Source organism: Lissotriton vulgaris, chromosome 5, assembly GCF_964263255.1.
Source record: "Lissotriton vulgaris chromosome 5, aLisVul1.2, whole genome shotgun sequence".
Lineage (NCBI taxonomy): Eukaryota > Metazoa > Chordata > Amphibia > Caudata > Salamandridae > Lissotriton > Lissotriton vulgaris.
The window spans coordinates 139,542,741-139,614,829 of NC_141693.1; positions in this window are offsets into that span (position 1 = coordinate 139,542,741).

The window sequence follows — 72,089 nt, forward strand, 5'->3', positions numbered from 1 at the left end:
TGGGCCCCCCCCCCCCAACCGGTAGTCAAGGTACGTAATCTGGGAGTCATATTTGACAACAAGATGACTTTCCTCCAACATGCCAACGCGGTGGTATCTTCCTCCTTCTATATCCTAAAAAAGATTAAAAAACTACTCCCTTACTTACCGCCGTCCGCGGGCAAAACCCTAATCAGCACCTTGGTGTTCTCGAGAACAGACTACTGCAACGCCCTCCTTCTGAATGCTCAAGAAAAGGTCCTCAACAAATTACAGACGGTGCAAAACGCCGCGGCCAGAATTCTATTAAACATCCCCAAATTCACTTCTACTTCCCCCTACATCAGAGAGCTGCATTGGCTCCCAATTAGGAGTCGGATCAAATTCAAGGCTCTATGCATAGCCTACAAAGCTATCAATAATCCTGGCCCACAGTTCCTAAAAAAAGCTCTCTGCCCGCTGGAACATTCTAGGACCTTACGATCATCTTCAGCCCATCTGCTGAAGGTTCCACGGACAAGAAGGACTAACTGGGGAGATAGATGCTTTACCATAGCAACTGCCAAATTGTGGAACACATTACCATTCCACATCAAAACCGCCCCTACGCTATTAAACTTCAGAAAGAATCTCAAAACATGGTTGTTTTCATCCTAATTCACCTATATCTCAAGAGTGAGTTCTGTAACGCTAGCGCCGAGACACCCGTATGGGTATTTGCGCGCTTTAAAAATCGCATAAAATAAATAAATAAATAAATAAATAGTTTATTGCGGGAGCTAAAGCCTAATAACATATGCCACGTATGATAGTGGATCCCAAAGTGGGGGTAAAAATATACTAAACACTAGAGTATACTAGATGGATACTATGAGTAAGCGATGATCTTACTTGCAGCAAGTGGACACAACAGTATTATGGGGCAAGTGGATGAAAGAGAAGGGCCCCAGCCCAGCCTCCTTCAGCCACCGAACGGCCACACAACGGCCCGCCCTTTGCCCGGGCTTAGCCCCGCGCTCAGTCCCGCGCGCGTCCCGCGGTCTCGGTATACGTAGGATTAATATATAGAGAGGAGGAGGAGGAGTCGCGGGAAGAGGCAACAGGTGCGCGTGGTGTTGAAAGTGCACGGACCTGTGGGCCTCGCAGTCCCGTACTCTGCTGTCCCACGGCGGTAGTCTAATCCCCCAAGAGTCGATTACAGGAGCATTTCCAAAGGGAGAGACGGCAGCAGGAGCACTTCGACACGGCTTTGGCGAGGAACATGGCAAGCTCACAAAAGCGACTACGAGCGGCTCCCGCGGAGCGGGGGCCGCGAGTCGCTGATAAGGGAGGCTGAGTCAGTTGGGAGGAGTGGGAAGAGGCAACAGGTGCGCGTGGTGTTGAAAGCGCAAGGACCTGTGGGCCTCGCAGTCCCGGACTCTGCTGTCCCACGGCGGTAGTCTAATCCCCCAAGAGTCGGTTACAGGAGCACTTCCAAAGGGAGAGGCGGCAGCAGAAGCACTTCCACACGGCTTTGGCGAGGAACAAGGCAAGCTCACAAAAGCGACTACGAGCGGCCTAATTATGGCAAATCCTAAATTATGGCTGTGTGCCCTGGTAAAAGTACTCTAAATAGACTCACTTGTAACGAGAAGTCTTTTTTGGGTGTAAAGAAGTTTAACTACCTGAAACTTATTTTTAACTTGGTGGTACCTGGCCACTTAAAGCTTCGAAGGTCAGCAGGGGTGGCTTTTAATCTAACCAGTCCATGACTCAAAGGAAGCATTTCTCCATTGCAAAAAGTTTACAATGCCCCGTGTATCCCTGGAGCAGTATTAGGGGTAGGGGCCTGGAACAGTATACGGTGCAGGGGCCTGGGACAACCATAAAGCGTGTCCACTTCAGACAGAGGAAAATTGAATTTGTCGCTGGATGCTACAGCTCCCCTGACAGCTTCCATTTATATTATCCATGCAGAGCTCGACCAACTTTATATCAAGGATAGAATCCACCTGGCTCCTCAGTCGGCTTAGACAAAGCACGTGCCATCCCTTGGCTGAGATGTGTCAGTTACTTTAGAGGCCTTGGGGCTGTCGTCTCTTTTTCTGTCGCCAACACCCCTAACGAAAGAAGACAAATTATAGGTTAGGCATTCATATACAATAAACAAATGGAGAGAGTAAAGGGATTTAATCCACCGGAGTGGACGGAAAAGTACTCCTGGTCCCCTGGGCTAGGTATTTATATAACAGAAAGGAGGAGTACCACCAGAAAAAGGCTCAAAAAGCGATTTTGGTGGGATGGTTTTCTAGTGGAAAAAAGAAGAAAGTCCTTCTTTGGTATGAATAAACCCCTCACTCACCGACCTAGTCGGTGACATGCTTCATCATCGGGGCCACCTTGACAGCCGAGTGCCATCAAGGTGTGCTGCGACACCTGGAATACAGTGGAGCTGGTATATGAGTGATGAGTGCAAGAAAAAAGTAAGTGTGTTAAAAATTGTCCTGGTATGGCTTATAGGAGAAATATTTTATTCTTAAGACTACTGGACAATATTAAAAGCGTGTATGTAGATACAATAATAGGTTATTTATGACCATGTGTATCTGTAATTAAGTGGAAGGTCTATATGTTTCAAACCGTAATGGAAATTGCCGGTTTTTCTTCAGGACCAAGAAAGGAAATGGGTGGTCAGGGTACACTAACGCCCTGCCATACCTGCATTCCTTTGTTCCCTGGTAACAAAAATATTTACAGGGCGAAAGTAGCTGTAACCCGGGGGTGGTTACGCTAAGAGTAAAAAAATGACCTGTAAGGAGAGAAAGAGTATAAGTCACAAGAAAACTAGTTACGTGCCTGCAACGTAGTGAAGTGACGAAATCTGCTGTCTCTGTGAGTCATCCCACACTGAATTAATGCAGACTATTTAAGTGCATTGTGCTGCTCAAAAACATGGAAATAACGTATTGGCGCAATACAGCCAGTATGGCTTCCTAGCACACCTATCAATAGTTATGTGCTTAGTGAAAAAGATCCGTGATTTTTTCGTCACTCGCATCCATTAATTATAGGTGCGTGGCTAGGCAACAATCATATCCTTAGAAGTGAAAGTAATAACGACGTGCTATTGCTTCATCATGATCCAAACGAGACAATACAAAACAAACACAACATGTAACACACAGTGTGCTTAAAAAGTGCTTACTCCTAATTTAGGGTCATTAGGCTGCACGGGATTAGAGGGAAGGGAGGCCACTGTTGGAAAACATATTCTGCAATGAGAAGGGAGGAAGTGCTTAGTACTGGGTTAATTAGCCAAGGGTACTGGAAAGGTTCGGAAGAAGAAACGGAAGGAATTGCGTTTCATCCGGGGACAGCAGAGTTCTACTTATAGTTTTCGAGTGGTATAGTCAAGCGGTATACCTAGTTTGCCCCTCCATGCGCCCGTGGTGAGAACGCGTAGAGAGCCGGGTTAAGACTGCCGCCATCGGGGTCGGGGTGGGCGTGGTCTCCTCAGCACAATGACGTCACGCGCTTCCAGAAGCCTTATAACCATCAAACCAATATAACCATAGATCCCTGTGAGGCATTAGACCTACTGCTCGAGTAAACACCTCTATACTGAACAAGCAAGAGTTACTATACTTCCCCTTTGTAGTCATCCGTCTAAGGAACGTGATTTTTCTAAACCGCCAATATTGTTAATTTACCAGTCTCTTCAAGACAGACACATTACTTAAACATGCACTTCACTGCTCTATTGCTTCATATATTGGAGCATCAGCCCCTATCGTAATGGTATTTACTTTCCGCATTTACTGTTTTCCCAAACGTGGCAGCGTCTCCATAGCAACACCACCGCGTGTGCCTCATAGGCTTCCGTACCAAGGCTTCTGGAAGCGCGTGACGTCATCATGCTGAGGAGACCACGCCCATCCCGACCCCGATGGCGGCAGTCTTAACCCGGCTCTCTACGCGTTCTCACCACGGGCACATGGAGGGGCAAACTAGGTATACCGCTTGACTATACCACTCGAAAACTGTAAGTAGAACTCTGCTGTCCCCGGATGAAACACGATTCCTTCCGTTTCTTCTTCCGAACCTTTCCAGTACCCTTGGCTAATTAACCCAGTACTAAGCACTTTCTCCCTTCTCATTGCAGAATATGTTTTCCAACAGTGGCCTCCCTTCCCTCTAATCCCGTGCAGCCTAATGACTCTAAATTAGGAGTAAGCACTTTTTAAGCACACTGTGTGTTACATGTCGTGTTTGTTTTGTATTGTCTCGTTTGGATCATGATGAAGCAATAGCATGTCGTTATTCCTTTCACTTCTAAGGATATGATTGTTGCCTAGCCACGCACCTATAATTAATGGATGCGAGTGACGAAAAAATCACGGATCTTTTTCACTAAGCACACAACTATTGATAGGTGTGCTAGGAAGCCATACTGGCTCTATTGCGCCAATACGTTATTTCCATGTTTTTGAGCAGCACAATGCACTTAAATAGTCCACATTAATTCAGTGTGGGATGACTCACAGAGACAGCAGATTTCGTCACTTCACTACGTTGCAGGCACGTAACTAGTTTTCTTGTGACTTATACTCTTTCTCTCCTTACAGGTCATTTTTTTACTCTTAGCGTAACCACCCCCGGCTTACAGCTACTTTCGCCCTGTAACTATTTTTGTTACCAGGGAACAAAGGAATGCAGGTATGGCAGGGCGTTAGTGTACCCTGACCACCCATTTCCTTTCTTGGTCCTGAAGAAAAACCGGCAATTTCCATTACGGTTTGAAACATATAGACCTTCCACTTAATTACAGATACACTTGGTCATAAATAACCTATTATTGTATCTACATACACGCTTTTAATAATGTCTAGTAGTCTTGAGAGTAAAATATTTCTCCTATAAGCCATACCAGGACAATTTTTAACACACTTACTTTTTTCTTGCACTCATCACTCATATACCAGCTCCACTGTATTCCAGGTGTCGCAGCACACCTTGATGGCACTCGGCTGTCAAGGTGGCCCCGATGATGAAGCATGTCACCGACTAGATCGGTGAGTGAGGGGTTTATTAAAACCAAAGAAGGACTTTCTTCTGTTTTCCACTAGAAAACCATCCCACCAAAATCGCTTTTTGAGCCTTTTTCTGGTAGTACTCCTCCTTTCTGTTATATAGATAGGCATTCATATCTCCAGTTCTGCAAGGATGGAAAATGTGCCTTGGAGAGCACGGAAAGTACAGTGTTATACTATTATATGTTAGAGGTTACTCGCCTCCCTGAGCCAGCCCTTTACCTGGGGCTCAAATTAACTCATTGGGAGTGATCTCCGCTTTTTTGATTCAAGGACGAAACTGTATAGCATCTTTTGTGCTTTGAGTTCCGCAACAGTCTGCCTGTGTGACAACCTCTCTCAACAATCTTTGTTACACTACGCGTTTTTTGTGTTTACTATAAACAGGCACGCATGCACTTTCTTAAGTCTTTGTTCAGAAACCTTGGTTACCTCAGGTGCAACAAAGCGCTACAGCACTTGCAATTGTTAAACACTTTGACCATCAGTCTTTGAATATGCCTCTTTTTAAAAGCTGCCATCAGAGCAAGGAGGATGATGGAGAGCTAGTACCCATTCTCTTTTTATCCATTTACAGTTTCTATTACTGTTTTCAGTGGTTTTAACATTGACATTTAGGGCCTCATTATGATGTCCGGCTCGTTTCGGTCAAGGGACCAATCGACAACCGGTTGGGGGTCCCGACTGACTAATTAGGATCACTCCTATACTTTAAAATGGGAGCATGCATTCTGGACAGAATGTTTGCTCCCATTGTAAAATGTGAGGTGCCTGCCACAAGGTGCAGAGATCAACAGGGGGCACCATAGGTGCCCCCTCGGCTCCAAATGGAGGCCAGGCACCAAAGGGGGCCCTGCTGGAGGCCCCCAAAGTCAAGTTCTGACAGCCTTGCTGTGTCAGAAAGGCTGTGTAAACCCAGGTTTGTAAACCCTTGGGCGGAAAGAGCCACCCTTGGGATTACAGGCCGCATTCCAACTGGCAGACAGGGGCGCCAAGCCCGTCAGACGCCAGTCACAATGACCATTTGCATTCCTTTCTGACCGACTCCATCGAAATGGTTCGCTCTGAAAGGAATCCGACCGGCATATAACGATGTGGTCAGAATGGCTCAGACCAAATCTTAATTAGGCCCTTAGTCGATTCAATGACTTATTAGAGAATATTACGTACTTATTTTTATTAGCTAATATTTTTGGATGAATTATTCTGTTGAATTATAGATTCTTGATTTTATCGATGCTGGACTTGTGGTCTCTTCTTTTTACATGATGTTGTTTTTAGTTTACAGTGCAATGCTGTATTCATCTTCTGTCTTTTAGGACCTGACAGGCCGAATGAAGCGTCATTGAAGAAAATAGATTTGTAATTATGCATCATTATAATAAGCCAGATTATCAAACGAAATTTGAAATGCTAATTATATGGACCTTAATCACAAAAGCATAGTAAATCTGTACCCATCAATTAACTTCTACATGTGGGTGCAGATTTCCTACTTTTTGGAATTCATAAAATCTTATTGGAATCAGCAAGGAAAGTTGAAGGGGAACTATGTACGCAATTGATTTCCTTACCCAAATTCAATTTTGCTTTTAGTTTTATTCCCATGAAGAAAGCCCTTCCTCTATACCCCGATCAAAAGTGGGGGGTGACCCATACGCCTTCCTACCCTGCAAAGGGAAGCTAATGCCAGACCTGTGTAGGAGTAAATCTTTTCAGCGAGGGAATGGTTCAGATCTTAGGGGCCCATTAGGATCGCGGACGGACTTGCGTCCGTCCGCGACCCCAGAGTAGGAGGGAACCTCCGCATGGCCTGCGGAGTTCCCTCCTGTGAAATTAGGATGTGACCGCCACCCTGGCAGTCACATCCTCTATTTTTACCATTGCGGCGGGTGCGGTTTCAAGCTGCACCCGCCGCAATGGTAAAAATGCATACATTGCATTTGTATGCAGAAAACGGCAGGCACCGTGCGGTGCCTGCCGATTTCTGCATACAAATCCGGCGGGGTCCCATAGGTACCCCCCATGTGCACCCCCACCCCCCCCTCCACCCAGGGGGCCCGCAACGGGCCCCTGCAGTGAAGTTCCACATGCTTTTCCACGGCGGAAAACCTGCAGCGGAAAAGCATTTTTTAAAACCCATCCTAATATGGCCGGCAGTGTCTGAGAGACACCGCCATCATATTAGAGCTTTGCCGCTGCGGTTGTAAGCCAACTGCGGCGGAAAAGCAGCGGACTGAAACCAGTGATCAATTGGCTGTGTATAATTTTTTGTTCCTTATGTATGTGCATGAGCCATTTATAGAAAACAATGATCAATTGGCTGTGTATAACTTCTGGTCCTTTTTAAATTTAATGTTTGTACGCTATAGGCGCTGTAATAGGTGATTATAGATGATAACACGCTAGAAGCTACAGTGTAATGACTAACGTCAGGATATATTAGGACTCTGTTGTAAGTAAGTGGATTTTTAATTGTTGTATTTCTTTTTAGTGATTTAAAAAAAAACGTCCTGAAGAAGGTGTACTCATCCACATAAGACACCGAAACGCCGCGTCGACTCTTGTTTTTTTATTGTGTATTGTGCATAATTACTTGATGAAATGTCTGAATTATGTATTTTGAAGTATTGATATGTTTTTAATTTTTTAAGAAATAAACTGATGGTGTTAACTGTTTTTCACAGTATAATTTTCTTTGTTGCATGTATGTACGGAGCTTCTAAACTGACGTTAGTCACTATCTTCTAATTTAGTGAGCGAAGACAATTTTAGCTGGATTGTTCGGTTATTCTTTGGGTCGAGTACAGCCTTCTATAATACTTTTTTGGTGGGTTGTATGACGACGTAAGGGATTTCCTTATGCTGAGGGACTTCTTTTCTTTTGATTTTTTTTTAAACCAGGACCCACCAGCCATCCTAATGTGGCGGTTGGTCTTTGGTGGGTCAGCAGCGGATTTTCCGCATCCTCCGGGCCGGCGGTGGCTTCCGCCGGCCTAGAGAATGCGGAAAATCCGCTATCCTAATGAGCCCCATAGTTTGGGAATGCTGACAAACTTTCATGGGGGCATTCCCAGATTTGCAAGACAAGCCATACCTTGAAATGGCCATGTCCATCCCCATTTAGTAGGTTTACGGTCACGTTGGAGATCTTTACTAAATGGCCTTTCTCCTGTTAGGGATCCATATTTGGTTTCCTGGCAGGTGTGCAGGTGTTGAAAGCATACATTTGGTCATAACTGAACGAGCTAATTTACCGTTGTAAATAGTATCTCGTTAGTTAAGTTCCAACTCACGATAGGTACTTTATTCACATTCAGATTAAGAAATAGCCGTACCAGGGAGCATCTAAGGAGTTGACGTGACTAGGAACTGCATACTATAATGCACTCCAAAAAGGGATACATCTCAAAACAAGACTGGATGCCAACAAAACAGACGTCCAAGATGTCCTCTTGTTTTTCCTTGTAATAATGCACATCTGTTTCAAACTGGCATCAGTCAGGAATTTTACCTTGTTAAACCTGTGAAAACAATTGTGACTTTTTTTATTATTATTTTCTCCGAAAAGACGAATTCTTTCACCTTTTAAAAACACTTTTGTAAGTGCAGTAAAAATTTAGCCTTTTTCTCCTTGCAGTTGGTCATGAGCGGGTTCTTTGCCCAGGTCTTGTGGCAGGGCCTACTGCCAAAATGTTCTTTGTTTCTGGGAATCAGATATATCCCTATGAGCTGTTTATATTAGAATTATTGTACACATGTTGCTCAGGAAATGTTTGTGAATTATCAAAATGGGAAAACCACTCAAATGCTCAAGACTAAATTGAGCCTGGTTTGAGTTACTTACATTTCATTTGTAAATCAAGCCCACATTTCTAGAAGAGGTGATATCGTTTTTGCTCCTTCTCTTGTTTAAGTTTCTTTTCTAGTAACTATTTCATTAAGCAATTCCATGCCCTTAGATTTTTGCTCTCATTGTCTCTCTTTATCTCACTTTCTCTTCTCCCTCTCCCTTTCTCCTGTGCTTAATTTGTAATATACTGAGTGCTGGTGCCCAAAGCATTGCTCAAAAGACAACGGCTGGTAGTATTAAATGTCCCTGCACAGAGTACCAATGCTGCATACTCCTGAATCCACCTCATGCCTCTTTAATCCACTGCCAGATAATCACTGCTCCTGCTTTCTCCCTTACTAATAGTTGTTCCATCTTCTCTTCCTTCTTCTTTCCCGTTTGTGTTTTCTCCTCTCTTGCTCTCAGGGAATGTCTGATAAGGCAAAATAAGTGCCTGTCGGCCCCACAGGCCCCAAAAATGAGTGCTAGTGGATGCCACCGGCAACCATTAGCTCAAATTGAGCACTGATCTAGAACCACTCTCACTTGTGTCCCTCTGGTACCAATCCAGCACCGTTCTCCTTCATCCTAGGCACCTCTCCTCCTGCCCCAAACCCACCAGTACAGGTGTCAAACAGGCCCTAGAGATAGGTATGAACCTCATTAAGGGCAGACTGAAGTGTTGCCTGCCATCCAGGGTGAGAGTTAGCAACTGTCTCAAGTGATTGATATCCTGTTTGACATGTGCTATGCCCTGCCTCTGCTAATACCTTCTCTGACACCAGTTCTTCTGACATACTTGCCCCTCTTCCTCCATATTCCCCATTCAAAACCATTGTCCCTTTTTATTGACATTTTATAAAATGTATACTGTATTATTATTATTTTTTTCAAATGCGTCAATGTTTGCCATATGTGTTGACGTATTCCAATGTATTGTTTAAGTTAATCAATAACTTCAATTTCCAGGTCTTATGACTTCCTATGTGTTGCGCTGTGGGAGATTTAGTTAATTCCTTTTATCACGTGTGTTAAAGGAACTGGGAGTGTTGCTGTGAGGGCCTAGTGTCTATGGCATTCAGAAAGTGAGTGTGTGTGGCTAACTTTAAATGTATAATTTTTTCTATTAAAATGTAGGAATATTTTCAGATATTGGGATTCACATATAGTCCATAACATTTAGGTTAAGTTTATGAGCAAAATGTATGGTATGTAAGCTTTGTCCTGCCCTTAATATCGTGCCATATTTACGTACCGTAACATAGCAGTGATTGGGTCATGGACATAACTACTTGGCGTACATGGCTACATAATATGATTATAGAGTGTCTAATAAATGGTTAAAGGTGCACCAAATGCAGACTCAGTACAGCTGTGTGATTTATTTTTTAAAACGCTCTAATCTGGGGATATTATTAGTTCACATTTATTCTGTAAATTATTTTTAAAAGCTTAGTTATAGAGTTGTAGGTTAGTCAAAATGTAACAAGTGAATATTTAATATGAGTATGTTGAGAGTGATTCCAATACAAACTGAAACATATACAAAAATATAAGTTTACCTTTGTGAATCAAGCCCTCGGACTCTAGATCATATTTGGTGTCTGGAAATGAACTATAAGAAGGTGAGTTTTAGACCCTATACATTGTCAGCTGTCAAGCAGCCTGTTGGGCTGTGCAAGGAGGAGAAACTCTACAAGACGTATGCCTGTAATAAGGACTAGGGGCCAAGGCCTGCTAGTCTCCCAGTTGGGGAGATGATATCACCCTGGGAATCCCAGATCACCTGCCCTGGAGCCTGGGACACCAGCACATGCCTGCTTGCCAAGAGTAAGACCAGTGTGCCTTGTGAGGAAGGGGAGAATGCTGGAGGGTGCGTGGTTCAGTGGGGAATTCTGTCAAAATAGACTCCCTTTCCTAGGTGTAAGAAGATGTCTGCTGCTCCGCTTGGGTCATTGCCCGTGTGCAGAAAAAAGCTGGTAACCCACGTACATAAAAGGAGGCCCACAGTGAAGTGAGCCATGATAATCGATGTCTCAAACGGGTCATTGCCCGTGTGTAGTGAGGAATCAATGACCTAGTATGCCAGGAGGGACCACTGTGAAGTGAGGTGTGATCATCTTTGTGCTGAAGGGTCATTTCCCTTGTGCAGTGAGGGATTGGCGACCCCGCATGCCTTGAGGGGCTGCCATGGACAGATTGCTGTGCTAAGCGGGCCAAAACCTAATGCGGCGGTGATCCGGTGAGCCCATATGCCAAGAGAAGCTGCACAAAGGAATCTGCTGTGCCGGTAGTACCAGAGCATGTGTCAAGTGGACAAACAGTGACACCATATGCCAGAGGGCGTCACCGGGACCAAGCAAAAAGTGTGACCCGATCACAGTGGGGATGCCCGCAGTACTTGAAATGAAATGAAATGAAAAATTACACTTATATAGCGCATAACCACCCGGAGGCCTCGCAGCGCTTTAGACTGAATACTGTGTCGAGCTACTGGGTAAGTTTAGTACGCTTTTGAATACAGATGAGTTTTTAGGTTTCTCCTAAATGACATTAGATTGTTATTTTGTCTGAGAGTTAAAGGCAGGGAATTCCATAGCTTTGCCGCTGCGTGAGTGAAAGAGCGGCCACCCCAGCGGGCTTTCTTGATTTTAGACATGGTTGCCAAATGCAGTGAAGCCGAGCGAAGGGCTCTGGATGGAAAATACGGTAACACCAGGGGGTACAGGATTGCCGGACCATTTCGATGGAAGGATTTGTGCAAGATGCACATGGCCTTAAACTGTGTTCTGGCAGCCACTGGGAGCCAATGGAGTTCTTTTAAGGCATTCCTTGCTGATTGACAGCGCGGGATGTTGAACAACAGTCGGGCGGCACCGTTTTGGGTAACTTGGAGTCTTTTTGTCACTGCTGCCGGGGCTCCTAGATATAGAACATTTCCATAGTCCAGGCGAGAGAGTATCAGGGCCTGTACCATGACCCTTCTCGCCTGGAATGGAAGTAGAGGGAGCACTTTGCGGAGCATTTTCATTAGCCCCACACATGTGGAGGCAGTTTTGGTAGCTTGGACTGAGAAGTCCAGCGCACTATCAAGCCAGATTCCTAGGCTCTTTATCTGGTCTTTCGGAGGAGGGGGGACACCGAGACATGAAGGCCAGCCAGACGCCAGGGAGGTCGGGGAAGGGTTACCTAGTAGCATGATCTCCGTCTTCTCCCCGTTGAGTTTGAGGTGGGAGAGTTGCATCCACTCAGCAACAGCCTCCAGACAAGGGCCCAGGGTGTTAGACGAACCCTCCTTGTGGTCCAAAGAGAACCTTCACACTACTTCACCCCTACCATTCACCCTGGAACAGACTAAAGAACTTATCCAGTTTCGAGGAGCCTCAATAAACCCTTTTTCACTGCGGCTAAACTAATGTGTGTGAAGAACTTGAAGACCGCTGAGCGCAGCCCTCTTAGGCTGCATGTATTGCAGTCATCCGAACCAGCTGCTGCTGCTACAGCACCCACTTTCAGAAATTCTAGTCGCTCTGATCCTGCAAGTAAGAGTAAGACTGATTTTGGGCCAGTTAGCCCAGGGGAACTTTCTTCCTAGGTAGCGATTCAGCGCAAGAAGCTTTTGACTTTGAAAGTTGGAGTGGCACTCTTAAGACTTCTAGTGGGGCTTGCCCTGAATGTTGCATATAGTGAATGGGAAATAACCACTATTGCTAGAGCGAGGAGAGACTGGGACTTGCCAACCCAAACAATTTTTGAGAGTTAAGTGCTAAAGCAGTACTTGGCCCAGTTGCTCAATTTCCAATTTGGCCCAGTTGCCCCATTTCAAACTTTCACCAGTAGTAAAATAGGTCCAGTTTTCACCCACAAAGGGCAGTATGCATAGACAATGGAAAACACACTGTTGGGAATAGACCTCAGCACCATGTCCATTGATCAGAGGAAGAATTTATGTCGGGTCACAAATTAGAGGAATCCCAGGTATACGGACAGAGAAGTCCTTACTAATTTCATTATGGACAAGTTTGAGACACTTGGCAAAGGGATGATGCTGTTGTTGACTCTGGGGAGGGAACCATTGTTTGAATCCAGGAAGAGAGCGCTGTGGATTCAGGCTCTAGAATACTCTCAGGACAGATCTGTTCCAGATACACATACAGGGTGTTCTCCTAATGCATTTTCTAGAGTTTCACCAAGATATGCAGCACTTTTATTTTCTAGAATACCCAAAAGGTGTACACCCCCTCAAGTTTCTGTCAGCAATTCAAGGAAAACATTTCTTGGTTGGTTTGACTCTAACAGAACCCCTAAACTAGCAGTTGACTCTTCAGAATCTAACACTGAGTAAGAAGGGAAGACCAGAGAGTTCAAAAGGGAGAAGCTGAGACTAGTTCACTGGGAACAAGAGGTGGGAGAGACCGGTAGGAGAAACAGAAGGAAAATGAAAGAGAGCTGCAAACGGAAATGTAGCCCTATAGAGAGAGAAACTTTGAATGGCAGCAATGACAACTCCATCTGGAATGAGTGACTCTACGTCCAGTTCAGGCCAGGTTGTGGCCAAAGTTCCAAAATAACTTGTGCATGTGTATGTGGAAGGGCAAGAGTTTATGGAATGGTTTGTCGCTTGTAATGTATACCGCCTTAAAATAGGGGTCTGAGGCAGATATCCTAATGAGATGCCTTCTTGCTGAACGTCCCTCGGACAAAAAAGGCCACCTGGGGAGACAGGTGCTTCACTACAGCCACAGCTAAATTGTGGAACACCCTCCCACTCCATATCAAATCCGCTCCTACGCTCCTTAAATTTTGAAAAAGCCTCAAAACATGGCTCTTCTCTTCCTCCTAACTCCCCCGTCATACTTTAGGGAGCTCTGTGATCACCAGCGCCGAGACACCCGTATGGGTATTTGTGCGCTTTAAAAATAGCAAAAATAAAATAAAATAAATAAATGCATACCATTGGAAGGGACATTTATCATTGGGATAAATACTGTGGCAGACCAGATGATGTGTGAGCGAATCAAGCAAGCTCTGATTAGATTGTTTGGGCTGAAGCTGGCTCAATAACATTCAGAGATTTCAGGACCACAAGAGAGGGGGTGATGTTCCATTTGAAACTATTGTTCATGGTGTATTGTGTGATTGCAATGAGTGGGTTAGAGGGAAGAATGCCAAGGACATTCAGTTCCTAAACCAGTTAATGGTGAGAATGACTCAAGGAGTTCTGTTGTATACCACTTATGCAATACGTGACTGAATTGATAGAGAGTGATCCAGAGCAACTGGCAGTGTTTGTTGACAAGTAGTTAGCTAACAGGTTTCCCAAGAGGCTAGAGCAGTACTGTTCTAAACCAAACGGGCAGAGGAACTCTCCACAGGCTGGTTCTAAACCAGGGGGTAGGGGCCAGGATAATACTCATGGGACTTGAGAAGGGCCTCAGAAAATTGGTAGTGGTAATGATGTGTTCGGGAAGGAGCATCATGACAAGGGAGGACAGGGAAGCTCATCCAAGTCCAAGGTGATGACTTGCTTCTTGTGCCACAAGGTAGGACAATTTAAGACAGATTGTCAGGTGAAAGACCCAGACCCAACAGCACTTCTGATAGCAAGCATGTTACATGTAGCTGAAGGGACCCTAGAGGGCCCAGTTGTGCTCAACCTAGTAACTATAGACATCTGGGAGAGGGACCTAAATGGTCTGAAGCTCATTCATCCTAACACAATGGGGTTTGTGCAGAAAATTAGTATCATTAGGAGGAAAAATCCTGCCCTAAGAAATACTGGGACCTTCCACACTATAAATGAGAGGAAGTACCTTGGGCCTGAGGAGATACTCCCTGGAACCCAGAAAACAGTGGAGAGGGCATGAAGTATCCACTTACCTGGTTGAGATTGAGCTCAAAAACAAGGAAGTCAGGACTGATGTTAGGGTAAGGGAAACACAAGGTGCTGAATGTGTCTTGGGCAATGATTTTATTGCCCCTGGTTTGGTGCCATGATTAGAAGCATTTATTGCATGGACGATGTCAGCTGGGTTGACCAGAGCGTGGGCTGCACATTAATCTCAGAGTGGGACTGGCATCATTCCAAATTTGAAGGGACTAGGAAAAGGTAGTTTGCAGGAAAGGGCAGATTCTGGAAGACAATGGCCATGGAGGTCATTGCTTCTGCTCCAGAGGGAGGGGGATGAAGAAGCTCTTGAAGCAGACCAGTTGCTGGGGTCTGGAGGGTGTGCTAGCTGCTGGAAGCCATGCATGGGCAGAATACCTTGAGGCACAGGAGGAGTGGCCTACACTTGTGGGACTTTGTAAGGAAGCCCAGGAAAAGGTTAGCAAAGTAGTGGTCAGGAAGCAATATGCTGATTGGGAGGATGGCCTAATTTATAGTTAGCTGGTAAATTCTGAGCTAGGAGCTAGTAAGAGGCTATTGGTACAATTAGTGCACAGGAACTTCCTGTTGTCAGTGCCCATGAAGTGTCTTTGGCAGGACACTTAGGAATTAGAAAGACCCAGTTTAGGTGTGGCCCTTTGTATTATTGACCAGGGACGTGTGAAAATACAGAGCTGGGCTGTAGAACTTGCCCACTTACCATATGGGTGCCGTGTCAGTTCCAAAGACGTTGGCAGCTGTGTGGTGAGAATTTGGACGATGTTGCATCAGCAGGCGTAGATTGCAATGAGGTAGGCAGTTGTGCAGCAAGACTTTGCACTGCTGTGCACCGGATTTGCTGAAACCTTCAGTTAGGCCAGGACGAGCTCTCTCCAATACCAGTGATAGGCCCAGGGTTTTGGGAGGCACCACTTGGTGACCAAGAGCTCACTCCACAGAGCTCAGCAGGGCTCAGCCAATCCAGTACAGCACAGCAGGTAGGTCGGGCCATTGCAAGGATTCCTCTGAAGATTGTTATGTCTCTGTAGCTCTGAACAGGAGGTTAGTCAGCTGACTCTTAGAGTCAATTTGCATGGGATAAAGGAAGCAGGTCCAGTCTTCCTTCTTAGCAAGCAGGGCAGGCCTCAAGCAGCAGGGCAGCAGGGCTTCTTTCTTTTGCAGTATACACAGTACCAGGAGTGTACTGAAGAGTGTGTCTGATGGTCCAATATTTATACCTGGTGCCCAATCTAATGTGGGCGAACCTTCTGGAGTTTCCCCCAGAAGAGGTGTCTGCAATTTCCTGCCTCCCTGACCTGACTTCAGCATAGCCACAGACACAAAAGGCTAGTGTGAAGTTCTTTGTGAGAGAGCAGTGCTTAGCCTATTGATGTGAAAGGAGGGCTGTGCTTAGCTCCACCCCCGCCAGAGCTGGGCCTTCATGCCAACTCCCAGACCATCTATTGTGATGATGTCTGGGAGGAATACACAAAGGCCAACTGCTAACTGGACTTAGGGCCTGATTTAGATATTGGCGGATGGGTTACTCCATCACAACAATGATGAATATCCCGTCAGCCGAAATATAAATCCTATAGGATATAATGGGATATATATTTCGACGGATGGGATATCTGTTACCGTTGTGACAGAGTAACCCGTCCACCAGGATCTAAATCAGGCCCTTGGGCCGGTGACCCAGAAAACAGACTGCATGCATGAAATGGTTATGGCAAGATAATGTCAACTTTATAAAAGTATAATTTTCTGAATTGTGCCCCCAAAAGATTAGAGAGGTGTTAGCATACCTAGACAGACATCAAATAGATGTTGCTCTGCTTCAATAAACGCATCTCCTCAAACAGAAGGCAGAAGGGCTAGGGAAAAGATGGGCGGAAATGGTGGTTGCCTCTTCTTACTCCTCTTATGGCAGAGGTGTCATAGCGTTGATACGAAAAGGGACAAAATTTGTAGGGGAACAGACGCTTATAGATACAAACAGCAGATATATAATGATCACAGGCGTTCTACAGGGTTCGAGAGTAGGTATCATTAACACATATGGCCCCAATGTAGACGACCCTGAATGTTTTCCTAGCCTATGTAATATACTGAGAGATCTGCCAAATATGGAGATAATTTGGGGAGGTGATTTGAATGTCGCACTCGATGATTCATGTGACAGATCCCAGGCAACAACTGAACACCCTCAATGTGCTGTTTCCACTATTTTAAATGGGATGGTGGAGTTACATATGCAAGACATATGGCGAATGCACAACCCACAGTTGCTAGAAAGCACCCACTCCTCCTCCGTGCATCATAGCTGGGCCAGACTTGATTACTGGCTACTCATGGAGCTAGCATGTACATGGACACAGGACGTAAGACACCTTCCAAAAACACTATCGGATCACAAACCTGTCCTGCTGTCTCTTAACGTCCCGGAATACACTTCGCCTCCATTTATATGGCGCTTCAATGCCACGTCCCTCCTCGACCCTCTATATAAAGAAACCATCCTTACATCGATAGAAGATTTTTTTCATATCAAGAAACACTTAGTAGAAAGTGCTGGCACACTTTGGGAAGCCTTTAAGGCGACTGTGAGTGGCATTTGTCTTAGTACCACAGCCTGTATCTTAAAAGATATACGCACGCAATTACGTAATAGCGAGGCTCATATACAGCATGACATTACACATAACGCAACTCTTTTAGGCAAAATCAGGGACAAACTAACAAACTTTAATGAGTTAGCAGACAATGAAATAACATACGTCACCCGCCGACACAAATCCTGCAGGATAGGAGAAGGTGGCTGGCCCGGCAGTAAATTGGCACAAAAACTCTGCGTAGAAAATAAAAAACACACTATACTGAAAATGGTGGTGCTGGGGGCACATCACATTATGACACTCACAGCATTCATGGAACCTTATGGCACGCTGTATGCCGCATGTGACTCGGCGACTCCACAAGAAATTCAAACACATCTGGAGGACATAGCACTAGCGTGATCTCTAATGACCAACGGAAATTCTTAGCACAGCCCATCACATCACCGTAGAGGAAGTACAAGCTGCTATAAAAACAATTCCTAATGGCAATACCCGAGGACCTGATGGCTACATGGGGGAATTCTATAAAGAGTACTCTGAGCTGATCAGCCCACATATTGTGGAAATGTATGATGAGGCTTATAATAACCAAATCCTCCCCCTAGCACTGCATGAGGCACTGATAGTGGCATTATTGAAACTGGATAAAAACTCTGAATATGGTGAATCATACAGACCTCTTTCCCTAATAAATTCAGATGTTAAAATATTAGCTAAGATTATTGTCACTAGACTGCAGCCCTGTATGCAGGTCATAGTCCTACTGGATCAATCCGGTTTTATACCAACCCGATCAACATCACACAACCTTTGCACCATATTTGCACTACTACATCAATTGAATCATGAGTTGGAGGCTATGGCTGTGCTTCTTGATGCAGTCAAGGCCTTTAACTCTATTGAGTGGACGTATTTTTTGCAATTCTGCCGAGGATTGGACTCCCACCCATGCTATTGAACTGGGTTAAATTGATGTATACTAAACCAACTGCACGTATCTAGGTGAATGGACACATCTCTGACGCTATACATATATAAAGGGACACAAGGTAGGGCTGCCCACTATCCCCTTTGTTAATCTACATTGCACTGGAACCCCCAGCCTGCAAAATACGCCAACAATACGCACATACTGCCTTACGATTCCAACTCTGTCCCATTGGCATTTCATTGTTCGCTGATGATATGGTACTATGTATTTGAGACCCACGAAGAAATTTGGAGCTGGTTCTTAGAGAATATATTAAATTTGGTTGGCAATCCGGCCTACAGATACATTGGATCAAATACGCTGTACTGCCCTTGACTGAAATTACAAAACTACAACAAATGGAATTCCAACTTGTATGGCAAGAAGACCCCATTAAATACTTAGGTATTTGGATTCATTGCGACCCTGAAATAGTGTTAAGAGCGAATTACGGCACTGCCATAGATAAAATTGATGCAAAAACAACAGTTGATGGACAGAATGCAGAACAATATCATACATTCACCCCAGTACAGAGATCTGGGCCTAAATCCATCGTTTTTTACTCACCACACCACCCCAGTTCAGACATGGCCACATGCAAATCAGCCTTGACCCTTTGTAATGTAATGTAATGTAATGTAATGTAAAAATTACTTTTAAAGTGCAGCTAACACCTAGCTGTTTCTTGGCGCTCGAGCAAACAGGGGGAAACCATTAGCAACACATGGGTATTAGCAGAAAGCATTACGGAACAAATAGGTTTTAAGAAGAGATCTAAAATGTGCATAGGGAGAAACAACTCTGATATTCAGAGGAAGTGAGTTCCAAAAAGAAGGGGCAAGAAAAGAAAATCTTGAACCTCCATGTTTCTTGCGTTTAAAAACAGGGACATTAAGTAAAGCAAGATGGGAGGAACGAAGATTATGGACAGGAACATAAGCGTGCAGCAGTGAAGAGATAAAGGAAGGACTCAAGCCGGCAAGGGATTTGAAAATAATACAGCCAAGCTTGAATTTGCACCGCTCGGACACGGGGAGCCAGTGAAGGGACTTTAACAAGGGACTGATGTGGCAGTGCCTGGGCTGATGATGAATGAGGCGTGCAGCTTGGTTCTGACTGAGCTGCAGCCTCTTCATCAAGTAGGATGGAATGCCTACATAGAGTGAATTGGCATAGTCAATTCTTGAGATGAATAATGCCAGCAGAACTAAGGTAAGTGCTTCAGTGGTCAAGAAGCGGGATATCTTCCGGATTTTTTGGAGCTGAAAAAACCTGGAGGAGACTACAGCATTAATCTGGGGCTTCATTGTGAGATCGTTGCTGATGATCACACCCAGACTTTTTGCTGAGTCGACTGGATTGGGGGGAGAGCCTAGGCACGCCAGCCATAAGGTGGATTTCCATGGGTTGGCGGCACCCCCGACAAGAACCAGTTCGGTCTTGTCGGGGTTAAGCTTCAGATGGTTGGCCCCCATCCAGTCACTGATGTGGCAGAGGGTGGACTGAAAGGTGTGAATAGACTCCTCCGAGCCATCAATGTTAAAAATCAGCTGAATGCCATCCGCGTAGTTGAATGCGGTGACATGACTGCCTCATAGGGACCGGATAAGAGGGGTCAAATATAAATTAAAAAGAAGGGGGGATAAAGAGGAACCCTGCGGAACGCCACAGGTTAGACCTACCCTGTCAGCGGTAAACTGGGAGAGCCAGACCGCCTGATGGCGGTTGGACAAAAAGGAGCGAACCCAGCCCAGAGCGGTGCCCCGGATGCCGGCCTCCTCGACACGGTCGACCAAGATGTTATGGTCGACCGTGTCAAAGGCGGCCGATAAATCCAGGAGCACCAGAACCTGGCTGATGTTAGAGTCCGCTCTTCTCCGCAGTTCTTCCATAACTGAGAGTATAACTGACTCTGTAGAATGGGCGGGTCTAAAACCAGCCTGTTGGGAATCGAGATATTGGGAGAGCTCAATGAAGGAGCTCAAAGTGTTGGTCACATGAGACTCCAGCACTTTGCTGAGGTAAGGAAGGAGGGAGATGGGGCGAAAATTGCTCATAATTGTTGGGTCTGCCGTAGGTTTTTTTAAAATGGGCACGACCTCAGCCACCTTAAAGGAACTGGGAACTAAACCAGAAGACAGGGACGGATTCAGGAGTCTCAAGGGAGGAAGCGGACAGGCTGTAAAGGCCTCGCGCAAAATCGTGTCAGCGGCATACCCTCGCCGCCATTGACGCTCAGCCTGCCTAAGCTCAAATTTTTGAGCTTTAAGGTCTTCAGTGAACCATTTTTGTGCGTCATGTGGGCGTTTAAGCTTAATGTGTTTAAGCGGGGCAACAACATTACTGGCTGTTACAAGCCAGTTCGTAAGAGCTAAAGCTTGGGTGTCGATAGAGGTAGTAGAGTTGGTAACAGGGGGGGAAGAGGGGGGACCCTTTGCCTCATGGGAACAGTCCAGCCCAAACTGCCAAGCCATGTCTTCCCTGGACCGGAATCAAGCATCCTAGGACCGGGTTCTGGCTTTCAGCCGTCTTCAGCCAGGATAGCTTGACTCCAGTGGCGTGGAGAGCACAGGACTCACGTCGGAGCATACCCGTCCCACTCGGGGTGACAAATGCAGAAATAACAGTTGATGGACAGAATGCAGAACAATGACATTCATTCACCTCAGTACAGAGATCTGGGCCTAAATCCATCGTTTTTTTGCTCACCACACCACCCCAGTTCAGACATGGCCATATGCAAATCAGTCTTGACCCTGTGCCTCATGGGAACAGTCCAGCCCGAACTGCCAAGCCATGTCTTCCCTGGACCAGAATCAAGCATCCTCGGACCGGTTTCTGGCTATCAACCGTCTTCAGCCAGGATAGCTTGACTCCAGTGGCGTGTAGAGCATGGGACTCACGTCTGAGCATACCCGTCCCACTCGGGGTGACAAATGCAAAAACAACAGTTGATGGACAGAATGCAGAACAATGTCATACATTCACCCAAGTACAGAGATCTGGGCCTAAACCCATCGTTTTTTTGCTCCCCACACCACCCCAGTTCAGACATGGCCATAGGCAAATCAGCCTTGACCCTGTGCCTCATGGGAACAGTCCAGCCCGAACTGCCAAGCCATGTCTTCCCTGGACCGGAATCAAGCATCCTAGGACCGGTTCTGGCTATCAGCCATCTTCAGCGAGTATAGCTTGACTCCAGTGGCGTGGAGAGCATGGGACTCACGTCTGAGCATACCGTCCCACTCGGGGTGACAAATGAAAAAATAACAGTTTATGGACAGAATGCAGAACAATGTCATACATTCACCCCAGTACAGAGATCTGGGCCTTTATCCATCGTTTTTTGCTCACCACACCACCCCAGTTCAGACATGGCCATATGCAAATCAGCCTTGACCCTGTGCCTCATGGGAACAGTCCAGCCCGAACTGCAAAGCCATGTCTTCCCTGGACCGGACTCAAGCATCCTAGGACCTGTTTCTGGCTATCAGTCATCTTCAGCCAGGATAGCTTGATTCCAGAGGCGTGGCTTGGTGAGCAAAATAACGATGGATTAAACCCAGATCAGTGACTGGGGGTGAATGTTTTGCCATTGTGCAACATTCCGTTCATCATCTTATGTGTTTTGCTATAGATAAAATTGAAACACAAATAGTTGGATGGATCACCCTCCCTCTCTTCCTAGCAGACCGAATATCCCTCATAAAAATGTTGGTACTACCTAAATTACTAAACCTCTTCAAGAAAATCCCTATAGACCCGCCTGGCCCGGTATTCCAAAGACTCCAAGCCAACCTCATGAAATGAATATGGGCTGACAAACAAGCAAGGATCAGTTTGCATACACTAACCTTACCATACACCTCTGGTGGTACCTGACCTATTTTTATATTATTTATGTGCTCAGGCACAATATGCATATTATCGGTACCATCCAGTTCGATAATGCCACACCTGGCAGTGGAAGATGGGGATGCCAATCCCATCAAATTAGCATACGTACTGCCACATCAGCGAAAGCACTTATCCAAACATGAAACTAACATGGTATAAATGACGTCTGCTGCATGACAGCGTATTAGTCAGATGACTAACAAAACTCTGTTCTACACACCAAACATGCCATTAGCATAAGACCCCTCCTTGTCGGTCACCCAAGACAGAGGTGCTATGAAGTTACTAGAATGGGTGGGAATTACGGTAATGGGTGATCTGCATATTAATGTGACTTTTGTCACCACAGATGATCTATCATATGTAAGTAATCAGACTATGCTATTCAAATTCACTTATCACAGACTCTGTGAAGCAATAAAACAACTGTACCCTATCTACCCTGCTTAACCCCCTATGCTTGTATCATTACAGTTACTCATCACCAACCCGTAAAACACGCATATGGGAGCGAACCTCTAAAGGACCCTATAGGCTGAAAAAAGGTAGTGGCACGTTAAAGGCCCTTGACAAATGGAACAAAATACTGGACACATCCTTAAGCGAGGCAGATTGGCAATCATGCTGTGCACTTACTGAATTGCTTACTCCCAATGGGAACTTATGTTTTATACATTATAAATACATGCATCAGGCTTACCATACCCCATACAAACTGCACAAAATGGTTTTCGAGATAATGCTAAGTGTAACAGATGTGGTCTAGACCAAACTGATTTTGTTCATCTGGCTTGGCACTGTAGCCAGGTGTGTATATATTGGGAACAAGTGGTGAACCTTTTGGGGGCTATTTGTAACTGTAAAATGGTTTGCACACCACAACTATACTAATTGGGCCACCTGATACCATTGAAATTCGCAAAGCAAACATTTGCTGCCATAGCACTACTTTTTGCAAAACCCAGAGTGGTAATACATTGGGACAGAGTAAAAAAGCACCCAAGGTGAAATGCAGGGCAATGGACTCCATTTACTGCAAAGACAATTTCTAAATATATGCAGAGAAGCTGCCTGCAGCTGCCAAACCTAACTTTTGCGAACCTCATACCACTTATTTGTGTGCACACCCTGATTTGTTCTCAAAAGATGTATAATGTGTACAATTGATCTAACTTCAATCTACGGATATACTGTCTGGCTGACACTATGGACAATGTGATGTGATGTGCTGTGTATTCTCTACTGTGCTTTCTCAGACATGTCGGAAATGTTTGTTGTTATTGTCATGCATTTTTATAAAACTTTAATTTAAAAAAAAGCTGGTTTATCTAGCCCTTCAGGAATAAGAACCTTTGCCACGGTATGTTCTCTTTGCTCCCCACATACACACCTTATTTCAATTGACTGTTCTGGAAGAACAATTTCTACACACTGTTTTGCCATTAACTTGTGCAGGCAGTATGGTAGTATGGTATATGATAGCTTTCTGGCATGGAAAACCAATTTTCTGACCACCCCAAATGCCATAAGCTTCTCTTTATTTTTCTTTGGGCACAAACTAGTGATACGTCCTCAACTGCCACAGTCAATACATTGAGGACCTCGCTGCAGTATTGATTTCCCCATTGTTTTACAAAGTAGTTTCGTCAACAATTATTGACTTCATCAGGGCTAAAAATAACAAAGAAACAGGATTATTTACATATGTACAGTTCAAGTCACACACAGTGTCAAGGCACACAATATTGCCACCAACAGTGACTTAGTGTAGCAAGATCTTTGGCACAATTTGATTTATTCAATGTGGGCAGGCACTAACCAGGAAAGACACTTTCCCTACATTCATGCAGTTCATAGTGACAGAAATGATCAAGCAATACAATAATGCCACCACCAGAGCCTTAGTATTCCACAATGTTTGATTTTTATTCACTCATTTGTGGGTAAGCTTGTGAGGAAGAAAAACATTCCACCGAATATTATTAACCATTGTTCACGATTTGCGAGTTCATTGTATTTGTAAAAAAGAGATTCAATACAGAGTAATCATATTAGGTAAAGATCATAGGGTCAGGGTAGTCACATATTGGAACCCTCAGGCAAAAGAAAAGAAAACATGCCTGGTAATCTCAATTGAATATAATCAGCAGCATGTACATGCTGTTACCTAGAACATTACAGATCCACCCTAATATAAGGGAGGAGTACTCACCAACCATGTAATAATTACTTTGCGAAGGGTCCTTCGAATACCTGTAATCAACCCAAGCATACGTCCATTATGACATTAATAGGTATTAGTATATCAAAGCTAACAGGACCTCTGAGGAGAGGGCATATAAAATAGTTACGGTTCACTTATAAAGAGTAGTGCTGATCATCCATTGTTAACTTAAGACAAAATCCTAAACTTACTAGTTTTGGTATTCACAGAAGTTAGGATTTTGTCTTAAGTTTGTCTTAAGACAGACTTAAGACAGACTTAAGACAAACTTAAGTTAGTATTTTGTCTTAAGTCTGTCTTAAGACAAACTTAAGACAAAATCCTAACTTCTGTGAATATCAAAAGTAGTAAGTTTAGGATTTTGTCTTAAGTTAGTTCTGTGAATTGGGCCCCCAGTTCCCTATTACTCCCACGGGGGTCTCTAACTACATGGTCAATTCCACAGAATCTAAAGAGTTTCCCATTGTCATTGTTACACTCTCATTCTGTGGTGTTTTCACTATTGCAAGTCTACTACTCTTCCCTGTCCCACCGTTTTCTCTCTCAAAGAATTTTCCTCTTTATAACTCCATCTCTTTTGAGCTTGAGTAAAGGACGAAGCAATCTCAACAGCTGGATTTATTCTAAAGCTGCTATGCTGTTTCACCTATCTCTGTTCCTGAGGGGAATTAGAACATTTTGAAATTGCTCTGAATAGATTGTCCCCTCATTCTCTTTCCCAGGGGTTCGATCTTCTTCCTCCTCAGAATGTGGTTGTGTTATCCACAGATGCCATTGCCTTGGGTTGGGTGATGTGATGGGTGCCTCCAAGGCTCAGGGTCGGTGGTCCCATTTCGAGTCTCTCCAGTCCTCGAACTGGGAGGAGTTGAGGGCGGTTTGGTTGGCTCTTCAGTGGTTTGCTCCTCTCCTTCTGGGCCATGCTGTATCGGTGCAGACCGACAACCAGGTTTTTCGGGCTTATGTCAATCATCAAGGGGGCATGTGTCCGCCTCTGTTTCTCCTCTCCAGGATGATTGGGCTTTGGGCCGACCAGAATCTCTTGTCTCCGACGGCGGTCTGTCTTCCGGGGAAGGAGAATGGGCCTGCGGACTCTTTGAGCAGGGTGTTCCCCTCTTCGGTGACTATGTGTCTGTCCCCGGATGTGTTCGATCTGATTGTCCACCGGTTCCGTCTTCCTTGGTTGGATCTTTTTGCCTCGAAGGATTCTGCCCTTCTTCCTCGGTTTTGCAGACTCGTTCCCTCCTGGTTGGCGTGGGTGATCGATGCTTTCTCCGTTCCGTGGTCACTGGGTCTCCTGTTTGCCTTCCCTCCGTTTGCATCGATTCCACGGGTCCTCCGGAAGGTTCATTGGACCGGGCGGAAGTTCTTCTGGTTGTGCCGGAGTGGTCTCGTCAGTCTTGGTTTCCCCTGCTTCTGACCTTGTCTGTTTGCCCCAATTAGAGGTTTCCCCTGTGTCCCACGCCTCTGCGGGCTCCTCTTCTCAGGGTTGCCTCCCTGCGCCACCTCCGGCTGGGGGTTTGGCACTTGAGAGGTTGAGTTTGTTGGGTCAAGGTTGCTCAGTTGAGGTTGCAAGGTGCCTCCAGTTGTCTCAGTGCCCTTCCACCTTGAAGCCCTATGACCATCATTGGATGAACTTCTCCTCCTGGTGTCTTGGGAAGGGTCTCTCTTCTTCCTCCTGTCAGGCTGTGAGGGTGCTGGACTTCTTGCGGGATGGGCTCATCTTGGGGCTCGCTGTCTCTTCCCTCCGTGCGCAGTGGGCTGCCATTCTTGCCTTTCGAGGTTCCTTTGTGTCCTCTGTCCCACCGTTGGTGGGTCGTCTTTTTGCTTCAGCATCTTGTCTCTCACTGTCCTGTGCCAGCCTGGGATCTTCCCCTGGTTCTCCAGGCCTTGACGGGTCCCCCTTTCGACCTTTGGTCTCAGTGGACCTTAAGTTCTTTTCTGCTAAGGTTCTTTTCCTGGTGGCCATTACTTCGGGGTGGAGGGTTGGTGAGATTGGGGCTTTGATGCCTTCATCCCCCTTTTTGCGTTTTTGCACTGACAATGTCATTCTCCGTCCCAGTCAGTTTTTTCTGCCCAAGGTGTTGTCGTCTTCCCACTGTCAGGAGGATATTGTTCTCCCTGCTTTTTTTCCGGATCCTGCCTGTCCAGAGGAGTTGGTCCTCCATTCTTTGGATGTGCTGCAGTCTCCCTGCATCTACTTGGATCAGATACTGGTTTCCGTAAGGTGGATTCCTTGTTTGTCACCTATGGCCTCTCTGGGCAGGGTCTTCGTCCTTCCTTGTTCACCTTGACTCGTTGGGTCAAGGGTGCTGTGGTTTCAGCCTACGGTTCTGGCCACTGCCCTCTTCCCTCTTCTTTTCAGGGTAGGTTGGCCAGGGGCGTCTCCTCCTCCTGGGCCATGTTCGAGGGAGACTCCTTGAGAGACATTTGTAATGCTGCCACATTGCCTTCTCCCCATACGTTTGTTTCCCATTATTGTCTTCAGTTGGGGATGGCTGCCTCTGCTGCCTTTGACTCTCATGTTTTGTCAGCTGTACATTGTTTATGATTTGTACTGCTTTCTGTTGATTAAATGGACCTGTTTTTTAGCACTTTCTGGTCTGCTTTATTACAATCACTGTGTGCTTGGGTATGGGCTCACTGTTAAGGAATGGGATGGGAAGACAGGACGAGGAGGTAATGCCCGGTTAATCACCGGTAATATTTATTACTCCGAGTCCTGGTCTTCCCATTCCATTCCTGATCCCTTCCCTCCCTCCCTGTTTTGGGTTTTTGGGTGATTGTTTTTCTTTCTGGGTTTTCTTTGGTATTTTCAGGATGTTCCTCTGACGCACTTCCCCCTTTATGGTCACCTGGTAGTGGCGCCATGTCGGGGGAGGTGCGAAAAGCTTGGCTAGGTAGTAGGTTTCTGTGGAGCAGACTTGCTGCTCACTGTTAAGGAATGGAACGGGAAGACCAGGACTCGGAGTAATGAATATTACCGGTGAGTAACCGGGCATTGAACAGCACCAAAGTTATTAGTGGGTGAAACGTTAAGTGCCCTATTTATTTTTGCCCCCACCCACAAATCTTTTCAAAGCTTGACATAACCAACGGTAAGTGAAACTTGAAAAACATTTACCAATTTTTGTGCAGATTCAAATTTGTTAGCACTATTTTTTCCCCTTACTTACTAATAACTTTTAAAAATCACATTTCTTCTTGTTGCATTTTTGTCATGTTGGTGTCATCGTGTTTAATACATTTTACTATATATTTGGGAATCTGCAACCCAGATGGTATGACTTTTGGTGGCCTGCGGAAATGGGGGAACTGCCAAAACCAGTTCAGAAGGCGAAAAACCTGGGGCTGCTGATCGATTATAAACTCACATTATCTCAGCAGAGCAATGCCATCATGTCCACCTCCCATTTTCTGATCAAGAAATTGAAGAAGATTCTACCTTATATTCCTGTTGACTCCAAAAGGATGGTAGTGACCACACTCTATTTATTTGTCGATTTATTGAGCGCAGTTGCTGCCCAGGGGCGTCCAAGCGCTGAGTTTAGACAGAGACGTGACGGAGCACAGGAGGAACTAGAAGGGCTTCCTGAATAGTATGGTTTTCAGTTTTCTGCGGAATGAGAGTAGGTCGGGTGTGGATCGAAGATCAAGGGGGAGGGCATTCCACAGCTTGGCGGCGTTCAGTGAGAACATCCTGCCACCGGACCTGGCTCTCTTTACTCTGGGTACCGCTGCTAGAAAAGCACCGGTAGACCGGAGGTTCCTATTAGGATGGTAAGGGGTGACAAGGCTGGTGTTGATTGCTGATCCAGTCTTCCAAAAAGCCCGATGTGTGATACACAGAGCCTTGAATGCCACTCTCTGTCTCACAGGCAGCCAGTGAAGGCTTTTCAGTCCCTGTCTAACGGACTGAGACCGTGGAAGCTGGAGTATGGTACGTGCTGCGCAGTTTTGTACCACCTGCAGCTTTCGGAGAGTCATCTCAGGCGCCCCCAGGTATAGGGCGTTGTTTGAGTCTAAACGGGACTGGATGAGGCCTTGTACCGCCACCTTCTTGGCATCTAGAGGTAAAAGTGGAAGGACCTTCCTCAGCGTTCTTAATAAGCCAAAACAGGTGGCAGACAACTTGGTGGCCTGAGTGGAAAAGGAGAGTTTGTGGTCTAACCAAACACCCAAGCTTTTAACACTGTCCTTGGGGGTAGGGGGTGCTCCTAGACCGGCGGGCCATAGGGAAGAAAAGGATAGTGGTGAGGCTGGGCCTAGGAGCATAAGTTCAGTTTTTCCACCGTTCAGTTTGAGGGAGGAGTTGGTCATCCACTCCCTCACGCTCTCCAGGCAGTTCAGCAGGCCAGCCGAGGCTTGCCCACCGTTCTCTTGGGCCAGTGAAACCACTAGCTGGGTATCGTCGGCGTACGACACGATTTTAATGCCGTACGGTTCTACTACCCCAGCCAGCGGTTTCATGTAGGCGTTGAACAGTACAGGGCTCAGTGATGAGCCCTGCGGAACTCCACAGCTGAGAGGCTTGATGGTAGATGTTGTTTTGCCATCAAAGATGTGGAAAGATCTGTCAGCCAGGAAGGAACTGAACCATCTTAGTGCGTTTCCCGAGACTCCGATGTTCTGGAGACGGTTCAGCAGAGTGGCATGGCTGACCGTATCGAAGGCAGCACTTAGATCAAGGAGGATCACTGCCACTGATCCCCCCTGATCCAGTATCCTTCGAGACTCTTCGGTAACTGCTAGCAAGGCGGTTTCAGTCCCGTGGCCAGGTCTAAAGCCTGTCTGGGAGGTATGCAGTAGGGAGTGATTCTCTAAAAACTGAACCAAGAGAGCATTTATGTGTTTTTCCAGCACCTTGCCAGTCCATGGGAGCAATGAGATGGGGCGATAGTTGGAGTGATCGTCAGGGTCCAAATTAGGTTTTTTTAGGAGCGCTCGTACAGAGGCTTGCTTCCAGGCAGTGGGAACTGTACAAGTGGACAGAGATGAGTTTAGCAGTTCCAGGACTACAGGAAGGATAACATCGCCTGCCTGCAACAGGATTTCTGGGGGGGCTGGGTCGCGAGGGGAGCCCGACTTAACCTGGCGAGCCACTTTCTCTAAGGTGACAAGGTCCAGGAGATCAAAGTTAGACTACTGCAACGGACTCTACCTAAATATGCAGAAAGAATATCTTTAAAAGATTCAGATGATTCAAAACGCAGCCGCAATACTACGACTAAATGTCCTTAAATATGAGTCTGTAGCCAAGGAAATTCGAAGACTTCACTGGCTCCCGGTGGCGCATTGTATTAAGTTCAAGGTGCTATGCCTAGCTTACAAGGCTTTGAACAACACCGGATCAATGTTTCTCAAAAATCTCTTTTCCTAGTCTCACCTAGTCAAACAACTATGCTCTTCAGGCGCCAAACTCATGAGGGTTCCAAGGATCTGAACCTCATGCTGGGGTGGCCGTAGCATCTCGTACGGCACAGCAAAACTATGTCATAAACTTCCATCTGATAGCAGAAACGCTTGCTCACTCACCTCTTTCAGAACGGAACTTAAAACATGGCCTTTTCAGAATTCGTTGCTTTCACCCTGGGCTTATGACAGTCTTAGTGCCAAGACACCTCCTGGTATTCATGCGCTCATGTGCTAAACTGCCTTCAGGACAGGCTGAAAAGAGGGTGCTGAAGTGAAAAGAAATGAGGTGTAAGATATGCAGATGGACAAGATATAGAGAGAAAAATGATGTGCATGTCTAGTCAGGGCCGGCTTTAGCGCTGGTGGCGCCCATTGCGACAATCTATTTTAGCGTCCCACCCCTCATTGCCTCCTCCTCAGATCTCTCACTATAACCCAGCAAGAGGGCCTCTCATCTCTCCTTAGCCCTTCTCTTGCATACATTTCATTTGTTTTAAAACGCTGGTAAAGGCTAACTTTGCTAACCACTCAGCTATCCTGTCACGATCCGCTGTTCTGGAAAGGCGCTGGCTGAGCGCTATGGATAAACTACAATTCCCGGCATGCTTGAGCAGCGCGTTACGCAAATTACGCGACTCCGCTCGCGCATGCCCGGAAGTAAAAGCCGGCTCGATGAGGCAGACGCTGCTAATAATTCTCTACCTCTACGCATTCGGACCACAGCAGAAGTGGTAAGATTGTTCTGGTATTGTTCCTTCATGACTTTGGGTTGCACCCCGCTCCGGATTTGGATGCAGACAGTGAAGGTCTGAAGGCGCTATTTCTGTTATTTGTGATTACATTAACTGCCGGTTCTGAACTCTATGCTACAGAGACCTGGTTAAAGTCTTGGATACATTAAGGCAAGGTTGCCTGTGTACTTGTTCATTTCCCTCTCCCCCTGTTGGTCGGGTCGCGCAGTCCGCCGTCCCTTGCGGGGAGGAACATCGACTCTTGAAGAGTGATCCCCCATCAGCGGTATACACCTGTTACAACGCAACTTTTACAACTACCTACCATTACAACGCAACTTTTACAACGCATACCATTACAGCGCATTGCGCTGGGGGGCACTCTAGGATAGGGAATAAGTTTAATTTACTATCCAACACCTTCCCTAGTGTCCACGGGGACTGGAGTTGGAATAGTAAATTATACTTACCACTATCCAGCACCTCTAAGCGCTATGCGTTGTAATGGTATGCCTTGTAATGGTCGCGTTGTAATGGTAGGTAGTTGTAATGGTATGCGTTGTAACATCATATATCCCCCATCAGCTCTTGTATTCTAAGAACCGCATTGTGCCTGAGTGGGGGTAAAGAACTTTTGTGGCGTTATCAAGTGCCTGGGGCCACTTCAAGTTGTGTTGGGAATCAAAACCCTACCTCGCTACACCCTTGGATTAAAGCGGGGCTTTATCTTGGCACGCAACAACTATTGGAGTCAGACGACGTTAAGAAGCATTAACCCCGTCTGTTTTTATGTTATGTTTTTCCACACGACTTTTATTTATCCTGTCTATATAGGAGAGAGGAGCTAAGGAGTTTCTGTCTGTGGGTTTGGTTACACAATAAGAAGCTATCTCTTAGGTATATTGGAGTACAGGAATTATAGAATTGCATAATAAGAGATGTGTGTTCTACTCAAACCTACTTTTCTTGTTTTCCTCTCCTAGTCAGCCAAAGCCCTGGTTCCACCCTTAACCTCACCATATAGTAAATCAACCGTATTTTCCTTTACAGGTAGGAAGAGGGGATTCTAAGTAGGGTACAAGGGAGTGGAGGTGTTTAGAATGCATTGAAAGGTATGTCATTGTTATTGTGTCTTGAATATCTCCTATTATCATTTCAAGTCTCCCTCCCTGCTGTCCCCTTCCTTTCCTTCCCTCGCTTGATTATCCTGGTAGTCTGTGTGTTTCACTTCAGACTCCGGGGCCGTCAAGAGGTGGAACCCTTATAGCATCGGCACAATTCTGAAGAGAACGGAAGACGAAGCCTGACATATCCCCTTTAAATACAGATATGTTTTTTTGCAGCAGGCATATTAACCCTCTGTGCTACTTTATGGTGTGTCAAAACTGCACTAGACAAAACTCCAATCTCTCTCTCTAGCAGGAACATTAATCACAGGTGTTATCTTGACATTTGTATTGCTGCCTGAAAGCTGGAAGCAAGAGGAACTCTGCATCATCTGCTTTTAAATCATGTTGTTGCTGAATGCAGTGCCCCCAGCGGAGATCAGTGCCCAGTGCGGCCGCACTGATCACACTGCTCTAAAGCCGGCCCTACATAGAGTGAACATTACAGGGGAGATTGAGGAACTCTGAAGACCATTACCCTTTCCACAGCCCCCAGTAACGTTTAATTCACAGTTTCAGAACAAAAATATTTTTCAACATTAATTATTTACAACAAAGTCATTGTTGGTACTCATTTATATTAAACAGCAAACAACTCACATCTGGCCATATTCTTAGCCACTTAGGGCATTACATCAAACACACAAAAGGTGACGGGAGGATACTTGCACCTTGTCTTACCACTGCCAAGGTAGGCCAGGACACAGGTCCCTTGCTCATCGTGGCTGTGAAATAAAGCAACACCTGACGGACAGTTGGGCTGGACCGTTCCGATTGGAGCAGGGTCAATGCTCATTTGCATATGGCTGGGTGTAATCTGTGCTGGCACGGTATACAAAAGAATGATGGGTTGGGCTGCTAACCCGAGTGATTGCCAGCAGTTAGACTATTGCAAGCTATCTCCCATCACCTTTTGTGTGTTTAAGAAGTTGTCTGCCAGTGTACCACTTCAGGCCTCGTTGTCCACAACAGCCATGTCCTGGGTGTACACAGCCATTTCTGGTCTGTTGTGAGAAGTGGTGTCTCTAGTGCTTGCCCTTGTTTCCCGTCTGTCTCAGCTACACACACTTGTGCACCTAAACGTCACATCCAGCTAAGCCTGACAGTTCAGTGCCTGAAAATCATGACCTCACCAACTTTCTACAAAGAACAGAGGCTACTCTTTGGGCACAGACCTGCACTCTGGGATTCTCTGCCCGGAAGCGCTAAACCTCTCAACAGCTTCCTTCTCCTAACCTGGTTGAAATTTCAATGAGGGTTATTTACAAGCCTTGCAAATGCAAAGGCTTTGTTACTGGTGTTTATGAGATGCACTGTGCTTTACTCTGCAATTCTGCAAAACCTTCATTGTGCGGAAAGGAGGTCTCCACCACTTGACCTCCATCTACCTACCACTGGGATCCTGCTCAAATGCCCAACACTCATTACTGCTGCTTGGAATGGGGAAGATCTATGGGCTTTGGACCTGTCCCTTCCACCTCTCCTCTCACCACTCTTGACCTGGGGCGAGCTGGAGGATGAGGCGGACGGCATGTCCCAGCAACACCATGACCGGTGCTCTCGATGGAACTTTGACAATGCCCCCTGGGTTGAAACCATAACTGTCTGTACAAACCGCGGTGCCCGAACAACCTTGGCCGATGCCCGGTGGAGCTGCTATAGAGAAGTTTGGCTCTGGTTCACCCCTCGGCTGTCACCTAGCCAGCCAGACATCAGACATCGTTTTCCTCGCCTCCCCGTTGTGTTTCCTACCTGCATTCCTTACCCCTCTTTATCATTCCCCCTCTACCTTTTCACTCCACATAAGATGTGTATACGTGCTAATAACTCACATTATTGTGTAATCTCATGTTTTTTCTCTTATGTCTATACTTGGCTGCGTAATTATATAACATGTAACTCGCTGATCCTCATGTAAAGCGATCGGATACCTCTGGGTATAGCCAGCGCTATATAAAACTTTACAAATAAATAAATAAAAATATGATACATTGGCTCTCTAAGTTAAGCCTGTCTGCTTGTAAATGTGAATCAAGATACACACACACACACACACACACACACCCACACACACACTCACAAACACATATTACCCAGTAGCAGTCACAACTAGTTAGTTACAACAGTTAGGACCATGGTTCCATAGGAAAAACATTTAATGTTGGCTTATAACTTTAGCGTAATTTGACAATCTTTAGGAAACTTGCCCAAAAAAGGTCTCATCTACCTCACCTGCTTCGTGGAGAGTTTTGGGATGATCTATCAAGGGGGGGGCCTGAGAAAAACTTGTTTTCCCATTTCTATTTCCATAGGAAAATTGAACAGCGAAACTGCAAAAACTGTTTAATGGAATTACACCTAATTTGGAAGTAAGATAGAACCTTTTTGTGAAAGGGTGTAGATCTGCTAAGTAGTTTTGGTAAAATTAAGGTTCAAAAACATCTGTGGATCCACAGAGCGCACATATGTTAAGATCAGATCTGATTGACTGCCTCCACATCACAAAGGTAGGGGGCTGTGTAGGGGTACCCTGTCCAGACCCAGGTGGACCCCCATGGGTCAAAAAAGTTATTATTTTTTTAGTCATTGCTGTGGATCCACTAAGGATACATGGAGCCGATAAGAAAAATGGCTGTCTCATGCCTTTTTTGTAAAGCCCACTGGGGTGGGCCAGGGCATGGGTGGGGTGAGGCATACTCCTTAATAAGAGGAGGGGTATTTGGACCCCTGCATGAGCCTCGAATAGGCCCCGGGGACTCAATCCCTGGCGATAGTATATCATTATTAAGTGGATGTGGTGTGCGGACCCCCTCTCCCTCCTTTGAGAGGGCCCAGAATTCCATACCCAGAGGCAGATTCATTAATATTAAGGGTAAGTGGTGTACTGCATCCTCCTGAAACCTTTGACAGGCCCCATAGAGCCCATCACACAGGGCTAGTATATTAAAATAATGAGGAGGAGGGTGCGCAGCCCCCCTCCCCGGCATTGACTAGGCCCTGAAAACTCACATAAGGGGAGAGGGCATTGGGCCTCACTCCTCGAGCTGCATATCAACCCCGGGGACGCCATCGACCAGGTCCATACAGGTGCAGTGACCAAGGGCCCCTATCCACTTGGAAACTGTTGTTTTCTGGCAGTGAGGGTGTGGGCATGCCTTGCCTGCACTCTCCCGGGCAGAAAACAGATTTGCTCCTGCCCGGAAGGAGCAGTGAAATAATGCTGCTCCCTCCCAGGTGGGAACAGATTTAGTGAGCTGGCTCCCTCCAGCATCCAGCATTGTGCTGGCTGGTCAGCCAGCTGGAGCCACGGAAGACCTGGGCTCCTCCCACAGCCACCAATAAAAGCTGGCTTGTGCGTGCCCCGGGCACCCACCAAAAAATAAAAAAGTGGTTGATTCCTGCCACAGTGGTGGCTGTGTAGCAGTCCTGGGGCTGCGGGGACCCTGGGGTTCCAACTTCTGCCTCCAACATTATGAAATATGTGGGTGCCCAGCGTATAGGAAGATGTTACTAGGCCAAAACTTAAAAACAACCATAAAAATAAATAATAATAATGATTGGCAGTTGTCGCTCATTTCTTATACACTGCTACAGACAAGGAGCGCATCATAATGTCCTGCAAGGGCTATTTTTGTTTAGTTTTGGATGCTGGTGATCCCCCTAGAAAGGAATAGGGACACTAACAAACCTTTTTTTCAAGTTGCTGGGGGTTGGAGGAAGTGCAGCAGCCCCCCAACAACATTAAAAAAGAAACGCAGTAAATCTCCTGGGTTGTTAAATCCATGAACCCAGGAGAGCATTCCATATTTCTAAAGCCCTCTGAGTTGGAGCTGTACACAATTCAGCTGGAGATGAGACCCCTTGTGGTTGGTACTATGGCTGCACTCTGCAGCTTAAATTTTTTTTAAAAAAGTCTCAAACACTAGTTTCATGGCTTTTGTAAAAATTAAAAATGCTTTATTAAAAATAAAATTACACAATCACCATTGGTAAATATTGCTATATATGAATATATGAAATATACAATTCATTATAGTTAATGGTGGCTTTTTTGCCAAAGCTAAAAAGGTCCGTTTTATATATGTTGATGTGCTGACTCCTTAATAAACCCAATAGGCCCACTGCTTTTTGTATTTTGACCCTGGGACAAAGCAAGTAGGTCTGCCTTATTTAAAATGATATACCTTATATTGTTACATGACATAGTCAGCAGTTCATGGCAGCAGGAGGTTGGGTCAGGCCCTGCAGCCAACCCCATGGCCCGCTGAGGGTTGGGAACAGGTCTTGTTCACAGGCCAGAGCCTGCGACCAACCTCAGGCCGCTCAAGGTCAAAGGCCATGCGGTGGAACGATGGGCACCCACGGAAGCTGGACACAGGGCCTGGTCGCAGCACATGCATTGCAGTGGGGCTACAACCCAATGCTGCACATGGTGATAAACATTTTACTTTATGTTTTAAAAAAAAAGCAATTCATTGAAAACTATGAAGGTTAAAGTGACCTTATAGTAAGAAATTGTAATAATAGCGTATTTTACATTAAAAGAAACCTTGGAAATGCACTGAAAAAAATAAAAGGTTAAAGGGACGTTATTGTTAAGTCAAAATGTCAGTTAAAATATACAAGTTGAAAAAAAACACTGAAATTCATCAGTCATAGTTGTCCCATAAAGTAACTATGGGGCATATTACCAAGCAATAGCGATAATTATCGCTATTGCTTGGTTAGAGACAAAAATTTACCGCAACGCTGCGGCGATTTTTACCGCAAACAAACCTTGGTATTACCAAGGTTTAACGCAAATGCGGTAAAAATCGCCGCAAAGCATGAATATCGCTGAAAAGTCAGCGATATTCATGCATTAGCGAGCTAATGCTCTTAGCCATGTTATCCACCTCCCATTGGATAACATGGCTAAGAACTGCTCAGGGCAGGTGTTAGCTTTTGGAGATATTCCCGCTTAGCGCGAATATCTCCAAAAGTTGGTAATAGGAGATAGCGATGTTAGCGACTGTTTTCAGTCGCTAACATCTTGGCACGCCCACTTTGCATCTCATTAGTGATAAATATCACTGACATGCAAAGTGGGGCCCAAGATGGTCGTTATCTCCTACTAGCTGTTGCTAACTGGTGTTAGCGGCAGCTAGGTAATAGGGAGATAATTTTATCTCCGCTTTCTTGGCTTTTAAAGCCAAAAAAGCGGAGATAAACCCCCTTGATAATATGCCCCTATGTGCGCCTTCATCCTGCACTGCGAATTACCTCAGATATTACATCACTCATGACATGCTCTATAACATTATTGATAGCATCACTGCAACATCTGAAAAGACATCCTTGATGAACACTGTGCATGATGGGGGTGAACTGTCAAGCGGGGTTTAAGAAAAAGGGGGGCCCCAAAACACCTTGCTCCCCCATTCATTTTTCACTACATCCCAAATAGCTGAACGGAATTGCACCAAATTTGGCAGAAAACGAAATCTTGGGACAGAAAGCATTCTTTTTTTGATTTTATGTAAATCCATCCAGTAGTTTTAGAGATATTCAGGTTAATATCATAGATATTTCACACTACAGAGGATCCGTGGAGCTGACAGATGTTACAATAAGATCTGATTGACTGCCACCAAATCAACAAAGATGTGATGGCAGTCATTTTAGGTCTTGGTGACTCAGTCTCCTGCTCCATAAAAAAGGATTAAAAAATATATAAGGTGGTCAGGTAGGGATGCTCTCCTCCCTAGGCCTGGTAGGGGGGGGTCCCAAAGGGAACTCCCATGGGGCCAACATGCCTTTTTTAAAACCTAAAAAAATACACATGGGGTGCATCAGGACCCAGGAGTCAGCAATTTAATTTTTTTAGGGGAAGGGCTTGCAGCCCTCCTTCCCAAGCCTCAGAAGGCCCAGAGGACCTCATCCACTGGGGCCAAAATTTATTTTAAGGGGAGTGGGTGCTCCACCCTAGTCTCAAAAGACCCCAGGGATCCCATCTCCAGAGGCCAACCCAATGGTTGTGTCCTGGTGACCCCACCCTAGAACACTGTTTCTCTGCCTGTGAGAGCACAGACAGGGAAGACTTGTATGCTCCTACCAGGCAGGAGCTAAAGAAATGCTCATACCATGCGGGAGAACACATTGTTTTACCCTGCCCGTACTCTTGCAGGAAGGAAAACAGAGATTGCTTCTACCTGGTGGGAGCTGATTAAAACGAATCTTCTCCAGCTGTGCGGGAGCAAAGCTGGCTCCTGTTGCACGCAGGATGGGTGCATGCGGGGGGGGGGGTCGGTAGGGCAGCAGGAGTCATGGGTCTCCCACCGTGGTCCTCAACTTTCAAAGTCTTGAGAATGCCCTGGGTCAGACCAGGCACACACCTTAGGCCCCAGAGGATGGGGTCCCTGGGCCAGTATTGGCTCGGGATGGGAACTGCACTCTCCCACTTTAAATGAATGTCAATGGCCACAGGGGATGGGGTGGTTGACTTTTGAGGCTCAGGGCGAGGGGCTACATGTCCCTCCCCCCTCCCCATATAACATTGCGGTACTTTACAACGCGTCTTTTACAACGCAAGTCGTTACCTCGACTTGCGCTGTAGGGGTGCTGGACTTAAGAATAGTTAAATTTACTATTCCAACACCAGCCTACGTACAGTAGGGAAGGTGTTGGAAAGAATTGTAGCAATTCATTTTGGTGACATTTTACTGTTTGTTGTTTACAGTTACAAAAGCCTACCCAATACACATAATTCTTTCCTTAATGGACAGCATCGAATGAAAGGGAAATACACCTTATTCATTTCTGCGCTCTTTAGTGTTTGAATGCTGCATTTTTATCTAAAAATCGATATATTTGTAAATAGTCATATTTAAAGGGTTTGGGGCCCGTGCAGTCTGTATGTACAGCTTGTACCAGGCAGTGATCAAGGGAGTGTACAGCTTGACCTGACCAGAGAGGTGAATGCCAATTTGCAGTGTCTACTAAAATATACATTGTTTGTTGATCCAAAACATCTAAATAAAAAAGAGACTGTCATGGGGAGTTAAGAAAGCCCCCCTGTCAGTGTCTACTCTGGAACACATCTCATTCACACAAAGCTCAGGTGCGTCCGCCTCCCAGCAGGCACTAATGAGCAATGGATGAGTGTGAAAAGCACAGCTCTGTGGCCCATTCACACACAAATACTACAGCTCTACAGCGGCCACCTCCCAGCAGGCTTACACTGCAACACCCACCCTCCCCAGCCCTCAGATAATATAACATAGCTGCCCATGGACAAGAGCTCGACCACCAGAGAAGCTGAACAGCAGAAGCACACAGGGAGGCGTTCGCAGCGTTGGCAGCATCACACAGTGTGTGTTTATCACAAGTGGTAGCAGCACAGATGGGAAGGACCTCACAGGTGGCAGGAGCACACAGGGAGAGAGAGTCTCACTGGCGGCAGGAGCACCATTGGAGAGAGGGTCTTGCATATGAAAGGAGCATACAGGAAGGGGATATCTCGAATGTAGAAGTAGTGTACAGGGGAGGGGGTTGTCACAGCTGGTAGTGACACAGAGAAGAAGGGTACCTCTGACTTCAGGGATGCGGGTGCATTTGAGCACCTTCAGGGACTCAGCCTAGGATGTGCATCAAAGCACCTTCAGGGACAGAGTAGCCGTGCATTCAAGCCATTTCAAATCAAAGACAGTGAGTACCTTTTACCATTTCCTTATGGGCCATGGTGGTGCATCTAAGAATCTTTAGGGATAAAACAGAGCATCTAGGCGCCTTTACAAGAGTGATGGGCCCCTAAGCATGTTCAGGGACATTGAGTTGAATCAAAACATCTAAGGCATGAGGGTAAGTCCACACTTCAGAGCTCCGTTGTGGTCCAGCTTGGTCTCTGCTCCAAAAACACATATATACAAACAGAGAGATGCACCAAAACAGATCGAGGGAAAAGGAGGTGAATAGAAGCACTAACAGAGTCAAGAAGATCACAGCACAGGCACAGTGAGATTAACACAGGCACCTTAAGACGCAGGAATGTTTCTATGCACTTACAGTCACTTAAAACTTAAAGTTTATTATGAAACGACTGCTTTCATTTTTATTTTGTTACAAATATAATTATAATATGTTCATCTGCTTCATCCCAATTTTTTTCATGGAGAAAAATGAAAATACTTCTGAGTCCAGGTGTACATCCCCCCACCCGAAAAAAAGTTACATAATGGGGAGCCACAGCCAATGGCCAATAGGTCAAGGGAGCCGCAGGTCAAAAAAGTTTGGGAACTAGTGTCTTAAATCATAGTACTAGCACAGTGCTGTCCATGCTGAGCTGTAAAATGACAAAAGCCATTTACCACTCCAGGCACAGTATTACAGCTTTGAATTGCTAAAATGCAACCTTAAATGAGTAAAAGCAACCCCCAACAGTGTTTCACTCTATTTAGAGCTCCTCACAGGGGCATAGCTTTGTCCAGACACAAGGGAGCAACCAGTATAAGTCAAAGACTACCCTTTCATGCATTGAGTGACGCATAGATTATGGAAAAAGGAAGCAGAGAACTCTGGGTAGTTCTCAAGTTTAGGTGGAAATCAGCTACTGTATATAGCACTCTCAACACCAGTGACACTCTAGATCTGCTCACCTCAAATGTCTGCTTTTCTGTCAAAGTCTTTAAGCATAGTATTAGCATAGTGCCATCAACGCCGACATAGAAAGGGACAAGGGGGCATATTCACAAGGAGCTATTGCTTTACTTCACCATTCACTAGCTGATGCTAACAGCCCAAAGCACCAGATTTCCCGCGATAGCAGCCGCAAAAAACATCACCACAGAGGACCCCGCGACTATCGCTAATGAGTTACAGAGTAGGCGTTCCCGTGCAAAAAGCCGCAACAACACCACACCTCAACATTCACAACGACCAGGCAGATTGGCGATAAGATCGCAAAACACGCGATAAGGCACGTTAGCAGCAGGAAATTAACACTTGCTCTGACCTGGTGTAAAGTCAGACCACAGCCTGCACCACAAAAGGGAGCACAGCCCACAACCACACCTAAAGACAAACAGATGCCATGGAGCAACAGAACATGTAGTACGGACACCCAAGAGGGCCACAACACCCACCGACACCACACCCAGGACCCCTGGCACCCCGACCAAAGACATGCAACATTAGCTACACTGAAACACGTACAAAATATTTCGCCTGATGTCGCACAATCACAACTGGTGACATGCATGTGTCGTCACAGAAATGAGCATCACATATTCACTTTTGAAGCAACCAATGAAACTTTACTGAAATTAACACAAAAATTAAATAAAGAGACATGGCCGATCCGCTCAACACAATCCGTCAGTCATAGCCTGCAAGACAAAAAACATGATTAGAAGGTGTGTCCTGTGCGCATCAAAGGACAGAGAGAGAGAGAGAGAGAGAGAGAGAGAGGGAAGGAGAGGGGAGAGAGAGAGAGAGAGAAGAAGAGAGGGGGAGAGAGAGAGAGGAGGAGAGGGGGAGAGAGAGAAAGAAGAGGAGAGGGGGAGAGATAAAGTAGAGCAGGGGAGAGAGAGAGAGAAGCGGAGAGGGGAGAGAGAGATAGAAGAAGAGAGGGGGAGAGAGAGAAAAGAAGAGGGGAGAGAGCGAAGAGGATAGGGGTAGACAGAGAGAGAAGATGAGAGGGGAGAGAGAGAGAGAAGAAGAAGAGAGGGGGAGAGAGACAGAAGCAGAGAGGGGGAGAGGGAGAGAGAGGGGAGAGATAGAGAGAGACGACACTGTGCACCAAGGCCACACTGCTCACCTGCTGCCAATGGTGTGTCTCCACCCACTTGCCGGTACGTATAGCAGTACACCAGGTCACACATCTGAGACAGAGCCTTCATCTGTAACAGAGTCCAGAGACATGACTGGCACAGTACACACACTTCCACAAGACAACATTGCCCGTCTTCCCATGCACACCCAGGCAGAGGCATTCCAGCACCTCCCGCCGCCCATCGGTGCATGCCCGCCAATGCACACCCGGGCCTCACTGCTCACCTTCTGCCACAGGCGTGTACACTACAGGTCCTACCACATGCCGCTGCAAGTCACAAGCCTGGGGCCCACAGACATGGCACCCTCCATACCATGAATCCACACTGCGCTGGCCACCAGGTCTCACGTTGGTGCTGGGTCTTGATTACACCATAGCATAGGACAAACCAGGACACCCAGCAACATAGCAGCCTACACAGCCGCTCAGCCCAATTGGTGCCACCAATACTGTGATCCCGTAAGCAAGGCCACGTGGAGGTAGGCCTGCACAGCCTACTGGCGCGGCCTGCACTGTGGCCCAGCAAGACACACAAATCTTGAGCAGTCTCGACTGCCGGGACGGGGCATCATCACAGGCTGCACATCCACTCAGCAGCTCAAGGTGCCAATGACTCAGTGCACCTGTTAAACCTTAGGTCGCAGCATCAACATTATCTGCGCCATCTTGCCCCTTTTCGAGCCCATTCGTGCGCGTAAGCGACAGCCATTTTGAGTACCATGGCCTCTCTGCCCCTCGCTGATAGCCAGCGCGTCTCTCTCTCTCCCTCCTAACCTCGCACGCATCCCCCGCACGCTGACAGCCCCCGCTCTCACATGCCTTGGGTCATAAACCCCTCTTTCACGCAGCTCTGCCTCGGAACCCCATCCTGTTCCCAGCGCGACACCTCCCACCATTCCTTTCATGGTCCCGGATCCTTTGATAAAACCCCCTTTCCTCTGTACCCGTTTGTCTTCCTCGTTCCCAGGCCGCCACCTTGCCCTGCGGATACTGCTATTGCCCCCCCTCCTGTACAGTAGGAAGCCTCCCCCATCAAAGGATCCAAGAGCTGATCAAAGCCCCCACCCCATGAGATCCGATCAACCTCACGCATTCCGTGAATCGGCGGAATGTCCAGCTGCGCGATAATCATCACCTGTTGTGACCGGGGTGGGGGACTTCAAACTGTAAATGTGTGTGGGAACGGGCCTGAAGCGGGGATTCTGAGGATGTCTTTCCGTACATCAAAGGGTTGACAGAGATGTGTTTTATGCAATAAAGTAATAAACTTGTGTATAAGAGGCCAGGCCTCGGAGATGCAGTTAGAGCACCTCGTGAAGATACCCTGTTGTCTGATTTGACGTGTTCTGCTCCGTCGGAATAAAACTTCTGTTTCCTGCCGTCCAGTCTCCAGCGCCCGCCTCTTTATTTTGGGTAAATTTGAGTGGGTATAGAGGCGACTAACGCCGGGCAACTTCGGAAAAGGTCTTCTGCCCGTACCTTTTTCAACAATTGGCGTCCCAAACGTGGGGCCCATCAGCGACCAGTGGATCCAGTGGGAGAGGTCCTGACGACAGAGTGAACAACTGCAACGATCGGGAGTGCACATGTCCGATAGACCCTCGTCTGACAGCCGATCATCCGAACTTCACTGGTTCCGAACAGACCTCTCTCGAGTGATCTATGGTCCTGACTGGGAACCATCAGGAGTGCCACGAGGAATACGAAGAATAGAGGACGATCGGGCGCTGGATTCGGAAGACAAGAAACTGTCCATGCAGTCCGGGTAAGGTCGTGTAAACACGACGAATTGCGAAATGATTGTTTGATTGTTTGGAAAATACTAGTATTACTCTTTGATTGATTTATTTGGAGATTCGCTGTCTGCAAACGGAGAAACAACAGGCTCTCTCTTTGCAAACAGTGAAGGATAGGTAACGCAGCTGTCGTACCTATCTTTCTCCCCCACTGATTAATTGATTGAACCCGAACTACTGTTCGCGGATTACTTTCTGGAGATTCTCTGTCTACAAACAGGAAAGAACAGGTTCCCTCTTTGCAGGTAGTGAAAGGGTAGGGAACGCAGACCTTTGCGTGCCTATTTATTCTCCCCATTGAATGTTTTATTGACCGAGCATCGACTGTTTGATATTGGTTCTTGAGGTATTCACCGCCTGCAAACAACGTAGAATAGAAATATTCTGTCTAGTCTTTGCACGCAGTGATAAGATAGGTAGTGCTGACTTTTGTCCCCATTTCGATCCGTCACGCCTGTCTTCTCCCCACACTTTGGTAGCCTGTTTAGCCCGGACCGCTTATTAGAGATGAACCATCCGGCTCCACTGGAGGGAACCCCTAATAAGGACATGTTCATGAAGCATGGATTGATCGCTATAGCCTATAGCAAGCTGTGGCATAAATATACAAAAAAGGATCGAGAAAGTCAGTGGCCACTGATAGGATCCTTCGATGATGATAAAATGAACGCGCTAGAAACGGCGCTTGGTAAAAACAAGACAACACCCACTATGCTTGATAGTTTCGGCATGTGGCGCAAAGAAACTGAACAACGTAAAAAGAAAACTGAGAGTAGGTTGGGAAAAGAGCTGCGAAAAGCAGCCCACCTAGCTGCTCAGAAACTAGAAGAAGAGATAAAAGAAAGAGAGGAGCCAAACAGAAACTAGAAAAAGAAACATCAAACCAGTGTCCGGTTAGAACGCCCCCTACGCTCTATCCTGAATTACCCTCGAAACAACGAGCCAACGATGATCTGCTGTTAGGTCCTCCGATCATCTACATGCCCCCTCCATATGCCCCTTCCCAACTCTTAGCACAGCACCCATTACCCCCAAGTACAAACGAGAGTAGTGCCACAGCTTCGGCCCCCATGGCCTCTGTGCCGGCCGAACTCCTTGTATTAGATACTACACAAACAACAACGTTAGGCGACCCCGAGACCCGAGGGGCCGGTTCTGCAAGAACAAACAGATTAAGCAAAGATGAGCGAGCAGGGATTGACAAGATAGTAAGGACACTGGTAGAAAGGAAGGAAGATGAAGAGTATATCACAGATATATTTAAATCGTATACAGGAAGTCACAGACGACACTTTACCGTTCGACTGTGTTACTATGTCTTGAACGCATGCGAGGACCGATATCGAGACAAAGGTCTTGAGAGCCTAACGACTCTGTACCGGAAGGTCGATATCGGGGATGAGGGCGAGTGTGATGTGACGGACCTCCTTACGCGCACGCTTGAGGTTTTCCGCCACCTCACTGAACAAAAATCGGGAACTAAAACCACGACATCCGTAGTAACCGAAACGCAAACTGATCAATCTAACACCATGATGCCGATACGAGAAGCTGCCCCTTACTGGGTTCCTCCACGAGGTGAGGGGACTCACGATGATGCAAACAACAAAGATGCAAAAGGAAGGGTAGTGTACAACTGGGTCTACCAGCCATGGGACCGGCAAGAGATTCTGACATTCCGGAAATCTCTGCCCGATCTACGTAAAAACCCCACTGCCTTCTATACTGAGTTAGCTACAGCCCTAGGTTCAACGATTATGACCCTGGCTGACATCGACTTGTTTTTCGGGTTATGTCTACCAGCTGATGTGTGGAAGCAAATCCGGAAAGCCGACCACCTTGAGCTGTTTGGACATACCTGGTCACAACTCGATGGCATTGATAAGCAACGAGAACCTGGACAAAAGCCTTTGAAATCCATTTTAGACCTCCCAGATAAGATCGTACAGAAATTAAACACCCTGATTCCAGAAAAGAAAGTGGACTGGTCGATAGTAACGGCCTGTCGCCAGAAACCCCAGGAGGATGTATCGGATTACTTCTCCCGGTTTGAAACGGTGTTCTCCGATTACAGCGGCCAGGACATGACCACTGCAACCGGACACCATCTGTTTGTCCAGAATTATGTTAAGGGTCTGTCACCAGAGGTCTCCCAGAAACTGCAGGCCAGCGAGAGTAGTTGGGCAGCCTCCAAACCTACGGCTATCCTCCAGATGGCCCAATATTATGAACATCAGAAAAATGAAAACGATAGAGCAACAGAGAAAAAGAAGAAAGACTTGAAAGAGAGGGTGAAGATTGCGCAACTGCATCTGTTTGTCCAGAATTATGTTAAGGGTCTGTCACCAGAGGTCTCCCAGAAACTGCAGGCCAGCGAGAGTAGTTGGGCAGCCTCCAAACCTACGGCTATCCTCCAGATGGCCCAATATTATGAACATCAGAAAAATGAAAACGATAGAGCAACAGAGAAAAAGAAGAAAGACTTGAAAGAGAGGGTGATGATTGCGCAACTGCAAGGGGTGACTATAGGACGAGACCAATACAGGGGAAATTATCAGACGAACGTCCCTAAGACTGCACCTCCCAAGGACCGCACTTCGACTCCCCACATTGGACGTACAGACATTAGAGAGGACCAGTGCACTTTCTGTAAAGGAACTGGCCATTGGAAATCCCAATGCCCGATCCTTTTGGAAATAATCAGAAACAAAGACCCAAAGGACATAGCAAGTGGACCGAGAAATAGGGGACAGCCGCGAGGGCCCCCAAATGACACGACTAACGACAGATCAGGCAGACCAAACACATTTGATCGACCCAGACAGAACCAATGCCAGCAATCTGACTACGATGACGCCCACGACTTTGCATAGGACTGCCAAGGGCAAGGGAGGGATCCAGTCGAGCTCTATGTTGACCAGCAAGGCCCTTATGTCACTGCTAAGGTCCTGGGTACAAGGTCTCCATTTCTGGTAGACACTGGCGCAACACGTAGTGCGTTATCTAAACGACTGATTCCAAGGGCACCCTTGTCTGGCTCACTCATAACCTCGACAGGTTTCGATGGAACGCCCTCCACTAACCCTTTGTCTGCCCCAATCCTCTTCGACTTAGAAAACAACACCACTGACACCACGTTTTTGCTTTCTGCCAATAGCCCTGACGCCATTATGGGACTTGACTTATTGAAACACTTCCGAGCGACAATCAGATGTTCTCAAGACGGAGTTCGAGTTTTCCTTTACGACAACCCCGTTCTGCTTAGACATTGCCCTCCCCGACGCATGTTTTCCATCACCGACGCTGACACCTCCCTGCTTGACACTCTGCCTCCGCATCTGTGGGCCAAGACGGATTCGGACGTAGGGCGCATGATGATTGACCCAGTGCACATTACTGTCCGACCAGATGCAACACTCCCAAAACTTCCACAATATCGGATATCGCCCGAGGGCGAGAAGGCATTGGTAAAGATTATTCAGTCACTGATAGACGCAGGAGTGGTAGAGGAAGTGGTCAGCAACGTTTGCAACAGCCCTATCTTGCCCATCATCAAGAAACAGGGAGAGGGAGATGAGAAAGCATACCGCTTTATCATTGACCTTCGAGAGATCAACAAAGTGGTGGTACCCCAATACCCCGTGGTCTCAGACATCACCACCATCCTGACTCTGATCCCTTCTACGGCCACTACCTTCACTGTCATTGACCTCAAAAATGCATTCTTTTCCATCCCCATCCACCCAGACAGTCGATATCTCTTCGGCTTCACCCTAAAAGCCCGCTCATATAGATTCTGCCGAGCACCCCAGGGCTACACAGAAAGCCCTAGCATCTACAGCCAGGCCCTCAAGAGACAACTAGATCAAGTCCAGTTACCCGATGGAGTGGTGTTAGTGCAATATGTCGATGACATCCTTTTGGCAGCCGACACCACTCCCTTAGCAGTTGCAGCCACCATTCAACTCCTGCACTTCCTTGCGGAAAACGGCCACAAGGTCTCCAAGAAGAAGTTGCAATTCTGCCAACCCCAGGTCACCTACCTAGGCCACCTTTTGTCCAAAGACGGAAGGAAACTCACTCCCGACCGGATCCAAACCATTCTCGAAACACCTGTCCCTAAGACTCAGAAACAGGTTCACTCCCTACTAGGCCTCACCTCCTTCTGCCGACAGTGGTTACCAAACTTCAGCCTCATTGTGAAACCGCTGCTTTCTCTGCTAGCCAAAGACGTCCCCTTCCCACTCCCTTGGACCCCCGAATGCCAAACCTCCTTCACGGAACTACGAGATGCCCTTTGTTCAGCCCCTGTCCTAGGTACCCCCGATTACACAAAGCCCTTCTCCCTTTACACTCACGAAAGGGAGGGGTGCGCTTTATCTGTCCTGACCCAGTCCATTGGCCCAAAGCAACGACCGTGCGCTTACTTCTCTGCCACTCTTGACCCTGTAGCCAGAGCCCTGCCTGCCTGCCTTCGAGCTGTAGCTGCCGCTGCAATCTCTATCCGACAGAGTGAGGGGATCGTGCTCTCGAATCCCCTCATGGTACTGGTACCCCATGCAGTTGACACCCTCCTGAACCAAACCAAGACACAACGCCTAACGAGTGCACGACTGACTGGATACGAATTGACTTTGCTTGCACCCCATATCACCCTGAAAAGAAGCACCACACTGAACCCAGCAACTCTGTTACCCTTACCAGAGAACGATCCCAACGTGCACCCTGTACATGACTGCGTGACTCTTACGGACGAACAGACTAGAAGTAGGGTTGACCTCAGAGACACGGCTTTTCCTGACCCTGACGGAGAGCTATGGGTGGACGGTTCTTGCATCAAACTCCCCGATGGCACCACTTCAGCTGCCTATGCAGTCACCACGGCTCGAACTGTAGTCGAGACAGCCCGCATCACACAACGATCTGCCCAGGCAGTGGAACTGATTGCCCTGACACGAGCCTGCATTCTAGCAGCAGGAACCACAGCGAACATTTACACTGACAGCCAGTACGCCTTCGGGGTGGTTCATCATTTTGGGCTCCTTTGGAGAGAAAGGGGATTCTTGACCTCACACGGCACCCCCATCTTGCATGGAGATCTAGTCTCTGCCTTGATCGAAGCTGTCCTTCTCCCCAAGAAGCTTGCGGTCATCAAATGCCAGGCACACAAGAAGGTGACGGACATTATTGGACAGGGAAATGCACTAGCCGACATCACTGCCCGAACGACAGCCGAAAATAGGACGACAACACGTATGTACGTGACCAGGTCACAAGCAGAAAAATGGACTGACGCTAGGGACACTATTAGAGACATTCAAATGGCTAGCACACAACACGAACTGACTGAATGGACACGGGTGGGATTGAAGGATGACGAAGGCTGCTGGCGGACAAAGGACTCAAACAAATGGTTGCTACCTGACTCGTACCTGTTTCCCATACTGACTATGGCACACTCCCCTGCCCACATAGGATCAGCCCCCATGATTGAACTTGTCTCCAGAGTTTGGCACAATGATAAAATCACAGACTCTGCCAAACGTCTGGTCCAACAATGGTTGATATGCCTGCAACACAACCCCGGGAAAGGAACTGTAGTACCCCGGGGAGGGTTTGGGGTCCCAGATCACCCGTTTGAAGTCCTGCAGATGGACTACATCCAGCTAGACAGATGCCAAGGCCTGAAATATGTACTTGTAGTAGTATGCGCATTTAGCAAGTGGGTGGAAGCATACCCAACCCGTGACAACACTGCTATGGCCACTGCAAAGGTACTATTAAAGGAATTTTTCCCTCGCTACGGCCTCTGTTGAATTTTATGGAGCGACAATGGCCCCCACTTCATAGCCGAAGTCATCCAGCTCATCATAAAGGGGCTGGGCATCAAGCAGAAGTTCCACGCAGTTTTTCACCCCCAGTCTGCGGGTCTCGTTGAGCGACACAATGCCACCCTGAAGCTCAAATTGGCCAAGATAGTGGCTACCACGGGTCTGAAATGGCCAGATGCCCTCCCACTGGCATTGCTATCGATGCGTTCCACCCCCACCAAGCATCACTTGACACCTTACGAAGTTGTTTTTGGTCGACCCATGAGTGTCTGGTCTGCACCGAAACCAACTTCCATTCATGACGTCCCGGACGTCTTAATGTCTGATTATCTGTATAAATTGACTGAAACTCTGTCTGTCATTCATCAGCAGGTGCAGCAGGCCATCCCCGATGCTTCCAGGGGTCCGGGTCACGCCATCCAACCTGGGGATTTCGTGCTGATCCGAAATTTCCAGCGAACGAAAAGTCTGGAACCCAGGTGGACGGGCCCCTGGCAAGTGCTGCTCACCACCCGGACGGCTCTTCGTGTGGAGGGGAAGCGGCACTGGCTGCACGCGCACCACTGCAAGAAGGTCTCCTCGACCCTGACCACGACAGAAAACATCGACAACCAGGAAGAGCTCCTAAACAAGGACCGACCGTCTTTAGCCTGCTATCCTGATTCCGAAGCCCTTGAACTTGCAAATTTCTCTGATCCTACTGTGCCATCCAGAGAAGGGTATTTCCTGCGACGAAAGGAGGGAGCTTCGGCTAAGCAGACCACGGACTAAGTTAAATCTCAGAACGGTGACCTAAACATCATCAAGGGTCACCCGGAGAGACGCTAAACGAAGTCTGTGGTTCTGCCCGCTACCGAGCACCTTGAAGATGATGGAAGCGCCAAACAAGAAGATGATGGAAGCGCCAAACAAGAAGATGATGGAAGCAACAGGAAATACCCACTACAGAAACCCGAAAGCAGACAGACTCCACAGCTCAAAGACAATTGCACTTTTTATCACGATCCTTTTCTGCTTCCTCCTCATGACCACGCTCTGGATTATGGAAGAAAATGCACCTGCTCACGAAACATTCCTGACCACTGCTAAGCCTACCACCATGAAGGAACATTATCTGATTTCGCTCTCTCCTCAACTCAGAGAGAGGCAAAAGGAATTTTGGAATAACTCTTTTGTACAGTTGCTGCACCAGCACAATCTTGCCACCAACGCCACCAACTGTTGGATCTGTGGGTTGCTACCCCACGCCACTGGACACTCGATACCTTTCATCCCTTCACCCTTTTCAGTTCACGGCTCCTGCCTTGCCTGGCTGATCCTCCTGCAAGAAAGCTATAAAGACAATGCCACCTCCGGCAAAACCATGACACACTTCTATCATGGGGTCTGGCGAAACCGGACAAAGACACACTTCTGCCCGCAGACCTCCAACGACTCAATCCACATGGACATCCCTGCTAAGGAACGAATTGAAATGCAGGTGTTCAACAATCCAACCAGACCCACCTTCTCCTACCTGCGGAAGCGAACGGCTGCCACTCTGACTGTGGCCCTGTCAGTCATCAACGTCACAGGCCACATGTGCATAGAGGGGCTTGGGACACAGCTGGTAGGCCACAGTGCTTGCCGTTTCACCAGAACTTTGGACTCCACTGATCCACCTTCCTTTGTGTCGTCTCCAAATATGTATTTTGTCTGCGGTACAAAAGCTTACACCTGGCTCCCCAAAGGCTGGGGGGGCACTTGTTTCATCTCCTTCATCCTTCCTCCGACTTATGTGGCCCCAGCGAATCATCATAGACAAAAACGAGCCAAGGACATTGAACAAGCCGACTCAACAGGGGCGCAGTTCCTCGATGCTATGAAGGGACTTGTTCCACTCTGGGGCCCGATGGCAAACAGCCGTGCCATCCGACATCTGACCCAAGCAGTTGAGACAACAATGAACATCACAGCTGGTATCCTTGCTAACAACACCGCCGAACTTCAAGCAGTCCACTTGGTGGCCCTTCAGAACCGCCTTGTCCTAGATGTGGTTCTTGCGGACCGTGGTGGAGCCTGCCGAATTATTGGGTCCAGCTGCTGTACATTCATACCGGACAATTCACCCTCAGTGTACAAGGCCATCGAACATCTCCACAGACTCTCATCAGAAGTCCACCAGGAACAGGAAGAATGGTCGCTTGGTGGCTGGTTCTGGAATACTGTTAAGAACTGGGGCTGGAGACTGTTTACCATTATCCTGATTCCTGTAGTTGTAATATGCGGTCTATGCTTAGGTATTCAATGTCTGCCACCTCTGTGTTCATTATGTACCAATTGTATTTGCCCTAAGACTGTGGACTTTGGAAATGAACGCATGGGAGCATTGTATGATGCCGAGGTCTGAGATCTAATGAAGATTGATATCGAATAGGCAAGCTGGCTAGATATGTTGAAAAGGGAGGACTGTTAAACCTTAGGTCGCAGCATCAACATTATCGGCGCCATCTTGCCCCTTTTCGAGCCCATTCGTGCGCGTAAGCGACAGCCATTTTGAGTACCATGGCCTCTCTGCCCCTCGCTGATAGCCAGCGCGTCTCTCTCTCTCCCTCCTAACCTCGCATGCATCCCCCGCACGCTGACAGCCCCCGCTCTCACATGCCTTGGGTCATAAACCCCTCTTCCACGCAGCTCTGCCTCGGAACCCCATCCTGTTCCCAGCGCGACACCTCCCACCATTCCTTTCATGGTCCCGGATCCTTTGATAAAACCCCCTTTCCTCTGTACCCGTTTGTCTTCCTCGTTCCCAGGCCGCCACCTGGCCCTGCGGATACTGCTATTGCCCCCCCCCCCTCCTGTACAGTAGGAAGCCTCCCCCATCAAAGGATCCAAGAGCTGATCAAAGCCCCCACCCCATGAGATCCGATCAACCTCACGCATTCCGTGAATCGGCGGAATGTCCAGCTGCGCGATAATCATCACCTGTTGTGACCGGGGTGGGGACTTCAAACTGTAAATGTGTGTGGGAACGGGCCTGAAGCGGGGATTCTGAGGATGTCTTTCCGTACATCAAAGGGTTGACAGAGATGTGTTTTATGCAATAAAGTAATAAACTTGTGTATAAGAGGCCAGGCCTCGGAGATGCAGTTAGAGCACCTCGTGAAGATACCCTGTTGTCTGATTTGACGTGTTCTGCTCCGTCGGAATAAAACTTCTGTTTCCTGCCTTCCAGTCTCCAGCGCCCGCCTCTTTATTTTGGGTAAATTTGAGTGGGTATAGAGGCGACTAACGCCGGGCAACTTCGGAAAAGGTCTTCTGCCCGTACCTTTTTCAACACACCCAAAGTCATCGTCCCATGGCGGGGTGCCTGTGCCGGCCACAATGCAGCGTGTGCCACAAACCCTATCCAACCCCAGTCAGCGCCATGTGGTGGTAGGTCCATGCCAGCCTCAAAGCATTGGGTCCGTCATCCAGTCACCAGAGGAAGAGGGGTATGTGGCGTTGTCTGCTCCTTATATTTGTGGGGTCACATAGCCTGTGACGCCTGTGCTGGATGAGTGTGGTGTGCATGCAAACCGGCCCTCAGGGAGTGGTTGTGACATGCTGACAACTAGATCAGTGACTTGCACACCAACAGCGAGTACGCCTGCGACAGGTAGCAGTGAGGCCCCTCCCTGGGAGCGTGAGCGGAGTTGTCTAGCCTGACGTACGCCGGAACAGTGCAGGGCTTGCACAAATGACTCGTGGGTACTGTGTGTGGTTCAGTCCATTTCCAGATAAGAAAGTGGCTGATGTGTGTGTCCCTGTTGTGGTGTGCATGGGACCCATGACACAAATTGCTATGTAGCACCCTCTGGCTGGCATCAGACATCAGGCATCAGACAGGATGAGCATCATTGCCGCAAGGGAAATCACTGTCCCTACATTCATCCTCACATACATACATGAATGATGAAAGACATGACACAGCAGTGCATCACTGGATGTGTATTGCACATCCAGTGCAATTCCGCAGCTGGAGCTGTACAGGGCACTGCCAAATACACTACACTATATAAGTCCGTGGAGGGCCAGCCAGAGTCCATCCGTGGAAGAAAAGTACTGCGGAAGAGGAGGGGTGCAGTCCGCAGTCTGGTCGCCATGTCATTGGTCATCAAACAGGATGTGGCGGTGGAAGGCCATGTGTTGTTCCTGAGGGTCTTGTGGGAGTGCCGGGGCTGTGGGTGCCTCCTGCTGGGTGCTTTGGGAAGTAGGTGGGGTCTCCTCAATGTAGCTATGCTGCCCTGATCCTGGAGGTAAGTGGTGGATGAGGGCAATGATGTCTTGGACGGCTTGGGTCTTGATGCTGGTGTTGTCCTCCTCGTCATCAGTGAACAGTGGCTGTGACTGCTCTGCAGGAGGTGTTGACTGTGCCTGCGATGTGAAAGGGAGATGGTGTATTACAATGTGTCCAAATGTATGTAGCCACATGGTACATGTTGACATTCCGACAGCATGGCATTGTACATTGTGACAGTCTGTAGATCTGGGCAAGGACCCAGAGTCATTGTGTGTGTGCACTGTGCTCTGCTTGATTGTGCATGTGTGCCATTGTGCCCATCTCCACCCGTCCCCCCAGTAACTGGTGGTCACTCACGCTGTTGCGGTTGTGTTGTGTCCTGTCGAACAGTGTCTGACCCCCCGACTCAGGCCACAGTCTCCACTCTGATGACTCCCGACACCAGCTCCTCCATGTCATCCAGCTCCAGCTGTGGCTCTGGGCCTTCACCTCCAGTCTGCAAGGCTGCCTTCTGCTTGACGAAGAGTTTCTCCTTGGCCCGCCGCGTTATGAAATTCCATCACCTCTTGACCTCATCCATTGTCCTCTTGTGCTCCCCGACGGCATTCACCTTGTCCACAATGTCCCGCCATATTCCGTTTTTGGTGCCCAATGACACGTTGGAGGTGACGAACAGTTGGTCACCTCCGTGACTATGATCCTGTTCACCTGCGGACTGAACTTTGTCTTCCTCTTCTTCTTGTCCTTGCCCTTCCCTGTTCCCAAGGTCAAGGACTGGTAGTCCCGGGTGCTTGTGGGGTTGCGCTCATCCTCTAAGCCTGCTCCATCTGCCTCCATGGTGCTTGGGTGTTGGTCAGTTTGTGTTTGGATGTTTTTTCTACTTTTATGGTGATTTTTCCCACCTGCCAGGTGTGTGTTGCAGGCCTGGCGCTGCTTATCACTGGTTTCCTCATCCTGCTTTGGCCCATCGCAGGTATTTTGGTTTTGTGGTTTGTGTTTTTGTCTCCATCAAGGTGGTTGTATCGCGGACATTGTAAACGGTTTCATCAGACTATCGCATGCTATCACCGTTGTGAATTCCGCTGGGTTATTTTCCTGCAATAGGCTGCGATGTTGAAAGTTGCATTACGCTACTCTTGCGGTAGTTATCACATGTTCTTGTGAATATACCCCAAAGTCTTTTGCCATTCTTACAGCAAAGTCTTTAAGCATAGGACTAGCACAGTGCTGTTCAAGCAGAGCTGTAAAATGACAAAAGCCATTTACCTCTCCGGGCACAATATTACAGCTTTGAATTGGTAAAATATCAGCCAAGCCAACCTGAAATGAGTTTTGCTCTACTTAGAGCTCTTCATAGAGGTGTGTGTGTGTGTGTGTGTGTGTGTGTGTGTGTGTGTGTGTGTGTGTGTGTGTGTATATGTTCGCTTATCCTGGAGAATTGTCAGGGCAAAAAGGACAGTGATAAGCGGCTGCCACATCGAGCGGAGCACAAGAAATATATATATATATATCCGAATAAATAAAGATCCTTTGACTTGACTTGAGATATAGATATATATATATATATATATATATATATATATATATATATATATATATATATATATATATATATATATATTACCTACTAGTTATAGTTAGGATCTACTTTCCATAGGAAATCCGCAACATTCTATTGGGAATAACTTTGGCGCTGGTGGACGAATCTTCGCGAATTTCTCCAAGAAAATGGCCCGCTCCGCTCCTTCCCTGAAAGTTTGGGGGGGATTCGTCAAGCGGGGCCGAGATAAAAGGGGGGTCCCAAAACGTGTTTTCCCCATGTTCATTTCCATAGGACGATCGACTTCACTTTTAGCCAGAACGGCTGAATGGATTCCCACCAAACTTGGCAAAATTGTAGGGACTGGTAGCCCGATGTGCCTTTGCTATGTCTCAAGATATGTGCTCCAGTGGATTTTGAGTAATTTAGGTTAAAAAAATATATATATCTATGGCAGCACCCCGGTACGCGCACCGGGGTGCGCCCCGGGCACGACCCGTGACTTGCGCACGGAAAGCTGATTGGCTCTCGGGTGTCTGTAAACATTCGAAACAGTCCGGAGCGGCCGCCATCTTGTGTCTCGGTAGGATCGAGACACAAGAGGTGGCCAAAACAAAGGGGGAAATGACCATAAGGGGGCAGGGTAGACCCCCCTGACCCCCTAGGTTTGATGTGGGGGCTTTTTTCGTTTTGCGCGGGGGGAGCGCCCGGTACGCGCACAGGGGAGCGGACCGGGGAGCGTACCATGAGGAAAAAAGAATGACAGAGTTTTTTTTAAAATGAAGCCTTTATTTATAAATTGGAGGTAGTTCTAAAAAGAACTGTTTTTTTTCTTCTTTTTGTTGTTTTATATTTTTTTTTATGTTTTTTGAACATTTTGTACTTTTTTTGGCTTTTCAAAACAATTTTTTATTTTTTTTGTATTTTTTTAGGGGGAGAAACAAAAAAAGGGAATTGAAACTGGCACAACTGGAGCAAAAAACAAAAAACGGAAAAAATTACTTCTTTTTGGGGCACTTGTGATTGTCACCTGCAAGGACGATGAGCTTTACACTCTTTTCACCATAGGCGATAAGCTTGCCACATTCAGTACAAGTGATTTTAAAATCAGCAAATCGTTGCTGAATACAAGGCATCATCTCTGATGTTTCTGGTCCCGATGAAGTGGGTTCGTTTCTTTGGGAGGTGGTCCTTGAAGACTGGGGGAGATTACTGGCCAGTTCCCAGAGCTCTGCACGAGAATAGTTGTTAGGGTGCTTACGGATCATATGTCGAATCATGGTATTGTTACCAAAGGAATACTTTTTGTTTGGGTTGCCCCTTGAGAGTTGTTCCTTACAGATAAGGCAAGTCACCTTTGCCGCATTCACTTTCTTTTTTCCCTCTGGGAGTGAAAAAAACTCCCCTACAATGTGTGACTTGGGCTTGTATGGGGTATTTTGTTCAGGCAGCCATTTTCTCCCATCCTCCTCTTCCTCTTCCTCCTCCTCCTCTTCTTGTCCTCCAATGTACTGTTGTGGTGGTCCTCTTGGTGGTGGTGGTGGTGGTGCAGATGCTCCAGCTGTTGCAGCTACAGTAGCCATTAGAAAGTACAAAATAGTTCTCTCTCTATTACTGAAACAGGTCTTCCTCAGTCAAAGGACAAAGTCAGAATAAGGAAAAAAGGTGGGGTCTTTCATCATTTGGAAAAAAAAAGGCCTGAACCAATGAGAAGTGTTATTTTCAGGTCACAAGACCAGGGATTTCATCATTATGAAAGTAAAAGTGTTCTGCACCAACTAAAAGTGTTATTTTCAGGTCACATGACCGACGCGCTTACGCCCCGGGTCACGTCACGTAAGCCCGTCGTTGTATTCGCTCGAGTGCTTCCGGGTGCACTTACGCCATGCGTATCACGCGGACACGGCTACGCAATACGTCACGATCATGTTTTCGTTTGCGACATTGGCGCTAACGGGACGCTTCCCGAAGCGCGCCCGGGGCGCTTCAAACGACTAGACTCTCTGGGGCGCTCACCGGGGCGCGCCCCGGGAGAGCTCCAGGGTCAAAAAAAAAATGTTTAAAATACAAATAAAATGTAGGATTCATTCATTTTCAAAAATATTACATTTCATAGCTATAGACATTTGCTATTACCCAAATTTGGAACTTCAAAGAAAAAAAACATAGGTTTGGGGCCTTATATATAGTTAGGAATTAGCATTTGAAAAACCTATGAAATTCACAGAAAAAAACATAGGTTTCACACCAGTTATAGTTAGGAATTAGCATATAAAAAAACTATTAAATTCACTGAAAAAAACCATAGGTTTCACACCAGTTATAGTTAGCTGCAAATTTTACTGACATAAAACCATTGAAATTCCACGTTATAGTTAGTTGGACTCACTATAACTTGCGCGTGCAATGCACTGCTGATGACGTCACATATTACATCACTCATGACATGGTCAGTGACATCACTCATGTCATCACTGATGACACCATCCAGTGAATGTGTATCTTTGTGAAAAATAAATATTTTTTATATATGTATATGTAAAGGTCGATGGAAGAATAAATGTTTAAAAAAATGTTTTAATGAATGTTATAGTGAGTCCAACGAACTATAACGTGGAATTTCAATGTTTTTATGCAGTAAAATTTGCAGATAACTATAACTGGTGTGAAACCTATGGTTTTTTCAGTGAATATATATATATATCGTGATCAAGGGAGCTTGACTCCGGAAACGCGTAGATGGAATTGCTTAATAAATAAGCTTTGAAAAAAACTCTGCTCGTGAGTGCCTGGATGCTTTCAGTGTGAGACTGAGATAACTGGAATCCTATCCGAATATATTTATATATATATATATATATATATATATATATATATATATATATATATATATATATATATATATATATATATATATATATATATATATATATATATATATATATCAACCACAAAAGTTTGCTCTTTAGGAGACGCCTCACACGGAAAAGTTTAAACACCTTTAATGACGGACAGCAAAGTGGCAGCATCTGAAACTCAATCTATCAAATTAAAACGCCCAACGCGTTTCGAGCACGGCAGTGCTCTTGTTCACGGGCTAGAAGGATGAAAAGCAAACCGGCAAATTACAAAGGCTTGTTTTTACTGATAGAAACTCCCGCCCCAATGGGCGTGTGCCCTGAGGCATGTTGGTATTTGTGGTCCTTTGAGTATTTTTCCCCAGTGGGTGCCGATGTGCCTCGAGTGTCCTGCTGTGTTCCCCAAGTGGATTAGGAAGGGTAAAGGGACCGCCGCCTTTGTTTTCATCACGTCTTGTAATCACTGATCCCAATGGGAGCGGAGAAGGCCGTTTGACAGGACGTGATGAAAACAAAGGCGGCGGTGCCTTTACCCGCTGAGGAAGGGAATGCCCGAAATGCATTCGCCGCCACCGAAGTTGAAGTTTGTACAATAAAGCTTCTCCAAACTGACCCCTGGGTTCCTGTTCTTTCTTTCGAGGGAGAAAACCATACATATATATTTGTGTTCGTGTGGAATAAACCTGTGTTCCAACATTCGCCAATATTCGTGGTTTTTGACTCATTTTCCTATGAACATACTTTTGGATTTCTTAAAAGGATTTGGATATATATATATATATATATATATATATATATATATATATATATATACACACTCCACACTCCATCCAGCCCCCACAGGATCATCCACAGAATCATCCATGGAAGGAGGCACAGACTCGAGGTAGTCAGGATTCGGCATCTGTTTATTCTCTCAGATCACCCTCAATCCCAGAGACGTGTTTCAGCTTACTGGAAGCCTTTATCAATCTTGTTGGCGCCATTTGTAAAAGCACAATATATATACCTTTCCAATTACGACATAAATAAACATAGAAGACATACTATAAACAAATATAACCACAATGTGGGCCCAATACAGCATATAGATCCATGCTTCCTGCAGCTGGGTATCAGCGAAGTTACAGGTAGAGCATTTCCTATCATCTCAGTTGCACAGTACATGTAAATAAATAGCACGAAATCCCAATGCTGTAAATTAAATGGGCAAATAATATAGCATGCTCAAAATGTAAATTGTCTGCCGCGATTGGTACATTAATGGTATATTAGATGCGCCGCCAAACTTCTCATCCTGTGTTACCAAAATGTAAAACGTGAAAAATATCAAACACATTAAAAGAACAAGCTGCGATGCTAAATTTCCCAAATAGAAACAGCCACTGTCCCGGAGTGCTCATTACGAGCTAATAACAAAATCCTCGGTTGGGGACCTTTGACCTCCTTTTGCATGTTCAGTGTTAGCACCTGCCATGTTGCTGATGTCACGATCCCAAACACAAAATATCAATAGGCACGGGGGCAGAATAGTAGCAGCCGCACCCAGGGGTCATACTACACTCCAGGTGAGAAATACATATATATATATCGAAAGAGAGAGAGACAGATACATTTGAGGGCGAGGGGAGGAGAGAATACAGAGAGAAGCGGAGAAAAACAGTGAGAAGGATCATGGGAAAAGGGAAATATGTTGAGGCAGAGTTAGGAAGAGATTAAAAAAGAAAGATGCGAAAAAATGGAAAGAAACACATTCCAGGAGGGATAAAGAAGGGACGCTGAGGAGAGTGAGAAAAGCCAGAAACAGTAGGTAAAAATGAAGGATAAAAAGAGTGAAGCAAAAATTTAACGAAAGCAGACACGCAACCGAATAGGTCCAAAAGTCAGGGAGACATCAGAAAAAGAGAATGTCCCCCTCGGGAACTAAAAGAATACAATTTCCCCAGAACAACAGGCTCTGTAAATTCCCAAATAGCACATGGGGCAGCCGGTCAAGGCAAGGAAATGAGAAAAGCAGACAGCTGCACACAGACATGTCTCTTGTGTAACACACCCAGGGATTCCGAGGATGAAAGGAGGAGGGGGGCCCTGAGGGGCTGCTCACATTGAGGAGAGAGACACCGCCTGCGTGCGGACCGGGCCCACACCGTAGACGGAACTTCGCTTCTCAATGTCCCTTTGTTCACATCGACACCGAAAGGGAACACACATGATTTAAAATACCCGCACCCCTTGCTGACAAACTTTGACCTTCCCGGCAGTTCCTGCCATAGAGCCTGCCTGCGGTTATATCATGTAGAAAGGCAGCTGTCTGTGTGTGGCAGGCCACCTGCGCTAACAGCAATGCATCGCTGTGAAATAACTTCAAATGATGCAGCTCTTGCGTTTGACAAAATGTTGTTTAAAGTCCACCAATCCTGTAGGCTTTTGCCTCTGATTTCTGAAATGGCTGTGAATTCTTGCAAGAACTTCACAGAGCACTGATGAAACTTAGCCATCCCAAAATATTTGTGTACATTGTGATAGAGAACCAGCAGCGCCAGGCATCAAATAGGAGACAGCAGACACCCTTGTTGGACAAGAACTTGTCGTAGATTTATCAGCACCGGCATGGGTTCACTCAAGCGCCAAAGAATGCCTTTGGTTTATACAAGGCACTTCACCTCGCAAGGCATCCCCTCCCCCACCCTTCTCCACCTTCACTCCCCGGACATGAAGCACTACAGAGACTCTTGTGACCACACCCATCCTTCTAGGGAAGGGCAAAGAAACACGCTGGCAATTTAGAAATCAGGCGACCCAATGCCAACCCCTAACCTTTTATCCAACATATTCGATTCAAAGGTACATCACTTGCCTGCACCAGTCAGTCATATTCACTTTTTCACATAATCTTCAACATTGTATCATTCTACTGAGCCAACACAGCCCGTCAGACAAACCACAGCCACACACTAACTCTCAAATGAACACAGTTTTCAGAGTGCAAACTTGCATACAATGTGTCCCATCCATGCCAGCCACGTGCAGACAATTCAACAATATAATTAGGCAGAACATTTCGCACATTCACCCTACACAGCACTTTTTCCTTGTATATAGCTATCACTGTGTTCACAAATGACCTGGCATGTCAGATAATACACCATACACACACCTACAACATAGCACAATACACAGAAGTCCTACTTCACATCTAACACTGACCAGATCTGCCATGTAGATGCCTATAACCTGCTCCCAATACCACGTGACACCAGCACACATCATGTGTTCAAAACATGTAACAGTGCATCTTTGACAATCACCATTCGCCATACTCTGCATGTATGTGCCACACGGTTTGCTAGCACTGGTGTTACACCAGCACCACAAGCCTCAAACCAACGTATAACACAAGACACTCTATAGAAAACTGTGAACACACACCCAGCACAGCTGGCAAGGAACCAGGGGCATATTATCAAGAACAGCGATAAAACTATCGCCGTTTTAGCTGCAGGAAACTGCCGCTAAAACGGCGATAGTGGGCTTGATAATATGTCCTCGTGAATCCTCATAGCAGCCCAGGTTCTGGTGTTAACCTGGGCTGCTTTGGGAATTCACAAGGGTATATTATCAAGCCCATTATCACCATTTTAGCGGCAGTTTCCTGCTACTAAAGCGGCGATAATTTTATCGCAGTTCTTGATGATATGCCCCCTGGTTTCAGAGTACTCCAAAACTACTAGTAACACCACCAACCACCTTACAAACACTTTCACGTGCTGCACCACAGGTATGCAACTATTCCAGGCGATACATAAGCACAGTGCTTAATTTGTAAAATATTAAGTGCAGGTGCTCAAATTTTTTAGGAGACCACACCCCTTCCCCCGGCTCCACCCACTTCCTCCACTGGCTCCACCCACATGTCTCCACCCACATCCTCAACTGCCACTGCTGAAAGCCAGATGTACCACATCTGAATTTTCAGCAACTGAGCCTTCCTTAAGTAAGGGTTTGATAGTAGGTTCCCCCAGCCCGAGAACTTTTTGAGAAAAATTCAATCAAAAAGTGCACTTAAAGCACAATTTTGGAATAAATTGGCTGAAATGACTAATGCACTTAAAGGGGACACCTAGGTATGATTACTACCTTTTGGGCTCTCATTTTCCTATTGTTTATGCCTACGGTCCTAAATAAAATGCCATTAAAATGCCATGCCAGAGCTAACAGGGAAGGTTAAGTGCTACAAGTGAAGCAATAGCAATATAGCACAGATAGACAGAGGCAGAGAAAGGATGAAAACTGTGAAGGAGAAAAAGTGCCAGGCAGATGGTAGAGGGCAGTAATGTTGAAGTCACTGATGTTGCTAATTTTGAACAAAAGGAATCCAGGAGTTTTGTCACAATATTGTTGTAATGCGCAGGGGTTGTTGTTCTGGGTATCTGGGTTAGACAGTTCTTGAAAGATGCTGAAGATTTCTCTTATTCATTCAGACCAGCTAGATGAATTTAGTAAATTAAGACTTTTTGGCTCTCCTTATGGCACTATGGAGGCCCTACAGGTATCTTTTAGAGAGGGACTAACTTCAGTCAAAATAGTCTTGTACAACTTGCATTACAGGTTGAGACTGGTTTGTTTTACGTCCACAGGCACCAAATGGAACCATTTTTTGTGGATTTAATGCCAAATTTAGTGGTTCTTGTTTCGGTTGGTACCAACTCGCAGAAAAGAGTGATGTATTGTGACATAGATTGTCCAGTAAGGCTTCAGTGCCATCCTAGTTGAGAAAGTTAGTTGTCACAACATTCTATGTTACCTCAAGCTTGTCTGTGCTGACATATCTAACACCTGGATGACGTAATTGCATATCTCTTTCAAACAAATGCAAGCAACATCAGGTGTTATACTGTCAGCATTCGTTTTTATTAGCACTACAGACTATAGATTTACCCACATAAGGCTGATTTTGAAAGAGTTTTGCGGTCACAAAGGCTGGCATTTTCAAAAAAGAAACAAAAAGTATACAGGTGAGAAAAGGATAAAAACCTTAATGAAAGGAGAAGTGGAGAAAGGGTGACAAAAGGAAGAAAACCCCAACTGTCAGTCTCAGCAAACTGGAAGTAAGTTTTGTATTTTTTTATGAGAAAGCATTCAGAAGCCATTTTTTGTTTGGAGAATTTCTTTAAAACCCTATTTTATCATTAACTACGACAAAAGGTTTCTTAAGCACAAACTCCCCTGAAAACCTCATGGATGGTGGGGTCCCTCTTTGCTCATCGGCGCTTTACAGGGATGGTCAAAGAGGGAGGTATTTTCATTTTCTAGATAATCCCTTGTCTGGCATTGATAAGCAGTGTGACAAGCTGGCACCTGAGGGTACCACGAGGAGCTTGCACCAGGGAAGTGCGAGGACCTGTCCTCACCCTACACTTCCCATCGCTCTTTTTATATCTCTCTTTATCAGGCTTGTGGCCTGACTGCCGGAAACCATTAATTTGCACATAAATGCTACATTTCTTTCCAGCATTAGACCATTTAAATACTTTGTCTTTGCTACTAATTGGCCTTATAACAGTCACACTGTGCAAAACGAACTTGCATCACCGAGGGTCAGTTGCACACCAAAACTTTCAGGACAAACCAATCAAACCTTTCATTGACTTGTACAGACATGGCAGACACTGAACATTGCAAATCAAACAGATGCCACAGTTCAGGTCCCCGTGAGTGAAGAAACTACGGTCAGAAAACATTTAAGAACAAGCAGATTCCACCGTTCAATGACCTACGTGGCACGCTCAGGTAAAAGCAGAGTTAGTTATTACTTGATTACTGCCTTTTTCAACAGGCTTGCTGCTGCACACTATGCTGCTACTTCAGTTAATTGTGCCGGACTGCTGGCTAGTGTGTAGCGCGTGCATGCGTGCCTCAAGACGACATGCATAGCTGCCATTCCAACAAATATGAGTGGCATTTTCTTGTGAGCAAAATCAAGCAATGAAGACGAGGGAATCATATATATATATATAAAAATCGCACCCATTTGAGTATAGCTGCTAATGTACAGATTGCCTATGTGTGAGATTGTCATAGATTCAGTGGATTTATGAGAGTCATTCAACGACTAACTGTGTGGCATTTTCTTGCAACCAAAATCATACAATGAAGTCTATGGAAATAGACAGAAATCACACTCATTTGAGCAAGAAGAAAATAGAACTCTGCAGCAGGTGCATTTAAAGCTATTATTTAATTTTTAAGTAATCAGCACCCTCCACCCCAACCTCCACTCCAGTTAGTGGCTGAAACATATGTAACAAAGATCTCTGTGATAAATGCAGCAACTCACTGAGTTATCCACATACAATACTGCAGTTCAATACAATACAATATGGCGGTTGACTTTCTTTGCAGTAGGCATATTAACCCTCTGTGCTGCTTTATGGTCAGAGTGAAAACTGCCAGCAGACAAAAGTCTGACCTCTATCGAGGGGTAACATTAATCACCTGACTTACCTCTAACTTAGCAAGTCTCACTGCGCTGGGAAAATAAAGGCTGCTGCTTCATAGTGCCACTGTCAAGCACGGATATTAAACACTTTTCACTAATAAATCAGCAAACCTGCTGGTTGAGGCAAAACTTCCACAAGTCAAGAAGTTAATTCCCTTTGGGCGAATTAGCATCAATACCAGAGTACTTAAAAACATACAAAAAACTCACTAATACATAAATGTAACAAGGAAGCAATGATAAAAATGAGAAATTCAAAACACGTGAAAACACTATATTAAAATTAAATCTCAGTACAATTTATTCACATACATTATGTTGATTAAAAATTGGGAAACATACACAGGACGGAACAATAATGAATAAAAAACATTCCAAATAAAAAAGGAGCTACGGAAAAAGGACTAAACTCAAATATGACAATTATTTTGAATTTTCCTTAATTTCTTGATCCAAATTCACTCCTTGAGCATCGACGCGTTTCGGTGGTTTTAAACAAAATATGACCACCTTCTTCAGGATATATGTATCACTGTTTCCCAATATTTCTCAGGCATAAAATTAATTTTTCAGTGTGTCATAAGGGGTATACTTCCTCCTTGTCCTTTCTATCAGATATTCTTCCAGCGAATTATCCTCTTACAGTATATAGAATTCTAATTAAAAAATAGTAGAGGCGTGGTCTTAATTCCACAATCGATAGTGTCACCAGCCATATAGCTGTAAGATAGAGTTTTAAATTTAATGGACCCAGTACGCGGTAGTGCCACGCCAGATAGATCAGACGGTGTACCCAGGACGTTTCGTGCTTCACGGAGGAGGACGGACAAGGAGAAAATAGACTTTAGGTTCATGGTTGTAACTCGTTAACCAGAACCAGATAAAGATTTATGGATTGCACTCTCCCTGAAATGGGCTTCTCAGCGCAATAGATTTTGTGCGCACTACCGCGTACTGGGTCCATTAAATTTAAAACTCTATCTTACAGCTATATGGCTGGTGACACTATCGATTGTGGAATTAAGACCACGCCTCTACTATTCTTTTAATTAGAATTCTATATACTCTAAGAGGATAATTCGCCGGACGAATATCTGATAGAAAGGACAAGGAGGAAGTATACCCCTTATGACGCACTGAAAAATTAATTTTATGCCTGAGAAATATTGGGAAACAGTGATACATATATCCTGAAGAAGGTGGTCATATTTTGTTTAAAACCGCCGAAACGCATCGATGCTCAAGGAGTGAATTTGGATCAAGAAATTAAGGAAAATTCAAAAAAATTGTCATATTTGAGTTTAGTCCTTTTTCCGTAGCTCCGTTTTTATTTGGAATGTTTTTTATTCATTATTGTTCCGTCCTGTGTATGTTTCCCAATTTTTAATAAACATAATGTATGTGAATAAATTGTACTGAGATTTAATTTTAATATAGTGTTTTCACGTGTTTTGAATTTCTCATTTTTATCATTGCTTCCTTGTTACATTTATGTATTAGTGAGTTTTTTGTATGTTTTTAAGTACTCTGGTATTGATGCTAATTCGCCCAAAGGGAATTAACTTCTTGACTTGTGTCAATTGTGGAACCCTATCCCTTTGGTCTTGGGGTCCCTCTCTCTTTTACTATTGAGGCAAAACTTCCACCTTAGAAGGCCCTTTATTTACAGCACAGACTGACAAGTTAGTGTGCCCATTTTCAAGGCTTATTCCGTGCTGGAGTCCCCGCTCCATTCTGGTAACACAAACGTTTTAAAAGTGAGCAGTAACAGATTAATAAATGAATATCTGACTTACCTGAATCTCTTTATAGCTGTCAGAATGATCTACCAGAGGAGATGCAGGTGTGGCTCTGCGTGGATCACTAGCCTGTGTCTTGCTCACAGTCAGACAGCGAACCATGCTGCAGTTCAGCCTCAGCCTGTGCCACCTTCTCCCAACAGGAGACTCACGCTGGCGTGGTGAGTCCAGGGCATAAATTGGGCTCCGCCTTGGCAAGGCACGCACAGCAACAGCACAGGTCCAGGTCAGAAAGTGGTGAGCAGGTGGTCAATCCTTAAAACACCGGCTTCCTGCTTTAACTCAAGGCCTTGCAGCAGGCCAAGGATTGATTTCCTGTGTGCTTTGGGGCCCCACTGGCAGGCAGGAAATTCAACACCCTGCCTCAGAATGCGCGCCGACCGGATGGCTCCTCCATGGCTCTTCCGCAACAGTGTGTCCATGTGGGGCCTGCCGTGACCCGGGGAGCTGTAACAGAAAGCAGGTTTGGCGGCGCAAGTTGAAATAACTTCTTAGTATAATTAAGAAAGCCTTCAATGCCACAAAAACAGTCCGGGTAATTGATGCGTTTTGTTAGGAAGAGGTGCCTCTGCTGAAATAGTATTGTCCGGGCATCAACCCTCCCGTAAAGTAAGGGAAGTGTGTGAAAACGCTGGCTCTGCCTGCCCCTGACAACATTTATAAAATGAAAGTAATATCCTGCACTGACTTTCTGCAAAGGCTGCACCTTTGAAAAATCACACGAGTGCACTGAAGCAGGCTCAATTCATCTTAGAAGAGGTCGGAGCAGTTTTAACACTGTGATATGGATCTGTGTCACTAAGGTTACACATGCTCCTGCAGCTGCACGGGACCAAATCCAGCCCAAATAGTGGTCCGCCCACCGGCAAAACAGACGGAAGGCATTGATTTATTTTCAGTTCAGCTCTTCACCAAAAAGACAGAGTTTCAACAGTTGTTTATATTGGCTGACACTACACACGTTGTCCAGCCGTTTATATGAGTTGTAACTTGGCCTTGACTTCTAGACCCGGCCCTAATAAATAAGTGCCGGTGCTAAGCACCGGAAAGCACCGGCACAAATTAAGCACTGCATAAGCATCTCATTAAAGTGTTGCAAATATGAAGGCATTACAGATATTACACATATTAAAACACACTGACAGACACTCGCTGATTATAAGTCTAATCAAACTCCGGTCTGAAATGAAACCTTCAAAACCAAGGGCCGTATTGAGAGTTTGGCAGATGTATCACTCTGTCATAAGGGTGGCAGAGATCCTGTCTGCTTTGCTACAAGTGTATTATATCTAGGTTCTCCCATTTTTATGTTATATATATTTTTTTTTACGTTTCCGTCTGTATTTATCCATATTTATTTTTAGGTTTATGAATAGATGAAGTTGAAACTAGTATATTTCCACATTTATGTAACCAATAAATGGCATTCATGCTTAAACACCAGATAGGTTCCATTGATAGGAACACCCATCGATGATAAATCAATGCACTTATATGAAAACATGAACATTTTAGTATTAAGGGTGTGCATATCTACTGCCTCCTTACTACATTTTTATTTATTTTGAAATCCTTTACCCATCATTCTGCACAGGAATTACCTGGCAGTCATGACTAGAGCATATAGAATCTCTAAAAAAAGAATCTCATTTTTGTTTTTATCGATATTTAAACATAAATACAGACAGGAAAATAAATGTTTTTCTGTCTGGATTTATTATAAAAAATAGTTAAAAAAGGAAAACAAGGAGCCTTAATTATATCCTGTGGCACATGTAATATGGAGGATAGAATATCTGCCACCTTTTGACAGAGTATCCCATCTGCCAAACACTAAATAAGGCCCTACATTTGTCAGGTACGTAGACTCTAGCATTGAACGGCCATAGAAATATCAGAAAGCCTGCTGCAGACACGCCTCTGACATACTCTGACCGGGGCTGAGATTCAAATACTATATTGAATCCAGCGCACGGTCACTCACCGTTCAGAACCACTGAGTAACATGCTAGACGGCCACCTATCATGCCTTTTTGCCTTGTATGGGGAATGAAGGACAACATAATTCAATTGCTGGTGAAATAACTTATAACATAGCATATCAAAAGATAGCATGATAACATACAATAAGATAACATAACAAAACAAAGCATAACATAGCATAGCATAGCATAGCATAGCATAGCATAGCATATCATAACATATCAAAAAGCCCTTAGATCCGGATCTGCTTGTTTGCTTATCTATTTCTGAAACTGCAAATGACACACTCATCCCACACTGTAAAAAAGAACAGGGATCGAGACAAAATAACCTTCCTCCAATGTGTTTTGTAGCAGTTTAAGTAAATATCCATCCATTTTAAGCATATACAGGCTGGCAATCCATACTTTGCCAAGATGTCTCTTAGGAGCTGGTTATTTGCCAGGAATGTACTTCTCAAAACATAGATTTAACTGGAAAGGGACAAAATCGCCACATTTCTTAAATAAGAGGCCCTAAAGGATAGACCTTAAATACAGTAATGAAATATGGAAAGCCACAATGTCTGAAAAATGTAGAAGGCATGCGGGAAGGAAGTGATATATTGGTCTATTAGAGGACACATGAGTGCAGACTTCCAGATGTGCATCAACGGGCTCTTCTATAGGCTGGACGAACATGACATATCTGCTGTGATTAGTGTAGTCTGAACCTCAGCATTTATCTGGGAGGACCCTAGTTATGTTAAGTAGTTCCAATGATTGGTGTAAAAGAGCACGTGTAATGATTGTCTCTGTTTACATCTGTGTTGGCTTGAAGATGTTTCAAATAAAGAAATACCATTCGAAATGAATCATTATGAAGAACCCTCAAACACCAAAATTAGAATTGAGATCAAGTAGAATAAAATAATCCAACTTCTGTTATTTTTGTCTTTATGAACAAAAACACTTTTGAGGCCTTTATCCAAACTGACTATTACTTTAAACGTAAGCCTACACTTATCCATAACTGGAAACTTAATATCGTACTCCCAAGCCAAACCATAATCCTTCCCCTAATCCTAACCCTAATCCTAAATCTAAACCTTATCCTAACTCTAAACTGCTGCTGTGGCTGAAAAGTCAGTGGTAGTAAGCTGATTTGTGGCCCATATATGGTATCGTTTGGTCAGTAGATTTCTGTTCCCTTCCATTCTGTTTCGGTTCAGGCCAATGCAGCTGCCTCTGACTATATTTTACAGATCAGCCAATCATTGCAATTCAGATAATATTTTTCTCAATGGCATAAGTGCATGCATCTTCATGCTTGTTGTGCTGTTCCATATTATTGATTTACTTTCCACAGAGTTTGGCCGCTTGTACATGTGCCCACACAATTGCCCTTGTGCAAATGACCATCTGCAGATTGCTGGAAGCGCCTGATCTATCTTGCTACAAGCATCACCACTGCGGTGATGTGTCTGTAAATCGCACATTTCTCATCTATATAGCTAACTGGGGCTTACCCTGCCCGTGGTCAGCTATTGACTGACACTAAAACTGCAATAGGGCTTTTTCCTCTCAGGGATACAGTTTTTGGAGGGGGAAGTGTGGGTGCATGGAGCAAAAGAAACAAGCTGTAGAAGATGTGAATCTCTGTACTAGGACCCAGAACTTCCGCAGCTTGCTTCAGACTATAGCATGGGGTAAAGCTTCAGCACCATAGCCTGTACAGCAAAGCAATGACAAACCTGAAAGAATATTAACCCAGTTTTAGGTTATATGGGACCACACTAGGGGCCCCATTAGGATGACGGGCGGACATTGTCCGCCCGCCACCCTATCGGAGAACGGGACCACCCGCCATAAGGGCGGGGGTCTCGTGGGGGCAATTAGGATGTGCCCGCCACAGTGGCGGGCACATCCTGTAGTTTTAGCATTGTGGCGGGCGGTGCACTCTGCACCGCCCGCCACAATGCTAAAATGCTTTTTCACATTTGCATATGCAAAGCGGCAGGCACCGCGCGGTGCCTGCTGCTTTGCATATGCAAATGTGAGGGTGTACCATATGTACCCCCCTGTGCTCCCCACCTCTGCCTACACCAGGGGGGCCCGCAGGGGGCCCCTGCAGCAAACACCGCCTGCCTTTCCGTGGCGGCATTGCCGCCGCGGAAAGGTACCTATATCTGTGCATGGTAATATGGCTGGCGGTGTCCATTGGACACCGCCACCATATTATTCCCTTTCCGCCACAGTCGCAAGGCGACCGGGTCGGAAAACAGGCGGGCGGTGTTTTTCACCACCGCCATCCTAATATGGCGGGGGGCATTTGTGCTTACGATGTCGGGCGGATTGCCTCCGCAAGGTCGGCGGTGGCCACCGCCAGCCTGGCGGAGGCAATCCGCCCGACATCCTAATGGACCCCTAGGTCTTAACCAAGTTTGCATTCTGGATACCAATGTAGAGTTCTTGGAATGCTGGGGCATAACACAGACCCGCGCATTACCCGCAGTGTGGGGGGCCGAGCTGGAGGGGGCCCCCTCAGCACTGCACTCACGCTGGAGAGCTCAGGATTAAATCCGGAGTGGGGGCCCCTCTGTGTACCTTGTAAGGGGGCCCCTTCAACTTCCGTTACGCCACTGATGCTGGAGGGTGGGTGCTGGGGAAAGAATAGTCTTAGAGGGATGCAGTAATCCTGCTTTCTTGGTATGTGGGGTAATGAATCCACCCACAGTGATGTAATTGTGCTTATTATTTGTCACTGTTGTTCACCAGTTGTTGCCTAATGTGTGAACATGCTTCTTTTTGAGGGATCACCCCCTTTTCCACTGACCAGTATCACTGTTTTTTCATTTCTGTGCACTAAGCCTTGCTCTCCAACCCCCGTTGCCTGTGCTCTGATATCTAAAACATGGCAAAATTGGATAATACTCAATTGGCATATTTAACATTCATGTAAGACATTAGTTCATGGCACTGAAAATAAATCAATGGCATGAATTCCAAATGCCATGTGAGGAATGAAGCAGATATTGTGCAATGCATTAGACTGGCAATGAGTCATGGTTTCAGGCCTACACATGTAGCCTGACTGCTGCAGCTTTAAACCTACAGACAGGGCATTCAAGTTTCCCTTTTGGCAGATAGGAAACCTACTTTTAAATCTTAAGTAAATCATCACACAATAGGCCTTTCAGCCCACAATGCAGGGTGTTTAGTATTTGAAACTGGAACATGTAGGAAGTTAAGGTTGGCAAAATCCTGCAGTGATTTGCCACCACGGTCGATTTTCACTGTATTAGTGCTGTAGCTTTTATGTAAGACAGACTACTGTACAGTTAAATGTGAATTCTGTAACTTTGGTTTAGAATAGGCTAAAGAGTCCATTCAATCACTTTTCACACAAAGAATTAAAAATACAATTCAATGATGAAGTTGTATTTTTGATAATTTTACAGGAATAGTGCCTTTTAGAAAGGCATACTTTCCCTGGCTGCAGCTCCATCAGGCCAATTAACATTAGCCTGGGTGCAGCTGGTCTGTCAATACTGCCTTTGGTGAGGTGTCGAAAACTGTTCTCAGAGCAGAAACCATGGCTTGGGCCTGGCAGAATAGTTTTAGTGAGGAATATGACCTAGTTATATGAAACAGGACACTTGAGGAGGGTCTAGGAACTTCACTACTTGAGAGGGCTAATCATTTATAGTTTAGTTTTAGGGGATGCCTGGAGAAGAGGGTACGTTTGATCCCAGGGTGCACTTTAGCCCACCTGGCTTGATTCTCATAGGAAAGTGGAGCTGACCCTAGAACTAATTTAGTGTGATTGAGGTGAATGAGACTGGCATTAGCCTAGATGCACCGCCAGATGTGACACAAGTTCCTCCCAGGGAAAGAATGGTTCTACCATGTTGGAGCTTGCTGATAATGGTGCACTATGGTGTACTATCGGATATCTTGCAAAGA